We start from the raw sequence: 72,089 nt of genomic DNA, 5'->3' as shown, positions 1-72,089 counted from the left end.
CAGGCAGTAGAAAAGCCAGGATTGAGGTCAATTCAATGGTCTGAATGGAGAGCCTCTGCTCAAAACCACTTTTATATCCTGGATCCCAGAAACAGTCTTTGGAGGAATTGGTGTGGCCTATGATGAGTACACTACAGCACTGCTAAGTATATGTGAAGCACTACCTTTATGCTGGAAATTTAGGATTCCTTGAGCCAGTCTTGATCTCACTACTAAAGGCAAGGTGTAGAGAGGGAACAACACTGTCTTCTAACTCTTGACTTCTAGGCAGAATGGAATACAACTTTGTCTTGTGTCAGGCTCCCCAATTATCAAGGGAGTAATTGCCAAAATAATTCTCATTCAAGAAAACCACAAATTTTGGTATCTCAAGTGGACACAGGATGCCTGTGTACTTCACAGTACTATTTTACATATGAGGTACCTGTTAGTATTTTGGGTTATTTTGTTCAAAGATTTTTATTTTTTATCTATTTTTATTTATATGACAGCAGAATGCATTACAATTCTTATTACACATATAGAGCACAATTTTTCATATTTCTGGTTGTATACATCTTCAAAGATTTTTAAATCTTTTGCTAGTAAGTGGCCATCTGTTGAATATTTTGCTTAATTAGGCACAGGGCTATAAAATTCAGTCTTTGTTACATTTGTCAGACTCAAGCTAGATTGCTGCTACTTCTGAGAAATTATCCTTATTTTCTTAATTACCATTACTTTTGAATTCATAAAATAAAAAAAAATCCCTAGATTTTAAATTCTGAAGTAGAATGTGATAGATTGAATTCATTTTCCCAATTCTTCATTCCACTATCATCTATCTCCTTGCCATGGCCTCTTGATTGGTGGAGAGTTCCTATTTCTAAGCCTTGGGCTTAGCCATGCAATGTGCTTTGGACAAGGAGACAGACATGGTACCTAGGCTTGGCCTGTGCTTACATCATATGCTTGCCCTGTTGCACACCTGCCTTTTACTAGGCGAACCTGATTCAGGTAGTCCCTGGTTAAAGTGGATGAGAAACATGTGGAACAGACCAAGCACAACACAGAGCTTGGAGCAGAGCCCAAACCAGATCAGTTGAACCACAGCCTATCCCACAGATGGGTGAGAGACAAATCAATACTTGTTGCTATATGCTGTTGAAATGTCAAGTTTGCTTGTTATGCAGTATTATTGCACTAATGGTTGATATATAAACCCTCTCCCATCAGTGTGTAATAGCTTCACATTACTATAACAAAATACTCAAGACAATTAACTTCTAAGAAAAAAGGTTTATTTTGAATCATAGTTGTAGTTTCCGGTCCAAGATTGGGCAGCCCCATTGCTTTGGATCTCTGGTGAGGATGGCACATCACAGCAGAAGCAAATGGCAGAAGAAATCACTTACATCATGAACCAGGAAGCAGAGAGCAAGAGGATAGGTGAGGTCCTACAATCCCTTTCAAGGGCATATACCCAATTACTTCAGGACCTTCCATGAAGCCCCACCTCTCAAAGATCCACAGTACTTCCCAATGGTACCATGCTGAGGACCAAGCCTTTAACATGTGGACCTATCCAAACCATAGCAGCCTGCCTAATTATTGTGAAGACCATCTGTATTAGCCCTCTGTGTATGCTGCAACAAAGTACAACAAACTATGTGGCTTAAACAATAGAAATTTATTTTCTCAGTTCTGGGAGGTAGAAATCCAAAATCAGTGATGGCCAGGTTGTTTTCTTCTGAGGGCTATAAGGGAAAATCAGTTCTGCCTCTCTCCCAGCTTTTGGTAGCCTCAGGCATTCCTTGGCTTGTTGATGGCACTCTCCTTGTATGTGTCTTCATATCATCTGCCCTCAATATATATCTTTCTGTTCAAAATTTCCCTTTAATATTTATTTTTTAATTTTAGGTGGACACAACATCTTTATTTTTATTTGTATGTGGTGCTGAGAACTGAACCCAGCTATCCCTTGAGCCACATCCCCAGCCCCCAAAATTTCCTTTTATAAGGACTTCAGCCACATCATATTAGGGCCCGCCCTAAGGACTGCATCTTATCACTGGCAAAGATACTATCTCCAAATTAAGTCGCATTTGCAGGTACTAGGGGTTAGAACTTCAATATTTTTTTTTGGAGAACACAATTCAATCTTTAATACCATTCCAGATGTTTTTCTGGGGGGTGGAAGGAAGATATAAGAGTGGAAAGGTCTAATGACCTTTCAGCTAATGGAAAATTGAAGAGGTCATGTTATTATATAGCTATAGAAGCACTGAATGGGATTAGGCTTTGCTGTGTCTTCTAAATGGTATTTTATTGGGCATTTATAGTAAATCACCTTTACCTCTGTCCATCCCTTAAACTAGGATGTATGTGCTTTCTTTATAGCTTTTGACTTATTAAGCCTACACTTCCTCTTCATGCCTCTATTTCCAGGAGCCCTCCTAGTGCCCTATTGCTTTGGGCTGATGTTTTATGCTGCTTTTTTTCTCCTAAAGATGTTGCTCACATGTTCTTTCCTTGACACACTGCCCTGAATATATCTGACCCCCTACACAGAGGCTGCAGCATAAGTGTTGCTGAAAGCTGTTCTAGTACATCAGAATGGAATTGTATAACCTCTAATCTTTCCTCTTATTATTCTTTGCATTTTTAATAAACCTGCAAAAGATCCAAGCACCAACTAAAATTTGTTCCAGTTTTTACTCTCCACAGAAATAAACAAACTTACCTAAGCCCATGAAATCAAAGCACAACCCAGGCTTCAGTAAATTGCATGTTTAGTTGAGTAAAGAGTATAATCCCTTATCCTGTGTTTAGAGCCCTCAGTGTGCAATGTCTGCACACTGAACAGGGTCTGCATCCTTTCAGAATCACAGAGACTTGAAAATGTCTGCACTGCTCATTGCTTCAGTCTTCACTAATGGACCTCTTATCTGTCACCACTGCTATGGATATCAGTCCCAGATTAAAAGTTTTGGTTTTGGGGGGTTGTGCTGGAGATTGAACCCAGGGCCTCTGATGCTCTACGTAAGTGCTCTACCATGCAACTGCACCCAAGCCCTTCCTTTTAAACAATATCCATAAGAACATTTCTAGCCATTGGAAAATAAACAGGAACTCATTTTAGCAACTATTATGGCAATATTTATTGCTTTTGAAGCCACTTATAGTTAAAACACAAATAGAATTAAGGATAAAAATCACATGATTATCTCAATAGATGCAGAAAAAGCATTTGACAAAATCCAATACCCATTCTTGTTTAGAACACTATAGAGAAACTAGGAATAGAAGGAACTTACCTCAACATTGTAAAGATTATATATGACAAACACAAGGCCAATATCATATTGAATGGAGAAAAACTTAAAAAGCATTTCCTCTATAAATAGGAGCAAGACAAGGGTGCCCACTCTCTCTCATCACTCCTATTCAACTTAGTCCCGGAAACTCTGCCAGAGCAGTTGGGCTAGACAGGGAAAGTAAAGGGATACAAATAAGAAGAGTTCAAATTATCTCTGTCAACATACATAAATCAAATACTTTCCTATACTCACAATGAATCTGCTGAAAAAGAATTAGGCAAAATAATGAGTTGTAATGCATTCTGCTGTCATATATAACAAATTAGAATTAAAACAAAAAAAGAATTAAGCAAACTATCCCACTCACAATAATCTCAAAAAAAAAGAAAAAAGAAAAAAAAAAAACACTTGGGAACTAATCTAATGGAGAAGTGAAAATGCCCAATAAAATACCATTTAGAAGACACAGCAAAACCTAATCCCATTCAGTGCTTCTGCAATAAAAACTAAAGAACACTAAAGAAAGAAATTGAAGACCTCAGAAGATGGAAAGACCTTCCATGCTCTTGCATAGGCAGAATTAATATTGTCAAAATGGTCATACTATCAAAAGTAATACACATATTCAGTGTAATCCCCATCAAAATACCAATGACATTCTTCACAGAACTGCAAAAAGGAGTTCTAAAATTCATTTGGAAAAATAAGAGAGCCAGAATAGACAAAGCAATCCTGAGCAAGAAGAATGAACCAGGAAGCATCACAATACCAGACCTTAAACTATACTACAGAGCTATAGTAACAAAAACAGCATGGTACTGACACCAAAACAGACATGAAGACCCATGGAATAGAAGACACAGAGACAAACTCACATAAGTATAGTTATCTGATACTAGACAAAGGTGCCAAAAACATTTGTTGCAGAAAAGATAGCCTTTTTAACAAATGGTGCTGGGAAAACTGGATATCCATATGTAGAAGAATGTAACTTGACCACTATCTCTCACGCTGCACAAAAGTCAACTCAAAATGGATCAAATACCTAAGAATTAGACCAGAAACCCTGCACCTATTAGAAGAAAACGTAGGCCCAACACTTCAACACATTGGCACAGGCACTAACATCCTTAACAAGACTCCCAAAGCATAAAAATTAATAAATGGGACGGTATCAAATTAAAAAACATTTTGCACAGCAAAGTAAACAATTCAGAATGTGAAGAGAGAGCCTAGAGAATGGAAGAAAACCTTTGCCACCTGCTGCTCAGATAGATAAAGAACTCAAAAACTTAACACCAAAAAAAGAAAAACCCTAAATAACAAATGGGCAAAAGAACTAAACAGAAACTTTTCAGGAGAAGAAATACAAATGGCCAGTAAATATATGAAAAAATGTTCAATAACTCTAGCTGTCTGAGAGATGCAAATCAAAACTACATTGCGATTTCATTTCACTCCAGTCAGAATGGCAAACATCAAGAATACGAATAATATGGGCTGGGGTTGTGGCTCAGTGGTAGAGCACTCACCTAGCCTGCATGAGGCACTGGGTTCGATCCTCAGCACCACATAAATGTAAAATAAAGATATTGTGTCCACCTAAAACTAAAAAATAAATATTAAAAAAGAAAATAGAAATAATAATAAATATTGGTGAGTACGTGCAGGGGAAAAGGTACATTCATATTATTGTTCATGGGACAGCAAATTAGTCTGGAAAGTAGTATGGAAATTCCTCAGAAAAGTAGGTATGGAACCACCATATGACCCAGCTATCCAACACCTTAGTATACATCCAAAGATCTAAAATCAGCATATTATAGGGATATAGTCACATCAATGTTTACAGCAGCACAATTCACAATAGCCAAGTTATGAAGCATCTCAGGTGCCCATCAATAGATGAATGGATCAAGAAAACATGGTGTGTATATATATACACAATGGAGTATTACTCAGCCATAAAGAAGAATAAAATTCTGGCATTTGCCAGAATAAAGATCAGCGGAGTAAAGGAAGGGGATTGAGGAGGAGGGAGGAGAGACAGAATAAGGGAAGAACAGTGGAATGAATCTGACCTAACTTCCCTATACACATACATGAGTTTTACCTTTATGTATATCCACAAGGCACTAATTAAAAAAAAAAAAAACTATAAGTAAATAGCAGAAAGACTAGTAAAGGGAAGGGAACAGGGAGGGAGGAGGGAGAGAAAGAGGAAGGTACAGGGAACTGAATTAGAGCAAATTATATTCCATGTTTTTATAGTCATGTCAGAATGAATCTTAATGTTATGTATAAATAAAAAACTAAATTTAAAAAAGGGGGAAAAATCCGCAATTCTTCATGCCTTGGCTTTCTGTATTTTTTTTGCAATACAACCCATCTGATTTTCCACTGACCAATACTCAAAGTATAGTCCACAGACCAGCCGCATCAATGTCCACAGATAAGATGAAAAATGCAGACTGCTGGGTCCTGCCCCAGACTTACTGAATCCAACTTCTTTTAATGTGCTCTTCAAGTAGTTCTCGTATGCACTCAAGTTAGGAAACCACTGCTCTAATTTTTCTCTTCCTGTACCTAGATGGCACAAAAACTTTTCTTTAAGCAGAACCTGAAAAAGCCCTCAACCACTTTTCTCATAAAACTAATTGAATAGCCTTTTAATAGGATCCTATCTTCAAATTTGAAATATTAGAACAATATGGGGCTCTTGGCCTTAAATCAAGTCCTCAGACTTCCCTCTCATTCTCCATCCATCTTTTTTTAACATTTATTTTTTAGTTGTAGGTGGACACAATACCTTTATTTTATTTATATGCAGTGCTGAGAATTGAACCCAGTGCCTCACAATCAAGGAAAGAAAGAAAATAAAAGACTTCATGCTTGGTAATGTCTTAGCAGCAGATCAAGCTCAGGCACAATCATCTAACAGCAAAGACAGTGGAGCATATGAAGCAAGTTCTTTCCTCAGGGCCTTTTATCCCTAAGCCAGCAGGATCCACAAGAGCCTGAGAGTAGCTGGAAGGTGAACTGTCACACCATCCTCTTACTCTTGCTGGGTCTCCCTTTTTTATTTCTCCTATAGCAGATGTCATGGGCAGAGCCCTACTCCTCTGGCCTTCATGATCTCTATTGGAAGCTCCTATAACTATGGTTTCTTTTTTGTGTAGCAGACAGTTGGAAAGCCTCAAAGACACAATTTAGCCACTAGAACTTCTGCAGCTTCAGGAACATGTCTCTTATGGTAGATCTTAAAGCAGCATGCATGCTTTTCTTGGGTGTCACACAGGTCCCTTGAGCCTTATTCCTGCTAGATTTTTGGTTGTGCCCAAAATTCTCACAAGCATTTCTCTCAAGCAGATGGGAAACCAAATATCTGTGCCAAGAGTACCCCCCCACTAGGTTTTTTTTTCCAAATGTTTAATATTTTATTTGGAAACAACTTGGTTGCAACAAAAACTTCAGTGAATTCAACAGATATAATACCTATATTATAAAGAGATATAGATATATATGTTAGTAGATACTTTTTTAGTTGTTGATGGACCTTTATATTATTTATATGTGGTGCTAAGAATAAAACCCAGTGCCTCACACGTGCTAGGTAAGCGCTTTACCACTGAGCCACAACCCCAGACCCAAAAAACCTGTATTAAATTGAGACTACTGTCTGTATTCTAATTTGCCAGTTGACAATAGTCTCATGAAAGTGTCCTTTACAGCATTCTCCCCTCCAATATAGGACTTAGTTTAGGATCAGGTGTGACACTTGTCATGCCTCTTTAGTCTCCTTTAATCTGAGAATTTTTCACATTCTTTTTGGTTTAATCCCCAGCAACACACATATCTTTGAAGAGCGCACTGGGACTTTTTCTTAATAGACTGTTTCTCATCTGATGTCTAAAGTTTCCTCATAGCTGGGTTCAGGTAATGGATTCTTAGCTAAACACTGCATAAGAGGTGACAGATCCTTCTCAAACTATCACATTTGGAGGCACAGGATATCCACTTGTCCCTTGGATATGTTGATTCTGGTCACCTGGTGTGTTATTCAGTTTCTTATCATTATGACCAAAATACCTGACAACAACAACTTAGAGGAGGAAATGCTTATTTGGGGCTGTTTCAGAGGTTCAGTCCATTGTTGGCTAACTCCATTGCTCTGGGACCAAGATGGGGCAGAATATCATGAAGAAAGGTATGACAGAGGAAAGCTTCTCAATTCATGGAAGCCAGGAAGCAGAACACAAGCCTGGGTAGCCAGGGACAAAACATAACCCCCAAAGGCATACCCCAAATAACCTTCTTCCTCTAGTCATGCCCCACCTGCCTACAGTTACCACCCAGCAGTCCATTCAAATTATTAATCCATCAAATGGATTGATCTACTAATGAGGTTACAGCTCTCACAATCCAATCATTTCACCTCTGAACCAAAATCCAAATGTCTCTTCCTTTCTACCAAGATGCACCATCTCTGCAGGCATGAAACACTTCAACAGACATAAAGAGATATGGGGTGAAGATTATATAATAAGACTGGAGAAAAATCGAAACACTGAGTGTGAAAGGTACAGCCAATGCAGGAGATATGTTGACAGCTCCTCTTAGCATTGAGAGGATAGATGGAGGAAAAGTTCAGGTAGCAAATTAAACCCAGACAAAAACAGAGAGCAGGGCAAGGGAGAATATCTAGAAAGTAAATGATATGAAATATATACAGAGTTGTATGTTTAGTCAGCATCACTTGGCATGAATGTAAGTTACCACCATCATTAACCAAGATATAAAATGATTTTAGAACAAAGTCAAGACACAAGGATTTCCTAATAGGTAGAACTAGAAATGATCTCTAATAAGGTTAACTCTAGGGTCAAAGTCAATGTCTGCAGAGACCTGCCCCTTGCATGTCTTTACTATGGTGGATATTCCATCTTTGGGGAAATAGGGTGAAGAGACCACCCAAACCTCCCTCTCTTGGATACTGGAGGTCTGCTTTCAAAACAGGATTGTTCAACCTGCCTCTTTACACAGGAGGGACCCTGATTCATTTATTCTGTTACAAAGTTGCAGAGAAGAGCCTATTCCCTAATGCTTCATCATGAAGGAATTGCTTACTGAAATGATCACATGGTTGGTTGTTGCACAGGAAAACTGTCTACATTAATGAGCCAGCCTGAGCATCCCCGGGACCCCCAGATACAAGAGATAAGTATACCTGTCTAGTCACATTAATCATCTGATTTCCCAGGGAAATCACATCCAAGAGTACTCAAACAGCTTTCCAAAAGCACTGGGATATTTCTTGCTCATGTTCTATTTCTCATTTTTGAAATAATGAGTAAAACAGAAATCAGTGGAATGACTGCACCAGGTAATTGAGATTTTAAATGGTTCTGGCTGAGGAGAACTGACCTGCCAGAGTTAATTTGAGGTTCTGACAGAGGGGAGAAGGGACTCAACTACTTTCCTCACCACCCAAATCCAATCAAACAGTAGAAGCATAAAGGTTAAAGGTTCTTAACCTGGGGTATGGACAGAATTCTGTACATCCAAAAACTTAGAGGGGACAACATTTTTATCTTTCTCTTCACTAACCTCTCACTGAAATTTAGCATTTATCTTAAGCATGAACACAGGTAATAACCATGACTTTGTCAACGAGAAGAATCAGATGCCTTATCACATTTTAGTTCCTACGGATTTTATAAATATTTATGCTTATTACAACTTCAAAATTATGGAACTTGACCCACCACTCAATTCAGCTATGTAAAAAGTTAATAAAGCAGCCCAAATATTAAGCCATAAGTTTTTTAAAACTAATAACTCATTTTCTTGTAATCCTATGTAATATGTTTTAAAACTTGTTTCTAAGAAGGAACTCTCAGGTTTTGCCAGGCAGCTCCAGAAGGAGCCCAAGGTACAAAAAAAGGTTAAGAACCCTTGATGGAAGCTTCCATGTTAGAAATTGAGAATGCTACAACCTAGATTTAAATTGTGACTACCATGGGACCCTCAGGCACATTCCACACTTGGACTGCTAGCCTACTCAATGACTGGGCAAGAAAACATAAATGAATTGGTTCATTAACCAAAGGCACAACGATGTTAGAGATTATTTGCTACAAAGACACTTAGCAATAGGGTGGGCAACAGGGTGATTGAAGGGGGTCAAGTGTTTCTTCAAGGTCACATAACAGTTCCTATCTGATACACACCTATCAAATAATACAGCCCAACCAGCCTCTGAAACAGTGCACACTTAAAATGTTGTTTCAAGAATATATGGTAACATGTCAGCCATGGTGGTGTCCCTCTATAATCCTATCTGCTTGGGAGGCTGAGGTAGAAGGATCCCAAGTTCAAGTTCCAAGCCAACCTGGGCAACTTAGTGAGACCCTGTCTAAAAATACAAAATAAAAAGGGCTGGGGATGTAGCCCAGTGGTAGAGCACTTGCCTAGTATATACAAGGCCCCAGGTTCAATCTCCAACACCACAAAAAGCAACTTGTGCCACTATGAAAATCAGTACACTAGTGTTACCCTCTCTGAGAAAATCTCACCATAAGGAAAAAAAGGTCAGCTGAAATAAAGCACTTAGAAATCAAAGAGTTGGTTGATGGACCAGACTTTGGGTAGCATTGCTCTGATGCCTCAAACAAAGGCCAATGTACATAGGACACAACACCCCCACACACACAACTCCCTGCCCTCTTTAAAGAGTCAAGGGAACAAAATGCAACTGATTAATTTATTGACAGATGGTAGAGAGAAATGCAAACTCTTGTGTCAGCAACAGTTAATGCAAGCAAGGACGTGACTTACTCAAACTGCACAGAAAGGAACAGAACATTTTATTTTGACATCAACAGTGCTTCAGCCCATTAAAAACACCTTCAATCCAGCCTTCTACCAGCCCAATTGGATGATCATTAATCAAGTTTTATAAATATTCAATCACATTTCCAAGAGAAAGCAGCATTTCATTTTTTAAATAAATCAATACTTGATATCTGGTGATGTGTTGAATAGAATTTAAACTATAGCCATGTTAGTCTTGTCTTTCATTAAAAAAGCAGCTACAGGATACAACAGTATATTCTAAAGGAGACCTTAACACTATATAACACTGTAGCCATTAAAATAAGATAACAGTGCTAGATCATTTAACATTTCCTTAAAAGGCAGCAAAAGCCAAGGTGAATTTAGTTGTCATTATTCAGTTTGCATGCTTTTGTTTTAAAATAACAACAAAGACATTCAAAATAATCAGACATCATCCTTTCTCCAACACAAAGAAATGGGTTGGATCAGAATTCAATATTATCACCAAAGATAAAAATATCTATCTTTCCATTTCTTTCTTCCCCCTCATACCACTTCCCTTATTTTCTCCCAAATGCATCATCCCGTGATCTGGCACAACCTGATCCACTTAATTTCTTCCTGTCTCAGTTCTTAACAGGACCTGTATCACCAGACTTATTAGTGGATCTGCTGCCTTGGAATCAAGTTAGTCCTGTGTTAGTAATGCACACTCTAATCATATCATATCAAATAGCAGATACATTTGGTTTCTTTTCTAAAATGGAAAGAAAAAACACCTCCATTTTATTGACCTCAAACAGTGTTCTAACAGTAGCAGCAGCATCATTTTAAAATCCTACCCAACATACAGAGCCTTTGCATAGCACTATAGAAGAATTTAAAGGCACAGGAAGACGTCCACCAGTTCCATTTTTAACCTATATGTGTACAAGAAAAGTATGTGTTCAGCTTATCAAGTTTCAATGTGACTCTCTAACTCCTTTTATTCTACCGTATTGTTCCTCCTCAATCCAATAAAAAAGAACATTTTTAATATACTATACCATTTAGTCATACCTTGGGGAGAATGTTCTATGGTGACACTAATTATATCTCAACTGGATATTTCATTTTTAATGTTTTGCTTACTATAAATTCACTGTAAATGAAATGATTCCACTGATTAGTATAAATTTTTATAATACAACAGGATTACCATTGCCATCTAATAATCCAAGTCACTATAAATTCCCCTTTACCCAGAATACAAAAGCAAGCTCTAAGTTATGTGCACTTTCTTAGTAGTTTTTAAGTCATTCCTTTTGCCACAGGCCTCTCCATAAACTCTATCATGTAGCTGTGCATCTAAGAATCTTCTCAAAGTTTCATAGCAGCTATCCTAAATGATCTCATTTCTACACTTAATATACCAGTAAGAGTGGGGATAGAAATAGGCTTTAGGCTTTTGACTTTCAACTTTACAGTCAAGCAAAATTTCTTGCTATCCTCAGGTCAACTTTATAAGAAGGAAGTGGTGAATGTAATGGGCTGTGTATCATTTACCACAGTGCTAAATGAAGTCATTATTACTGTTCAAGAAAGGCCCCAAGGCTATCCCATTATAAAGAGATAAATGGTACCAAGTGCTATAACAAAGTAAAAACAGTCCAGGAGATACCTTTGTTCTAAGCCAGAGGGAGGAAGAGGGGACTGGGCTGGAAAAAAAAAAAAAAAAAAAACAACAACAACAAAACACATGAAATGTCTCCTTTGTTATTTTAATTGAAGCATTGCTATTCATTTTTTAACTTTCTTATAAGCACCAAATTTTGATATCTAAATCCATTTTGGGGGAAAGAAATCAAACCAAGAACTTCCCTCCAGAACAAAAAAATGATGTTCATTCCTCCAAACATCCAAATTTAGGTCTACCAAAACCGAAACAAAAAAAAAAAAAAAACCCACACAGAACTAAAAAGTAACAAAAATCACATTCTAAGGGGTCAGTGCACTTCGCAGTCTTTGCTGTACTATCTAATTGCCCTTCAGCTGACTTTCCAAAAATAACACCCTAGCTCATCAAAATATACATTTTCCATTTGCTTTTTTAAATTAAAAATAATAATTAAAAGAAGAGAAACTTTAAGGAGTTCACAATCAATTGCCCGACTCTTTTTAATGTCATGTACAGCATTCAGAGGTCAGGAAAGCTGTTTGCAGCACACATGATTGGGGGATATTCATCTTCAAGGTTTAGCTTTCTTCCAAACAGTGTAAAATACCCACCTGGACTGAGAGTCAAGGAATGCAAGCAGGTAATTCAAGGAGGAACAGGCATCACTTAACATTTGTGTGTTGGCCTACAAATTGGAAGATGAATGAAAACACTTCATGGCTTAGAGCATTGTGATAATGAGAATGAAAGCCTTTGAACAAGGCCACTCTAAAGTGTGAGATTTCTGAAGGGAGCACTAAGTAGACAAAAGGCTAAAGAAATGCACAGATGCTCCTGGGTATCACTACTGCTTACCAGGTCTCACAAAAGGTTTGGGGAATTGGTATGAGAAGGAAAGGAAAGGAGAGGAAAGAGTGAGGAAGTGAGGAAGGCAGAGAGAGGGTGAGCAAGGGGAGAGGGGAAAAAAGGGGTAGAAAGAGGGGAAAAGGGGAACCATAGGACTGAAACCTTTTCCCAAATGTTACCAACTGACATCTCAAATGTCTTAAGCATGTGAACACTCACCTGAATGAACAAAAATGTTCCTGTAGCAAATGATAGTCCATACCCTTATAATTATGTAAAAAAATGAATCCTAATGTTATGTACAACTAAAAAGATTGAATGAAAAATGTTCCTGAAGGGAAACCCTGAATCAAGCTGAATGGTAGGAGACACTGAATCTTTCTACAGGCCATGGAAGGACATGGCCGCCTCACAAATGAGAGGATCCCCCTCCTCTCATGGAGGACTTAGGGAATTCTTGCCTCTTGCCCAGCATCTGGCCTCAGCAGGCTGCCTATGCTCTGCCAGGTTCTGTCACTTCCAGCCTTACCACAGGCTGACAGCGGGAATCCCTGAATGAATGACATAATTTTCCTATGTACATATATGAATACACCATAGTGAATCCCACCATCGTGTACCTCTACAGAATGGGGTCCTAATTAGAATAACATATAGTCCATGCTTGTATAATTATATCAAAGTGGACTCTACTGTCATGTATAAATAAAAAGAATTTTAAAAAGAATGAATCCTGGGCTGGGGATGTGGCTCAAGCGGTAGCGCGCTCGCCTGGCATGCGTGTGGCCTGGGTTCCATCCTCAGCACCACATACAAAGATGTTGTGTTCACCAATAACTAAAAAATAAATGTTAAAAATCTCTCTCTCTCTCCCCCCCTCTCTTTAAAAAAAAAAAAGAATGAATCCTTAATCACTTAATTTTTTAATCATATAAAAAAAACTGCTGTCACAGGAACCTAGGTTCAGCCATAGTCTGCCTACTTTTTAGAAAAAGGAAATACAGCGCAAATTTCCAACAATGATGCTCTAATTTTGGTTTCTCTCCATGTTCTTTCCTTTGTGATTGGGACTAACTTAAGTGGAACTCATGGAGAACACCAGCATTAACTCTGCACTCCCAGCATTATTTCAGCTCTCGATTTCTACTGCAATTAGCAGCAAGTGTAGAAACTAACATTAAAGACTGATGATTTTAATATGAGTAAAGTGAGTGTCTCTAGGATTTTTATCTGCCACAGGTGGGGCAGCATTTTACACTAGAGCATTATGGGTGCACACAAGTTCCCTGGAGGACTGGTGAAACAGTTCGCTGGCCCCAGCTCCAGCACTTCTGATGGGGCAGCTGGTCAGGGTGGGGTATGATAATCTGTATATATAACAAGTTCCCAAGTGACGTGGCAGGTCTGGGACCACCTTTGAAAAACCTTTTTTGGACCAGTGGTACTTGATAATTAAAAGCACCTGGCAAACTGTGGCAAGCCACACCCAAGAGTCTCTAAAAGAATGACCCAGAAATCAGTTTTTTTTAAAGCTCTCAGCTTAGTTTATATACCACAGATCTATTTGTTTATTACTAGGATTTAAAATACTAAACTAGCACAGGATTGACTTGGGGGTTCTGATCTGACAACACAATGTCACAATCAAAGGATACAATTCCAAGTATGAAGGGACACAGACGATCTCCTTTGAGAATTCCACAGGACAATAGAGGCGCCCGAGCTGTTCTTCATAGAGTGACAAGGCTTCAGTCAAATTAACACAGTTCCCCTAAATCAAAGAGAGAAAAGCAAACAATGGGATTCTTGAGTCCCAGTCATTAGAATGTCTCTAATAAAAGAGAAGAATTCTAGCCTGAGATAAAAGTTCATCTTTAAAAATGAGATAAGGCCTCTGTACTTTCACAAATTGCACAGGATTCTATTTATAGACTTATTAGCTCATTCTCCTTCTACTTCATTTACCAAGCTATTTCAAATTATTAGAGTATGAAGTAATAGAAAGCAGTGAGACCAATTTCTCATTAGTGACACAGTTCACTGTATCTGCACCATGCAATTTAGCAAAGATTCATACACATAACTCATTCAAAGTAATTTTTTTCAATAATGGTCACCACTGTGTAGAAAATGAAGTATTAAAAAAGACAGTGTTCTTGCTTTCCAACTGGTTTAAACTACAACACTAAGAATCTAAAATGTTGACAAGGAACTACATTCACAGTTCATGCTTCTTTCCCCAAAATCTGTGATTTATCTTAAAGCATATGACAACAAAAGTTTATTCAGGATATATGCTAAGGATATCTTCCCCCTTGATTGCACTCTTTATCAAAAACTTTCTTCATTGTCATAACTTTTCTTCCCTTTTTGGTCACCACTTTTTCAGTCTCCCTAGCAGCTAGGGATGGTCAATGAGATAGATAGTGGAAGTCTGCTAGGAAAACTTTAGATTCTAAACATAGAGGGAGTGATCTGCCACTTCAACTCTCTTCCAGTCTATAACCTGGATGTGACATTTGGGGCTGCAGTAGCCATCCTATGTTCACGAAGGAAAAAGGGTGAAGAGAATCAATGACTAAATCTGCCTACCTCAAGAGCAGTGCTTTGCAATCTTTAATGTGCACATAAACCAAAGGGGATTCTGTTAAAATGCAGATTTTGATTCACTAGTTCTAGGATATGGTTTATCATCATTACAGCAAAATCATCACCACTCTCCGCCCAGTGATTTTCACTTTGGATTTAGAAAACAAGATGGGTATATTTAATATCACCTACAATTTTTTAACCATTGAAGTTCTTAACATTCAGAATACCACTGAATCTGTATATTAACTCCATTTCTTCTTCACAAGAATTATACTATTGATTTGCCTCAAAATAGCCAAGTACGATGTAAGGCAAAATAATATACAAACAAAGGCACCCATAATGTGAGAATTTCTGAGAATGGCATTTCAAAACCAACCAGCTAGCCAGCCAGTCAGCCGTGGACAAAAGGTTAGAACTATTCCAAGAGCTGGACTTGGTGGTTTTAACTTAGCACATTCACTCAGCATGACGTTGCCATTCAGTGCCAGCCTGTTTAATAACACATCATCTAGGGTCATGCAGTGGGATTTGGCCAAAGTGTCCTTCACCAGCATATAATTTGGTTTCAACATCAAGTTCACCATGAGAGCGTATAAACACCACACGTGTAATTTACGACTCATAAATAGAAAATGCTACCAGTTGTTTTTAGAGCACATCACCACTAGGGAAGCTGCTATAGAATGGAAATGCCACCAAGGTGCACAGCTGAAGGGTTTTCTTTTCCATCTTAAAACTGACACCACACTCTCCCTTTAGAGAGGACACATGGGAGGACCTCCTTATACAGAATGTGGAAAGGAAATGGGAAAGCTTCAATTTGTTCTTTCCCAACACTGCCAAGAAGCAATTTTTAAGAAGGAAAAAAAAGAAACTCTCCACAAATAGAAACCTACCCCCGAAAATAACATGATACACATTTTACTTTGCTGTCTACTTAAATAGAACACTTTTTCTTTTATTTTTAAGACACACAGGGCATGCAGAATGGAAACCAAAAATAGCAAAAAAACAAATGCCCCTTAAGGATGAGAGAAAGAGATGAGACAATAGGTAGGAACATAACTAGGGGTTAAACTTCAATTCTATAGCTTCGGCTGCTTGTCCCATGTTACATGTGACAATTTACTTTTTTATTTTATAGATTTCTGTATTGTTTGTACCTTTTAAAGGTAAGTTAATTAATATATATTATTTCTTTTTTAATATTTATTTTTTAGGGGGTTGGGATGTGGCTCAAGTGGTAACGCGCTAGCTTGGCATGCGTGCGACCCGGGTTCGATCCTCAGCACCACATACAAACAACGATGTTGTATCCGCCAAAAACTAAAAAATAAAATATTAAAAAAAAATATTTATTTTTTAGTTTTAGGTGGACACAATATCTTTATTTTATTTTTATGTGGTGTTGAGGATCGAACCCAGCACCCCGCGCATGCCAGGCGAGCGTGCTACTGCTTGAGCCATAACCCCAGCCCTAGTATATGTTATTTCTGTAATGTATAAAAAGAAAACTGAAGAACACATCCTTGACATGCCTTTTAAAATCAGGTTCAAAAGCAAGCAAAACTAAGTTATATAGGAAATTACAAGTATGTGAACCATCTATAAAGAAAATATAAGAAATTTTTAAAAATGATACTAAGTATGGATTACTTCCAAAAGCAGCAAGTATTAGGCAGGAATATAGTTTGCATAAAGAGTACTGGTAATGCCCAGTTCAAGTTGGGTAGAGTGGTCAGGTGTCTGCTATTATTTCACACAGCATAATTTTACACTTATTTTTTATGCATCAAATAGCCTATCATTTTAAAAATAGGGTTAGGGGAAAGAAGGCATGTGTTCAAGTCCCAGAACCTTCCTCCTAATCCCATGAGAACAATTCCTCTACAATTTTACTTCTGACAGCCCCACCTGGAACAGCTCAATTCCCACAAAACATTCCCCAGCTTCATGGCATGCTACTAAGGCTGCCTTCAAGCAGTAAGGTGACATCACAAACTTTCAATGTGATACAAGCCATTCTGGGCAAGAACATTTAGCTTTTGTGAATCACTATACAACCTATACAGCACTTTTATCCCATCCTTAAACTTACACTCCAGTTCTAAGCTGCACACTTCAGCAAGCAGAGTAAGCATAGCAATAAATTAAGGGTATTGCCCAAGCATATCACTCTGCAGTTTAAAGAAAAATCAAGGGCTGAGGGTATAGGCTTGCCTAACATGCATGAGGCATGAAGCCCTGGGTTCCATTCCCAGCACCAAAACAAATAAACAAACAAAAGCCTTCACTGGTAAGTATATCAATATATCCTCAATTAGGCTACCCTGCTTCTTGACTAGTCTTCAGCTTCCTGAAAGGCCTGCACACTTCATTCCATATGAATCTCAGGATATGGCACATTTCACTACTGGATTTACTCCATGTTCCCCAAAATGGATATCACAAAACGAGATCACTTTGTATTTCCAACTATAATAAACATAGAGACAGAAAACATGTTGTAATATATCTTCTGGAAAATTCTTGCAAAACAGCAAACCCCTGAGCACATAATACCTGTGATTTTTGAAATAAGTCAATTGGCCAAGGCAAGTTATCAAAGCCTGGATAATAAATATTTATGACTGGACTGGTATTCTAATTAAGCATTTCTATTAGTCTCCCATACTAAGATACCAGTTCTCTATAGGAGTCAGTCTACCAGTCAAATGTTCAGGATGAAGAAAACAGTCACATTTCCTTTCCAACACCACCTGTTATCTATTATAAACTGACTGTGGGGATCCATTTTTTTTTCAATCTCCATAAAAAAATTTTTCTTTTTGCCATTTTGAGACAGGATCTCACTAAGGTGCCTCAGACTTGTGATCCTCCTGCCTCAGCCTCCCAAGTTGCTATGATCACAGGCCTTAAATTTGCAATCCTCTTGCCTCACCCATTACTGATGTATGCCATGCCACCTGGCTTTTTTTTTTTTGGGGGGGGGGGGTCTGGTTTTAGTTAAACATCTTTCTTTAACTTAAACCTGCATGAGCATTCTATTTGCAGAACCATGAAAGAAAAAATGGTACAAATATGCCCTGCTTAAGAAATTCCACTCACAAAAATGCCCAATTCACTGAATCTGGGTTGCTTTTATAATAAGAAGTCTTTGAGCAGCTTTCACTGTAGATATCCTATAAAACAGAGGTCAGCAAACTTCCTCTGTAAATAGCCATACAGAAAATATTTTAGGCTATGCAGACCATAAGGCCACCCCCACAATTACTCCTTGCTGCCATTGTAGCACAGAAGCAGCCATAGACACTATGTAATGAATGGGCATGACTGTGTGCCAAGAAAACTACAAAAGCAGCAGAAGGCCATAGTTTTCAGACCCTTACTCTAAATAGAATCAAATTTAGAATGTGTTAAAAAATCACTTCTAAATATCAGGAGATAAATTATCCACTTATAGGTAGTTATATACTCGCCTCAAAGCTTTGCAACTCTTTCACCAAGTGCAGAGACAGGATGAATCACTACATGCCTGTAAGCACTGCACACAGTGGGAAGTGCGAGAAAACAGAATAGGCTAGAGTCTGAGTTGAGGTGTTTCAAAGTTATATTATTCATCTCAGATCCCATAAAAAGTCCAGGGTTGGGTAGGGTCTGGAGGTAGGAACCTTCCCAGGAAAATATAGACCTCTATCTGTTATCGATGGTGAAACATATTAACCTTTTTTTTAAAGCCATTGATCAATGGGTACAAAGTTAACAGTAAGATTGGAGCAAGAAATTCTGGTATGCTACTGCATAAAATGGTGACTATGGATAACAAAACTATACTACACATTCTAAAAAGCTAGAAGTAAAGGATTCAGAATGGTCTTTACCACAAAAAAATAAGAAACATTTGAGGACACAAAAATACTTACTGATTAAAACATTATCCCATCTATATTCATGTACTGAAACACCACCTGGTACCTCATTAATATAACAATTTTTATAGGTTTATGTCTTTTAAACAATTTAAAATTTTAATTAAAAACTAGCACATATGACTTAACAAATAAAGTACATATTTTTTAGTGAAATGAGTTCCCAAGATCTAAATACAATATATTATTACTTTGTAAAGTTGTTTACATATACAGAGTCATGTGATTAGGACTGTGGATATATGGTAGAATATGAAATACTGTTTATGATAGTGTTTATGCTTTAAATAGTAAACCTCTTATGTCAGTATAAACAAAAGTCAGGGTAGTGGGGATTTTTTTCCTGTAAACCCAGAAGAAGCCAGAGACAAGAGTGCAATACTAGGTTCTCTGTGTGTATATGTATATGTGTATGTATGTATGTGTGTGTGTGTGTGTGTATATAGATAGATAGATAGATAGATATACCTTCAACGTTCATTGAGAATTAAAAATTCACTAGAGAATGAGAAAAACACCACAGTTTGCTTCCATCTGGTGGCAGCAGCTCATACTACAGGCAAAGCTATTATTAAGTGTATGTTGCTAAATGGGCTTTTCAACCAAAACTGTCCTACAGGATGAGGGGAGAGGGAAAAAAAGAACCACAATCTGTGTCTCCATCTGGTGGCAGCAGTTCATACTACAGCCAAAGACTAGGGTTGACAAATAAGGATAAATCTTGAGTGTTGCTATGAACTGATTAATTCTCAAGAGATGACAGGTCAGGAATTTAGAAACTTACTACTTGAAAAAATATCACCCAGTGACGTTGTTCTATCATTAAAAGAAATAAATTTTGATAATACACATTCAACCTTCAAAATATAAAATTCTTATTCGGAGTCTTAGGAGGAAAAAAAAAACTTGAGTAGCCTACCTGTGTAAAATATTTCCCATCCTGTTTCAATACTTTCATTGAGAGGTCAAGAATCAATCTGAGAAACTCCCATGTGGAATCTGAATGTTAAAAAAATTAAATTTTATAAGTACGGGTTTGCATCAAAAATATCTATCACCAAATATTCACTCTAGTACTCAATAATACAAAAACAGGAAGATCCATGAGCTTGAGACCCACTATTAGAGGGTTTGTTCATGAACAATAATGCAACAGTCATATAGTTAGTCTTACATGCACACACACATAAATTCCAAGGTCAAAATCAAATTTGTATCTACTTAGCATTGTTCTCAAACCACCAAAAAAGATTTGACATAGGACGTCAAGACTATTGATCAGTGGTAAAGTGCTTATGTAGCCTGCAAGAGCCCTGGGTTTCACTACCAATAACCTCCACAATGCACCCAAGTAAAAAAAAAAATTCCACACAAAGGTAATTGTTGAAATCTAAAACTGCTTCAATGGGGGAAGTAGCAACATTGGGAGAAAAATGCAAGGATCATCAGATTGGGACCCCATTCTGCAAACTCAGCCAGTAAATCAAGTTTACAGAAAAAAAAAAAAAAACATTAATAGAAAACACAAACTAGCAGCAATTGGAGGCATGTGGTTTGAGGAGAATTGTCTCTTGTGTTGCTTAGAAAGATTATCAGTTTGTCCCATTATAGGTAAAAACACATTATTTAAATAAAATATCAAATAATTTAATGTCTCCGTATTGTGATTATGGGCCATTTCACTTAATGTTTGTTTCAAATGACTGAATTAATTCATTTAAAGGCAGAACAGGAATTAAAGCCAAATCCGAATCCAGCCATCTTTCCACCATGGCCCTCAGTTTAACTCCATTTAAGAAAATGAAATAGGGGCTGGGGCTGTAGCTCAGTGGTAGTGCGATAGTCTAGCATGCATGAGGTACTGGGTTCGATTCTCATCACCACATATAAATAAATAAAAAATAAAAGTCCATCAACAACTAAAAAATATTTTTTTAAAAAAAATGAAAGAACTAGACAATCTCTAAAATCCTTTCACCTTCACAAAGTGCCAGGAGAAAACATTTCCATTAATAGTTATCTTGGTTAAAAACAAAACACAATCTACCTTCTTCTGGAGATGTGGAGATTGGAACAGCTGTCAAATCATTAATCACATAATCAAACTCTCTCCCTTCTTTGGCGTACCTCTTCAGTACTGGAATACAGTCTTCTATTAGAACCTTCCAGAGATAATAGGATTGTACAAGTGAGACAATACATGTGGATGTAATTAAACAACATTTATAGAGGAAGGGGGAAAATGCAAGCCGGAGATTAGATCCACAGCACCTGCCACACAAAAACAGACCTTCATCCATGTTTGTAATGGCAAAAATAAGTGTTCATTATATGCCTCATACGCCTTCTCATTTCAACTAAACAACAATTCTACAAGGCCTGTTATCATCACCATTTTACCAATGGAGAAAGTGACTTAAGAGAGGTTACACCCAAAACCACCCAATAAACAGACAAAAAGTACACCAAGAACTATCTGAAAGCCAAGTTCATATTTTTAACTCTGATCCTGACTCCCTCTCCTAATACTATCTGAATTTTCTTCTAGTTTTTTTTAATTTATACTAAACACTGAATGACTTCATGGCTTATTAATCCTTGCATCTTAAACTATTAACCTATGGTTTCTGAAATATTGAGTACTACAGATAATTAAGCCATTTCATAAATATCAACTTCCACCACAGAAAAGTCATCAAGAGTGGAGAATAGTAGTTAAAGGCTGAAATTCTCAGACAGATCCTGTATAGTAAATATAGTAGACTCCCCCTTATATGCAGTTTCACTAGGCATGGTTTTAATTACCCTTGGCCAACCTCAGTCTGAATGTATTAAATGGAAAATTCCAGAAATAAACAATTTGTAAGTTTTAAATTGTGTGCTGTTCTCATGATGAAATTTCACATCACCCTGTGCAGGACATAAATCATCCATTCGTCCAGAGTATATATTACTACTAGTCATTTAATAGCCACTTAGTAGCCACCTCAGTTATCAGACTATTATAATATCGCAGAGCTTGTGTCAAACTAACCCTTATTTTGCTTAATATGGCCCCAAAGCACAAAACCAATGGTGCTGGAATTTTGTTACAGTATGTTATTACTGCTGTTCTACTTTATTAATAATACCTATTATTAATCTTACTCTACATAGCTTATAAATTCAATCTCATCATAAGTATAGATATAGATACAGATATATAGATATATAGACATGGTATATATAGAAATCTGTACTACCTACAATTTCAAGCATCCACTAGGGATCTGGAATCATATTCCTCCAGAATAAGAGAGGACTAATAAATTTTGGGTTTGCCTCATCTTTGAAATACTGAAGCTATATGCTGAGGACACACCTGGGTCTAAGTAAAACCCTGAAAGAGACAGGAGTTATTCTCCTCATCTGTTGTTTTCCTAATTACAAAAAAAAAAAAAAATCGCATGTACCAAGTCAGAAATCAAAAGTGTGCCACAATTCCCTATGATGACATCCTGTAGTTTTTAATCAGTCATAATTTTAAAAGAATTTTACTGTCCTATTGTTTTATGACTTGTCTCAATGCATCAGAATAGTTCAAGTAGGCAAAGGTGACGTACTAACAGCATCTTATAATCTACATATTAATCTCATTTGTCATAATTTTCACAGTCATATAGATTCTTATACTCACACACACCTAAACACAAATGTGTTCTGTTTTGTAAAACCTGAATCACATACATCATTCTCAACTTGGACATTTTTGTCTAACATTGTTTTTATATCTTTATTATAATAATTGTATTTCTATATAATGAATTTTAAGATTATGCCATTTCACTAAAAATGTTCTACTCTTGTGATCACCAAGCCTTGGCCTCTATGAACATAACAAACTTCCTTCTCCTGATGCCTTCATCTGTGAGCTGGGTGCTCAAACACTGGGTTAGTAAGGTAATAAGCCACATGTGTTTTAAGTTTTCAGTTTTGGAAACAACTCATGTTCCAACCAACAATGCCTGCAAACCACAATTTCCTTGCATCCTCCCTAGCATGGAGTACTGTCCTAAATTTTGCCAAGTTGCTTGCTAATGTTTCCAAAAAACTTCCTGGGTCATCAACAGGGGTAAGCATCTTGAAGTATTTTGAAAAGTCATTTGACTTTCTCCTCTTCTAAAAAGTACCAGTTCATATTCTTTATTCTTTTTAAATTTAGCTAACTTCATTTTTAAATTTTAAGTGGTAAGGACTCTTTTTTATTAGTCATGGGATCAAAACCCTATCATATTTGTTACCAGTACTTCTCTAGTCTTGTCTTTTGGCTTGGTAATGCCAAAAAAAACAGCATCCGCAGTTTCTGAATGTCTTTTCTTAAAATGTTTCCCAATTCTAAATTTTCATAAATCTATTGATCTGAAATTCCTCCTTCCATGGTTTCTAGGGTTAGCTAACTTTGTTCTCATGCAGATGGTTAGCCCACTATGGCTTATTAAATCAATTAAACCTCCTTTTCCCAAGTGAACTGAAACATATCTTATATCTTAGTTCATGTACTACAGATCATGTACTAACACTATGTGTAGGGATACACACCCAAATATGCAAGTTTCTGTTTCATTCCTCTAAACTATGTCTAATCCTATGACATATTTCCTATCTGAATACTGTGACTTAAATTAGCAATCAATAGGGGCTGGGGTTTGACTCAGTGGTAGAGCGCTCACCTAGTATGTGCGAGGCCCTGGGTTCGATCCTCAGCACCACATATAAATAAATAAATTAAATAAAGATATAAAAAAATTAGCAATCAATAGGATAAGTCTCCCTTCACTATGATTATTTTCCAAAATCTTCTTGACTATTCTTAGATATCTATTTATCTTTTAAAATGAACTTTAGGGGCTGGGGATGTGGCTCAAGCGGTAGCGTGCTCCCCTGACATGGGTGCGGCCCGGGTTCGATCCTCAGCACCACATACAAAGATGTTGTGTCTGCCGAAAACTAAAAAATGTAAATAAAATATTTTAAAAAATGAACTTTAAAATCAGTAGGTCTAAGTCTAAATCTACTCCTTGGAATTGCTTATAACTACAAAAAACAAAAACAGGTATTTTTTTCTCTTATCCGTGAAGGAAATAAGCATGCCTCTCCTCCACATATTCAGACTTTATGTGATATCTTTCAATAAGATCTTAACATAATTCAGATCACTCTCAGAACACCATTCGTGTTCAGTTTTTCCTAGGTGTTCAACAGTTGGTTATTACTTTGAATAGGATTTCCTGCTCACTCACTCCTCCCTTTTTTTTCCAAACTATTCAGCATTTCAGCAGGAAGAATATTTTTCATCTGTCCCTATCTATCACTTTACCAGATTCTCATGAATCCAACTGATTTTCTATGGTTCCTAGATTTTTTACAGTGTTCATCTTCCTACCTGACTATATTACCTGCCTCAAAAACAACCATGAAGACAAATAATAAGCATCCTCTTTGTTCCTAGTTTTCAGGTGAAATAGCTTTTACCACTTATATTACTATAATTTTACTATTGTTTCTTTTTTAATATTTATTTTTTTAGTTGTAGTTGGACACAATACCTTTATTCCATTCATTTATTTTTTTATGTGGTGCTGAGGATCAAACCCAGGGCCCCACGCATGCTAGGCAAGCATTTTACCGCTGAACCACAATCCTAGCCCCTACTATTAAGTTTCTGATAATTAGTTTCTATTACGTTTTGATGATTCCATCTAGTGCAATTTTATTTTACTTAAAGAATTTTTATAAAGAATGACTGCTAGGCTGCAGTTGTGGCTCGGTGGTAGAGCAATTGCCTAGCACATGTGAGGCACAGTTTGATCCTCAGCACCACACAAATGAATGAATGTATAAAAATAAATAAATAAAGGTAATGTGTCCATCTACCAAAAAAAAAAAAAAAAAAGAATGGGGACTGTGGTTGTGACTCAGTGGTAGAATGCTCACCTAGCACACAAGGCACTGGGTTCAATCCTCAGTACCACATAAAAATAAATAAATAAAATAAGGTATTATATCCATCTACAACTAAAAATATTTTTTAATAAAATGACTGGGGGCTGGGGATATAGCTCAGTAGCTCAGTTGGTAGAGTACTTGCCTCACATGCCCGAGGCCTTGGGTTCAATCCTCAGCACCACTAAAAAACATTTAAAAAAAATGACTGCTAAGTATTCTCAAATTCTTGTAATTTGTTAATATATCACTCTTTGTTCATATAATGAATTATGTTAACTGTATTTCTCAAAATTCACGTCTTTACATATCTGAATGAAATCCTACTTAGGCACAATGTAGAATTCTTAAATAAGTTTGTACATTTTACTTGGAAACTTTGTGTGTGTGTGTGTGTGTGTGTACATGCAAATGTATGATCAGTCTTCAGTTTTCTTGGTATACTACCTGTACTTCAGTATTAAAGTTATTCCATAGTTATAAATCCAGGAGGGCTTTGGAATGTTTTCAATTTTCTAAACAAATGTGAAATAGCTGCAAAGCCTTGGCTTCTCATCAATGGCAGCACTTTAATGGACAAGGGACTTACATGCCCCTGAGGGAAAGTGGTCAGGTAGGTCTTTCTTCCCCCACAGAGGCGGCCATGCACTCAGCCCCCAAGCCTATCAACTCTTGAGAGTAATCCCAGCAGCTCAGGAGGCTGAGACAGCCTCCACAATGGTGAGGCATTTAGCAACTCAGCGACCCTGTCTCTAAATAAAATACAAAATAGGGCTAGGGATGTGGCTCAGAGAGAGAGAGAGAGAGACAGAGAGAGAGAAAGAGAACTCAGTCAGTCACAGAAGAATTTTCCAGGCTCCCCCTGGTAATGCTGATGTTCCAGAAAAGAGGAGGATGAGGATGCACTCCAAAACCAACTCTCTCCAATGATGCCTTAACTAAAAGCAAGATGTGATTTGTTACTATGAGTTCTTTTAACAGGTGAATTTAACAATATTCATTCACTTATTTTTTTTAATTTATATTTTTATTAGTACATTATACTTTCACATAATTGTGCTCATTTTGACATATTCACAATTGCATAACTTATTTTGCTTCATTTCAATCCTCATTAAGACCTCCTTCTCTTCCCACCGCCCTCCCCCGATCTACTTCTATATTAATCTTCCTTCTATTTAACATTATAGTTATACATAAAAGTGGAATTGATTGTGATATATTCATATAGTATAATTTGATCAATGCATATTTACTGAGCACCAACAAACAAACAAAACCCCAGTTGACAACTCAACTGTTTGGGTTTTTGCTTGTGGTCTTAATCCAGGTAAGAAAGCCACATAAGAAGGAAGGGAGATAGGAGTCTATGCCACACTCCTATAACCTTAAAGAAATTCCCTTTAAATTCTCTAAGCTTCATTGTCATCCTGGAGTTGAAATAGTACCACCAGTTACAAGTATAAAAGTTAAATACATGGGCAGAGGGTCTGGTTCATTGTTTGCAAACAGTGGTAACTTTAAACTCATGAAACAATTTGATTAAATATATTAAATAGTTGCAAACACACTCTGAACAACCTAATGTACCCTCCACCAACTGTAAGGATTGAACCCAGTGCTTCACATTTATTAGGCAAGTGCTCTACTGCTCAGCAAAATCCCACTCCTTTTTAAAAATATTATTTTGAGACAGGGTCTTGCTTGGTTGTCCAGACTGCAATCCTCCTGCCTCAGCCTCTGAAGTAACTGGGATTACCACCACACACACCCCACCTTTAAGCTTTCATATAGTAAAGCTGAATTTATGTCTTTCTCCCCTATTTCCTATAAAACAATCACAACTGAATTTTAAGGTGCACAAAATTCCTCTCAAAAGACTAACATGCATGTACCATGAAATCAAATTTAGATGCACATACATTAGGGAAGGAGGTATTAAATAATTTACATATTAAATTAAAGCACTCATCAAAATTTCTGAAGGAACACATTAAAATTCCGTTAAAATATGTATTTTCTTAGATGCCTTGCTGCAACAAACCTGTAGGTATGTGTACCAAACATATGCATCTCCAAAATACAATACAAAATATATACTACACATCACAAGCACAGTGGAATTTAGAACAGAAATTAATTGCTTATTAACAAGACATTGCTCCTATCTCATGCATTTTAATCATGTATACCTACCAATTAAATATACCTGAATTCCTACTGAAAGATCAAAACTCAAAGAAATGATTCAGGATAAAACAGAAGGTGATGATTGCCAATTCATAAAAAGGTACATGACATCTTTTCTACAAGAATTAATGTAGGTTGGGGGTATTGCTCAGTGGTAAAGTGTGTGCCTGAATGTGATCCCCAGCACCAAAAATAAAAAAGTAATGTGATTCAATTCAAACTGATTCAAACCTGGAATTGGTGGTTTACTTCTCCTTATCTGTACATATCCACCCTAAATGTAAGTGTACACTAAACTCACATAGACAGACACTCACATAGAGAGACAATCTATTTATCTTCTTAACCAATTATCTAAAAGCTGTTTTAAGATACAATTCCAATCAATAATTCATACCAGTTGTCCTAAAATACATTACCAGGAAAACATAATTACCTGATAGCAGTCTCCTTTAAGATTGTCTAAGACGTCACCACATGTTTTTCTCATATATTTCTTACATCCATCAATCACCATTTGGTCAATGTCCGAAACAGGTTAAGGAGAATTTAAATGTATCAAAGAATTCTGAAATAGTAACACTATTTTTAAAGAAGATCAAGACAAAAATGAAGGGTTTTTTTGTTGTTGTTGTTATTACTGTTTACTTATTTTGTTTTGTCTTGTTTGGTACTGGGGATTGAACCCAGGGGCACTTTACCACTGAGCCACATCCCCAGCCCTTTTCATTTTGAGACATAGTCTAGCTGAGTTGCTTAAGGCCTCACTAAGTTGCTGAGGTTGGCCTTGAATTTGAAATCCTTCTGACTTAGCCTCCTGAGACACTGGGATTATAGGTGGGCACCATCGAGTCTGACAAACATAAAGGTCTTATAGGACTTTGAGTATCATAGGCTAAAGAAAGTTGATGACATAATGGTTTTATTTTCACACTAGGAATACTAAAAAAGAAATGAATTTTTTTTCTTTTATCTTTAATTTTTGTTCATAATACTGGGAATTAAGCCCAGGGCCTCATGTATGCCAGGCAAGCACTCTACCACTGAGCAACATCCCCAGCCCCCTGAATTTTCTTTTTTTCTTTTTTTTTTTTTAATGAAATGGCTTAGGGAAGCCATTTTGGTAACTGCTAAACAGCAGACAGGGTACCAAAGCCACTTCCTCTTTAATCCTCAACTATGCTATCTCTGCTTCTTTGTTGGTAGCCACATAAAAAGCTACTAGTACTAAACTGAAGCATTTGTTGAAGGCAGTCTATGTAACACGTCTGCCTTTAGTCTGTGGTAATATTAACTTAAGTCTTAAAACACAAAAAGGGAAGAAAAAAAGAAGCCCAGTGAACTTGTTCTTTTATATGACAAAGGATATCTCTACCATAGTGACCATCTTTGGTTTCAGTTTGACTATTTCACATAATATACCCCCATCTCCGCCTCCTAGAATCAGCACATCTTTGCCAGTGTAATCTTCTTTGCCACTGCCCATGATAGCCCGGGTATACGCCAGATCACTCTCTGCCAGATCTAGAGAGAAGAAACAAAGAGCCAAATGGTGACTATACAAATACACAAACCACCTGATCTCACTATCCTAGAAAGTGCTGGAATCTAGCCTGTAATATAAAATTTTCAATCTTTGAAAACTATCAGTAGCATTTATTTACTTACTTAATTACTTGCTTACTTATTTATTTATTTAGATTGAGGAGTTTTTAATCAACCCTTTGTCTCTGACACTACTGTCTTTTAAGATATACATTCACAACATACTAATTAACCTGTAGATTGCCTGGATTTTCATGTAAACTTTGTGTTGACATTATTTTTTCTTGTGATGAGTACATGGATTATATTTCAAAAGAAAGTGCAATTGCTTATTTAAAAATACTTTGTTAGAGAAAAATGCAAACATTAAGTAGGTCTCATCTAACACCAAACAGAAATGAATAGTTAGTAGTCAGTGTAAAGAAAATCCAGCCTTGGGAATGTGCTTATATGCTGAATAATTAAAGCAATGACATCTTTAGGGATGAAATGATATGATGTCTGGGAGCTATTTCAAAATAATATGACAGGAACAAAATGCACACACTGGGGCTTAGGTGAAACAAGACTGGCCAAGAGTTCATAACTGTTGATGTTCAAATGGTGAGTATACTACTTAAGGTTTGAATATTTCCCTAACAAAGTATTTAAAATAAGCAATTGCACTTTCTTTTGCAATATAATCCAACTATTCATCACAAGAAAAAAAGTCAAGACAAAATTTACATGAAAATCCAGGCAATCTACAGGTTAATAGATTGTAAATGTTTGTCTAAAAGATAGCAGTGTTAGAGACAAACCTGGACAAATCCATATCTGTGGTACTTGTCAGGAAAACACAACCATTCAACATACCATGACCTTATCACTTAATCAAGGCAGGGATAGAATACTTACTAACATCCCCGCTGAGGATAAGAATATTTCCAAACTGCTTCGAGTGTAGAATTTTAATGTTCTGATAAGGTGAATCTTCATCATATACTACTTCATCTATGTCGTACTCAACCAGGCGTCCATCAGCAGTAGGCCAATATCTGTCAATGGCCCCTCCTCGAACTATGGGAGGTAATCTGGAAAAAAAGGAAACAGAAATGAGCCTTTCTTCAATGCAGCCTAGGGGATAAGGGATGAAGAGTGCACAACAGAAAGCCACATGCCACAGGTGGATTCTTTAAAAGAACAAAAACAAATCCAGAGATTGGGCATTTACTTTTATACATCCTCAAACACAAAGAAACTGAGAACACATTGCACATACAACATAAGATCAACGTATCAACAACTATTACACATGAGTTTAAAGTTTTTCACAAACTTTCTGACATGCTTTACATTTTTCCTAATAAATAGCTGAAGGAGAAAATGGTCACTGCAAGTATCACACTTCATCCCCATATACTTTTTTTTTTAATTTTTTATTGTGGGTTGTTCAAAACATTACAAATTTCTTGACATATCATATTCCACACTTTGATTCAAGTGGGTTATGAACTCCCACCTTCACCCCATACACAGATTGCAGGATCACATCAGTTACACATCCATTGATTTACATATTGCCATACTAGTGTCTGTTGTGCTCCGCTGCCTTTCCCATCCTCCACCCTCCCCCCTCCCCACCTCTCCCCTCCCCTCCCCTCCTCTCTCTCTACCCCCTCCACTGTATAACCCTGAGGGTCTCCTTCCATTACCATGAAATTTCCCTTCTCTCTCCCTTTCCCTCCCACCTCTCATCCCTGTTAAATGTTAATCTTCTTCTCCTGCTCTTCGTCCCTACTCTGATCTTAGTTACTCTCCTTATATCAAAGAAGACATTTGGCATTTGTTTTTTAGGGATTGGCTAGCTTCACTTAGCATAATCTGCTCTAATGCCATCCATTTCCCTGTAAATTCTATGATTTTGTCATTTTTTAATGCAGAGTAATACTCCATTGTGTATAAATGCCACATTTTTTTTATCCATTCGTCTATTGAAGGGCATCTAGGTTGGTTCCACAGTCTTGCTATTGTGAATTGTGCTGCTATGAACATCGATGTAGCAGTGTCCCTGTAGCATGCTCTTTTTAGGTCTTTAGGGAATAGACCAAGAAGGGGAATAGCTGGGTCAAATGGTGGCTCCATTCCCAGCTTTCCAAGAAATCTCCATACTGCTTTCCAAATTGGCTGCCCATACTTTTTTTTTTAATATTATTTCAGTTGGCAATGGACCTTTATTTTATTTATTTATTTTTATGCAGTGCTGAGAATCTAACCCAGTGCCTCACATGCTAGGCAAGCACGCTACCGCTGAGCCACAACCCCAGCCGCTCCCCATACACTTTTGCTTAAGACCTTTTACATAGCCATATGGCCATTACCAGTGTCAACCATTATCTAGTACAGAGTTCACCTTCAAGATTCCTTAAATGTCCCAATTATGTCCTTTATTGCAGTTCTGCTTTTGAATAAAGGTTTACACACTGCATTTTTCTATTATTCTTTTATTTTCTTAACCCTTATTTTACTTAGAATATTCTTTTTCTATTCTGGTATGTTTTATGATTTCTCTACAAAGTTCAGATCAGGTATTCTAAAGAAAAATCCCTTCCGTGAGTTTGCCTGGTCTTTTCATGATCAGTCAGGTTGACATATTACACAGGCACCTCATAAGGAACACAAGAGGTGTTCCTGTCCTATCACTGGTGATGCAAAGTGGGTGGGCATTTGGTTACAGTAATGCTTGCTGGATCTCTCATTTGCAAAGGTCCCTTTCACCCACAGAAATTACTAAGCAGGCTGTGGTGGGGCCTCTGAAGCTGGGTGACTGTCCTGATCTACCAATATATCTTTACCAGTGGCTGTGTTATCTAGAAGATTCTTGCCTGAACTAATTATTATTGGAGTAGCTACAAAATGATGAGTTTCTTGGTCCATGCTTTTATAAATACTCAGTGGTTTAGATAGGATGAATATACTAGAAAATACCAGTAGAGGGCACTAAATGACAAGAGAAAAGGGACCTGGAAAGGGGGCTTGGCAAATCTAACTCAAACACAAAGAAACTGAGAACACATTGCACATACAACACAAGAGCATGCAAGTTGTGTTCTCAAACATAGTAGTGTTCAATAGTAAAATGGCATGAAGTATAGCCACAGACACCCACAACACTAGAACATAACTACCTCTGCCTTACTGCTGAGTCTCTTCCCACTCCCCAATCATTGGCTTCCAAGAGTAACAGTTTGAGCCTGTTACAAGTTAACAAGGTTTTCTCTGAGAAAATACTAACATCATAAAGAGCACTAAGGCTGACAAAGAAAATTTCCATAAGCTCTCATTTAATCCTAAAAACTCCAGATTTAACCACTTCACCTTTCCAGTGAACAAATCCAGCTTTCAAAATGTTAGGCAGACCAGAGAGGTATTTCTTTAAAAGAACAAAAACAAATCCAGATTTGGGGCATTTACAAAGGTAAATGCACAACCACAACCACATATCAACAACTTTTACACATACGAGTTTAGTTTTCCACAAACTTTCTGACATGTTTTACATTTTTCCTAATAAAAAGCTGAGGGAGAAAATGGTCACTGCAGGTATCACACTTCATCCCCATATACTTTTTTTTAAAAAAAAGTAAAAAGTGAAACCCCAATCAGGACAGGCCCCCAAGACCAAGCAAAGAGGAGTTGGAGGAAGCTTCTTCCACCAGATAGATGATAGGGTATATTGTGAGGTGGCACTAAATGAAGATAAAAAAGTCACAGCTTTCAGGGGAAGAATCCTGCCCCCTGGTTGACAGCCAGCCAGCTCTAGGCAATATTGAACTAGGCACAAATCCACTGAAAATAAACAGTGCCTAGCCTTATTTATGTCAATAGTGCCTTGGGTTAAGATGAAGAGCTCTCTTCTCCATTGCAACACAATGGTTTTTAAAGCCAGGCAAAAAAGCAACAAGGATCTCAAACCGGATGTGGAAGCCATTACCCTGAGAGTACTCAACCCAGCATAGAACACATCATCCTGTAATGTGCTACCAGAAGATGCTGTGGAGCTCTAGAAAACTCATTTCAACCTTTACTGCTGAAAATAAAAAAATCGACTGCAGAACATCAGGTGGAATATGTCCTGGGCCTCAGGTGTGCTGTGTAAATTGCAAGATTTTTAAAAATGAAATGGCTGGGAATGAAGCTCAGTTACAGAAGATTTGCTCAGCATGTGGAAAGCCCTGGGTTCAATCCCCAGCACTGGGGAGAAACAAGAAACATGTAAGCTTGTTTTCTTGCTCCTTTTCATTTGAAAATATAGAAATAAATGTTCAGATAAATCCTATGGGGCTCCTTAGTAAAAAAAAAAAAATCAGATTTAATTCATTAGCCAAAGGGGAATAGTAACAATTTCAAATAATGTTACGAAGATGTCTGTTCATGATTTCATCTGTAACAATGTCATTCCCCAGACAAAAAAGTAAAACAATCCTTGTCCTTTTGGGCCATTAACAAAGGGTCTACAACAAGATATTCCCAAGTTATTGCTCTTTTGACCCTTATTTTATAAAAAGAAGATGTAAAAACTGTGACAAGCAAAAACAGGATCTGCATTTTGATTTGAAGATCTAAAGCTTGGCTCCAGTTCCACTTAGAAAATTCCTATACCAAAAAAACAAAAGAACCAGATTTCTCATGAATGCTGAAGCACAGAAATGTATTCTATATGCTCACTCCTAGAAGTAACCCTGATAAAGATCAGGGTGTATTTTGATGTGGAACAACTCATTTTCCCTCATAATGAGAACAGATTCAATTCAATGGATGCAGATAAGCAAAACTGTTCAAAAAGGAAAAGATGAAGTGTCCAGAAAGTGGTGTGGGTGTGGATATGATTTTAAGAATGGGGAAGGGACTTCTTTTGACTGCTTCTGGATAGGCACTGTCTATTTTCAGTGGGTTTGTGCCTAGTTCAGTACTGCCTATAGCTAGCTGTCAACCAGGGAGCAGGATTCTTCACCTGTGTTGAGAGCCACAGCCAAAGGGGCCCCAGCAAACTTCCAGCTGCCAGCAAACTTCCAGCTGCTGGCTGATGATTGGCTCACAGCGGCCCCAGCAACATCTAGCTGATTGGCTCCTCTGCGGTGATGCTCATTGGGCTGTTTCCCTGCCCTTTCAGACCACGGAGCTGCTCATTGGGGGACTTTTTTGGCTCCGCCCATGTGACCCAACCAATCGGCCTCAAGAGCTATCTTCATCCCAGTGCTGGTGAAGTCAAAGATAAAACCAATCTACAGCTTCTACAATAGCCATCACTGAACTGCTTGCAGAACTTGCCTGGACACATTGTGAGCTCACCTGTATGCACTGTGAACTATCTGTTGGTGCAGCGACTTGTGGTAGTGTTGGGGTATTTTTGCTGATGATGTCACCGGTGGTACAATTTTTCAAAGGAGCCCTCAATTGGCTTAATGTCATGGCATTTTGCATCCTCCTCTACTAGTGATGGTCTAAAATTTGGGGGCCAACAGAGGTGAGGCAAAGAACCTCACCCCCCCACTGGTGCAAAGGCCTATCCACAAGTATAGCTGTATGCTGGACCGGTAGTCAGTGACGGGTATGATCCAATTGCAGTGGTACCAACCTAAGACAGGAGGCTGACGCCTAGAGGTCAGTTCATCCGATGACGGGTAAGGACCATATGTTGAATTGGACTGCCTAACAGGCACGGTCCCTAAGCCACATGCTTGTTGTTTAAACAGAGAGGGGGAGATGTTGAGAGCCACAGCCAAAGGGGCCCCAGCAAACTTCCAGCTGCCAGCAAACTTCCAGCTGCTGGCTGATGATTGGCTCACAGCGGCCCCAGCAACATCTAGCTGATTGGCTCCTCGGCCCCAGCAACATCTAGCTGATTGGCTCCTCTGCGGTGATGCTCATTGGGCTGTTTCCCTGCCCTTTCAGACCACGGAGCTGCTCATTGGGGGACTTTTTTGGCTCTGCCCACGTGACCCAGCCAATCGGCCTCAAGAGCAGGAGGATTGTGGGAGGTAGAGAGAAGCTGGTGTGGAAGAGAGAGGCTTGTGGAAAGCCGGTGGTGGCAGTTGAGGCTCTGAGGGTTTTTCCTGAGAGGCTGTTTTGTTTGGCGTGTGTGGTTCTAAAAATAAAGTTAGTTTCTTTTGACAAGTGGCTCCTGATTGTGCCCAGCCAGACTGCTGGCAGCTGGAAGTTTGCTGGGGCCCCTTTGGCTGTGGCTCTCAACACACCTGAAATGGGGAAGGGACTCCTTCTGGCTGCTTTTCGGACTCCAGTGCTCTGGCCCCCATCCAGATCATATCCACTTCTCTCATATTCCCTGGCTCAGTTGGCAAAGGCTGTGCCCATAAGCTCTACTCAGATGTGTAATGTGTTCCCAGGCCCTCCCCTAGCACAACCCCCACACCTTCAAATACTGAAGCCAGATAGAGAAATCTAAATAGCTCACTGCAGATAAGGCCCCTGTGTCTAGAAGAGAGGTACTGGGTGGGATAGGGGGCAGGAATCACCATTTCAGCCATTATCATGGGGACTATCAGAGAGTTCCTATCCAGAAGTGGCATGTGCAAAGGCCTGTAGGTACTACTAAGTTGGCAGCATTGGGGAAACCCAGGATTGACTGTGTCTGCAGGAACAGAGGTAAAGTGAAGGCTCTGCTGTAATGGAAATCTGAGATGGTGCCATGAGGGACGATTAGTTGTAGAATTATTCTGCCCTGTGTTAATAATTAAAGTTGGGAGGGGAAAGGGGACAGGGAATAAAAACAGGAATACTGAGGGGGAAGCCACTGGTTTAGATCTTATGGGGAAAAAGCCCATAATGATGCAAAGTTTAGATGAGAAATACATTAAAAATATGACAACCTCCCTTTATTCACAGAAATGAATGCCTGGTAGAAAGAAGAAAAAGATGAGGAAGGCCATCTGCAGAAGACCCCAAACAGCACTGATGAAAACCAGGACCCTTAAGGAGGAAGAGGTCAAGCTGGCCCTGGGTTTCTCCAACCTGAAGGATGATCCAGTGAACACTCTGGTCTATGGCTCATGCACTCAGAGGCCTGTGATCCCACCAGGCATGAATTCCACTGTCTCTCCTCTGTCTTCTCTGAGGTATTCCTGGATATAGCAATGAGAAGCCCCCTAGTGGCAAAGGCAGGCATTATATAATATGGATGTTGCAATGGCTGAACCTGCCTGGGATATACCATTGGACCATAGCCACCACTGAGCCACAGGCTATAATCAGGCTTCCCTGAATGAAAGGAATATTAAAAAAAAAAGTCACTTTGACTCATCAGGATCTCGGGTGGGGATCTGGCCTCATTCTGGACCACAAACACCCAGAATCAGAAATGGAGGGGGTGGATTTTTAGAAACCTATTAATTATTATATTCATAAGTAACCTGCCTTCAGATTATTTGCTCTTGACCCTGGGTGAACTCTAAGTGGAGGCTAGACAGAGGGGTGGCAGCAGAGAGGATATGTGATTAGATATCAGACAAATCTGAAAAATAGAAGTGGCAGGATTTCCTGCTGCATTAGCTAGAACTATGAAGAAAAGTAGGAGGTAAAGGTTCATCCCATGATTTTTGCCTGAAAGTCTGTTTTTTATTTTTTTTTTTTTTTTGTGTGTGTGTGGTGCTAGGACTGAACCCAGGGCTTTGTGCATGCTAGGCAAGCACTCTACCAACTGAGCTATATCCCCAGCCCCTTAAAAGTCTGAAAGAATGGTGTTGGGGAAGTCAGCACAAGAAACAGGTTTCAAAGAGAAGATCATGGGCTGGATTTTGGATGTGCCCATTCGAAGATGTCATAAGGTAAAGACATGGGTTGGTGGACCCAAGTTCCAGAGGTTAGATAAGGAAGGTAGCTAGTATGGAGCTTTCATGGTGTTAGAAGATATGGGCAAGATGAGGACTTGTTTTATGGATCAGATTGAAGAGGAAGAATCTTAATTTATTATTTCAGAAGGGCTCTGTGCTAAGGAAGACAAGTCTGAGACTCAGAAGGCAGACTATGGGGAACTCATCCCTAATACTCCCTCCAGAAAGGTACAGATCAGCAGTAACAAGATTTTTTGGTATGTGTATGTGAAAAGAAGCCTGAATGGAGTAGTAAGGAGATGACCTGGAATGGAGGTATAAGGTGTTGTAGACACTCTACACTGTAGGCTCAGAAGACCCCCAGGGCCACTCCCTATGAAAGAAGAGAAAGTTCAGCTGGGCTAGTGGAATATCTGGTCCAGACCTAGGCATTGCTTTCTCATATCCTCTATCCCTCAGAATATTATATAACAAGCAGGCCTGGTCACTGAAGAGACCAGTAACTAACTTGTCTGCTCAGTACCTTCCTATAACTCATTGACTTATGAATGTATAAAACTCATTGATCTAAACACCTGTTAACCTGATCTGGGGATGTAGATCAGTAGATCACATGCCTAGCAGGCATGAGGCACTGGGTTACATCCCTAGCACCATCAAAAAAAGAAAAAGAATGGAGAAAGGGACAAGACATAACCAAGGGCCCCTAAACTGAACTTGGGTGGGGTAACAAAAAAGACTGAGTATTCAAATATGTTTTAAAAAGTGGCCAAGTTTCACACCCAGTCTGTTCTTTTCACTTAGTTTCCTTTTTCCCTTTCTACCTACTGGAAGTTAAATAATTACCTTGTTGTCTTGCATCTGCCCTGGAGCTTTCCTATGGGCTGATCAAACTGAAAAGGGTGAGTCATTATGTACTTAAACATCCTACCCTTTGCCAATAAGGATTTCCTCTTCTGGAAACTGCTATGAACTAGCAAAATCAGTATTCTGATTGCTCCCATCAATGATGGAGTGACCTTGACAAAATCCCTCCTTGTCTGTCTCCACATCTATGAAATTAACTTTATGAGCAAAGGCACAGGTCTTCCATGACTTGTGGCCTGAGGAGGAACCACCAAGGTAAGGCAAGAACAAATTGCTGAGAAACAGATGCTGAGTATTCAAAGCACTTAATTCAGATGACCCACCAGACCCTATCCCTTCCAACAAATGTTAAAATTGCTATGTCTGTCAAAAAGCTTTTCAAAATCAGGCACCACTGGCAGACACTTCAGAGATAGCCAACAGAAATTTCTGTAATGATGAAAATGTTCTGTATCTGTGCTGTGCAGTGTGGTAGGCACTTGCTATTGACATGATGCTAACACAACTGAGGAACTGAACTGTTTATTTAACTTTAAATCACCACATGCAGGGCTAGGGGTGTGGTTCAATGGTACAACACTTGCCTGGCATACTAGAGGCCCTGAGTTTGATCCCCAGCATGGAAAAAAATCTGTTAGCTAACTGACTAGACAGGAAAAGGTTCTTTTTCTTCATCACTATTTGACAACAGCCTACCTGTGGTAGTTGATGATGGGTGGCCTCTCAATTCTTAGTATCTTGGAAAGTTTCCTAACTTGAAAGCTTCCAGTAAATTTTTTTTATCACTCTATCCTACCAGAAATGTCTTAAAACTGCTTAATTCTACTCTGGACTCCAGAACCCTGAGCAGAGACACACCCTTTTCTCTTTTGGAGGTTCTAGCTTCCCCTTTGACTTAGGTGACAGCTCTACCTGAGTTTCTGCTTTATACAGTTCCTAGATTTTAGTTTCACTATATGTACCAAAACTACCCACCATTACTGTGTGTTAAATATAAATGTTGTCCTATTTTAGTGTGGGGGCCCAGAAGCTTAATTCATAGTGCTGCCAAAAGCCAGCATTAACTTTGGTCTCTTCTACATCTTAAGCAGACACTGCTGGGAACAACAATGCCATTTTGATTTAAGCAAATATGAAAGAACACCGAAGAGTGGACTTACCGCTTCACTCGACCAGTACTATCCTGACTCAGTTCTTTCATTCTTTCTTCTACTTTGTTCAAAAGCTACAATTAAAAGCAAATAAATCAATGGGTATATAGAATAAGCTGTAGATAACAACTAAATGACAGAGAAAAGGATTGAGGCCAGGTTGACAGAAATATGTCATACTGGCATATACACCTGCCCCCTCTAGCTATGGCCCAATACCATACTTCCACTCCAACTAACTCATGGCACTGGCTTTAACTTAGTTAACAACAAAATAACTGGGAAGGAGAAGACTAAAGGATATTATAGGTATAAAATCCTGGTTAAAAGATCTATATTTTTAGGCTGGGGATATAGCTCATTTGGTAGAGTGCTTACCTAGAACACACATCAAGGCCCCAGCACCACACACAAAAAAAAATTCTATAATTTCTCCAGTGGAAAGTAAAATCATTACTCATACTCAGTGCTGAGGTCCAGCCCCGGCGGGGGGAGAGGTAAGGGTCCAGGGTGGTCCCGAAGAACGAGTGACATTGGCGAAAGAAGAAGAGTTGGGAAGACAGGTTGCAAGTTACGAGCAACCTCCAGAAGACATCTCTTTGCCCCTGGAGGGACCTTTATTTTTATACCTGTTTTACAGGTGTTTTTTCAGGTAGTTAATGGATAGCTTCAAAGCAAGCCCGAAACTTTTTTGATTTACATAATTTATAAGAATTACAATCTTTTCTGACACACATTGATTACCAAAGATATTGAGTACATTGTTCAAATATTTTTCTGTAACCTTAGACAATCATGATTAAGCTTTACATTTTCACCTCAATCACTAGGTGCTAGGCAACGCAACAAGACTACATGAATCCTGACCTATTATTCACTTCTAACTTTAAAGCATACCTATAATTATTTCATTAACCTTTAACTTTAAAGCATACTTATGATTATTGGTAAGCTTTCTTACTTCTAAACTAAAATCCCAGTAAAACACACTTAAAGTAGATTTTAGTTTATTTAAAAGCCTACTACTCTGAAGTGCCTCTAAAATATATCTATGTTAATTTTACATTATTCTATTTTTAATTTCCAAAGTAATTTTCTTTTTTTCATATGAGCTATTCAACTGCTTTCTTAAAGAACTTTCTTGATCCTTGGTCAAAGCACACCAATTCTTATGTCTTTGTAATCTTCAACTAAAGGGCAGGCTTTACACCTCAACCCATTTGTCATTTATATTAACTATGTGTTTTCCATTTTCATCATAAATTTCTGCGTAAAGCAAAGGAGGGTCTATTGGTTGGGGAATGTATTTTTATTAGCCTCTTGTCCTCCAGGGGATACCATAAGCTACACACAGTGGTCCTTATACTATTGGCACAGCAATTGTTTTTCTGTAGCTATGCTGTTGTACAGGTTGTGGCTTTAGGATGGGGTTGGGGGGAGGGGGCTAGTGTAAATTGTTAACCATGGGATAAATATTTCTTGTTGCTTAGGCTTGAGGAATAACACCATCCTGTGAGACATTGAAACACCTCCATGGCATGTCTCCATTGTATCCTTGGTCTCATTCTGGGAATTTTCCTGCAATCTCAGGCAATACATACTCTTATTATTGATTTACGTATGCCCTGTTATCCATATCATGAGTATCATAAACAAAACACTTAACATTCCTAATGGTTCAAGTTTCCACATGGTGCAGCCTTGCCGCAGCATCCCCCACACTGTGACCCTGTCAGACAGGCAGAGCAGGAATGCCTTCACCAACTCAGGAAGTGAAACCAACTAAGAAACAACTATTTTCTCTACCAAAACCACTTATCTGTGGGGAGGGGAGTTTAATTAAATTAAGCTAAGTGGATTTTATGATCCTTAAATAAATTTTAGAAAAAAAAATTTAAGATAAATAAAAGTAAAAAACCAACACTGTCAATTTCTTCTTTGCCCTGTGCATCACTGTCGTAACTCTGAAGGTCCAGCAACACCAATCCATGTGGATAAATTCTCAAATTGGCAAAGCTACAAAAGAAAGTTAGAAATGTTAGGAATCATATCATGGCAAACCAAAGGAAAAAAGAGGCCACCCCAACTAGAAAAAAAAGACCACTGCTCTTTTTTTTTCTCCCTGGATTATACGTTTAACTCTGTGGCTTTCTTTTTCAGGGCCTCTCCTTGAAGAGCAAGCTATCAATCACTTATGGAAAATTTAGAGGGTGTCACCAAATACTAAGGCTTTCCAAACTGGTTCTTGGGCCCAAAAAGTGATTCAGTAGTTCCCCAGGTGATTCCATAGAGTACAGCTGTACAGTAAGGAAGGAAAGGGAAGGGCAAATGGGGTTCTCCCAGTAAACCCTTAGAGTTCCTTGTCCTGACTACAGGCTTAGAATGATTTATATTTTTAAAGAGTTGTTTAAGCTGGGTGTGGTGGCACACACCTATGATTGCCCCTGACTTGGGAGGCCAAGAAAAAAGGATTCCAAGTTCAAGGGCAGACTCAGCAACTATGTGAGGCACTGTCTCAAGAGAAAATGTAAAAAAGGCTGGGAATGCAGCTCACTGGTAGAGCACTCCTGGGTTCAATCGCCAGTACAAAAGATTAAAAAAAAAATGGTTGTTTAAGAAAGAATATCTGAAAATATATGAAAGCAACCTTATGCAATTCAGGGGTAATAAAGTTCTCTTACACCTGATTTAGTGGAGCTGATCAGTCCTTTATTAATGAAATAAATTTGAGTATAACACATGCAGTAATATATGTCTGATGAAACTTGTTGATTATATGCATATATTTGTATGAAATATACACAGATGTGCATTTCCAGATTATGAAATAAATTGCTTCTTACTATAAGTTGTGGTTTAAGAAATGTTTGAAAAATGCTAAATTAAAAGAAATTCTGTTCAGAGAATACAGGCAATGGACTTGGATTAAAAATTAAATAAAACCAATTCATTTTCACCTTCAGCCCTTAAAATGGCTCCAAAATCAAGTTCAGGCCCAGACACCACAAGCTCATCTATACCTACATGAGTATAGATGAGCTGATCATCTTTCCTTTCCAGCAGCTGCAACAGCACTAAGGAGCAGAGGAGTTGGGGTTAAATCAAAGATAGACAAATATGTCCCTTAACCACATAGGTGGTTCCAGCATGAATACAGAGAATGCTGGAAGGTAGGATCCAATACCAAAGCCAAAGTTGGATACTCCTAAAAATGAAAATAGCTCTTGTCATTTAAAAACTTCCTTCTGGGAAGGACTCTAAGTCCTCTGCACAACTGGAATTTGTGCCTATAGTAGAAGATTTTAAAACCACGGCAGGAAGACTTGGCTACAAAAGTCTATGAGATGGTAGGAGAGAAGTTTTCACCTGGGAGTGGAAGAAGTGCCCACCAAAGTAGCAGAGACTTGCTATGGTCTCCAAAGGATGAGCACAGTAAAAACAGTGTGAGGTGGCAGCAATTGGGAGGAGCTGAGTGCAAGTCTGCAGGAGCTGGAGGATAGTTGCAGAGCCCCTCTTCTTCTGGGAGCCTCTCCATTAACTGGACCAAAGCATGGAGGAGAAGGATGAGGGATAGAGAAAGGATTGGTGGTGGTGTTGACTTTGGACCATGCTTAAGGAAGAAATACTCATTTCAGAAACATTTGAGGCATCTGCTGAACACACATAGGGAGGCTGGCCACATAGTTAGAATGCAAGTCTAGGTTTGGCATGCTAGTCTTTGAGAGGCATCAGGATAAAGAACACCAGTTAATGCCCTAGAGGTAGACCAGACAGACAGAGAATAACTAAAGAGCAGAAGGGCTCAAAAAATAGTTTTTTTCTCATCTCAACGACCTTTTCCTTCTGGATCTCTGGAGGTGGTTACTTTCCTTTAATAGAAAAACAAAGAAGGGAAAGAAAGTGGAGCATTAAGGAAATCATGTAGAATTTTAGTACTTTGTACTATTGGGAAAATAGGTTACTACTAATCTATACAGTATATAAAATCTAAAAATCTATACCACCACCAAAGATATGAACTCTTGGATCATCTCAGCTTCCTGTCAAGCAACTTATAGACAAAGTTTTGCAGAGGGGACTGAAGAATATGTTTTAACCAACTCCAGATCACTGCCTGCCACTTCACTCTGCTTATGCTGTTAGGGGTTATTGGTCCTAACACATAATAGAATCACTGGAAATGGGCTGGGTTTATGGCTCAATGGTAGAGCATTTGCCTAGTACATGTGAGGCACTGGGTTGATCCTTAGCACTGCATAAAAATAAATAAAAGTATTGTGTCCATCTACAACTAAAAATATTTTTTAAAAAGAAGAATCACTGGGGATTTAAAGAAACAAATATGTCCAGGCCCAGTGGCCTCAATCTCTGCAGGAAATGCTTGGGCAGGGGTATTTTGTGAAGACTCTCCCAGGAGATTCTGATGTACAGGCATGATTGAGAAGCAATGAATTCTAGTCCCTCTACAAGATGTCAAGGGATGCCACCCCCAGCCCCCACTTTGTTCCTATCTTTATTCTTCCTTAAAAGTTCCAATATGAAATAAGAGCCCTTGAGGCTGCTCACCTGCCATTTTTGTTTGTGTAGGTTGCTAAATAGCCATGATCCTGCCAGGTGTGCACCGATTCTGCCATCCCCTGCTCCTGGAAAATGGACTGGAGGCCTTTTAAAATGGTCTCACCATCAGCTGTAAGACAGAGGAAAGAAAATGGTAAGAAAGAAACATTCAGAAGAAAAGCTAATGATTCATGGTTTGATGACTGAACCTGACAAGAAATCTGAACAGTCAGGCATGGTAGCACACACCTGTAATCTCAGCTACTCAGAATACAAGGCAGAAGGACTGCAAGTTGGAGGCCAGCCTCAGTAATTTAGTGAGGCCTAAACAACTTGGCAAGACCCTGTCTCAAAAGGAAAAATTAAAAATGGGCTGGGAATGTAGCTCAGTGGTTAAGCACCTCTGGGTTCAATCCTTAGTACCAAAAAAATAAAACAAAATAATAAAAAGGGTATGGGGCTGGGGTTGTAGCTCAGTGGTAGAGCGCTTGCCTAGCAGATGTGAGGCACTGGGTTATATTCTCAGCACCACATAAAAATAAATAAATAAAATAAAGGTTAAAAAAAGGGGTTGAGGATATAGTTCAGTGTGTGAGACCCTAGATTCAAATCTCAGTACCACAAAAAAGAAAGAGAGATAGTGAAAAGAAAGAAAAGAGAATTGTCAGCATCTCTTAACCCCTGTGTTAAGAGCTAGAAATGTTCTCCACCCTGTGAGGAAAGGCTACACGGAATGCCTGGTTACCTAAGAAGATCACAAAAGATGACCACCAAGAACTTTGTCAAGGATACAGAAAGATATTCAACCTAACTAGAGATAGCATAACAAAATATTCAGCATAACCAGAAATCAAATATAGAGAGGAGCTCCCACTTCAGGTTAAATGAATTAATAAGGAAACATAGCCAGAAAGAGGATGCCCATCTGCTGTTGATGGGTATTATCAATGACTTGAAATTTTCCAATTTTATTTCCCAGGTGTTGCTTATATAACTGAAAAACAGAAATGAAACTTTTATGCTCACTAATATAGTTCTGAACAGTAAACACTGAACAATTCCATATGGGATAGACTGCTGGGTTGTAGGTATTCCCTCCCTCCAACCCTGCCCCATTTCATACCCTGTCCCCCAAAGTAGAGCTCTGTGCCAAAAGAGACAGAAGAAAAGACACAGGGGAAAAGGAAGGCAGGCGATATGAAGAGGAAGCAGAGATTGCAGTGATAAAGACCACAGTCCAGGAAAGCCAAGAGCCATAAGAAGTAAGAAGATGCTAAAAAGGATTCTCCCCTAGGACCTTCAGGAAAAGCATGGCCCTGCCCCACACCTTGATCTCCAATTTCTGGCCTCCAGAACTGAAAGAAAAAATTTCTATTGTTTTAAGCCATTGAATTTACAGTACTTTGTTATAGCAGCTCTAAGCAAACTCTATATGTACTAAAAATTGTTTGTCTTTTTCTTTAAGACAGGGTCTCACTATATTGCCTGGACTGGCCTCAAATTCACATTCCTCCCATCTCAGCCTCCCAAGTAGCTGGGTTTACAGGAGTGCACCACCACACCCAGCTCAAAAATCTGTATTTTCAACTTTGTTCAACAAACAATAGCAAAAATAGTAGTGAAACCATAATTATTAAATCTTCTGAATTGCCAAAGATAGCAATTAGGATAGCAAAACCAAAAATAACAAACATTTAAAACAAAACTAGATGACAGAATATGCCTCCCAAGCTCCCCAAAACAGGAGTGGGTAACGGGCTCACAACCCTGAGACCTGTGCAGCACCAGCAATTGTTTGACAGGAAGGAGAGAGAATGCAGAGGAACTTTACACACCCTGAGATCTAGGAGTTTCCTCCTCTCAGAATACAGTACCAAAGCCAGAACATAGCTAAAACCATAGAGAGGAGCAGCCTGGGGTAGGGCCAGATAGTGTCAGGATGGTGGGTGACGAATGTCTTTATGAGAGACAGAAAAGGAGAAGACACAGGAAGAAAGAGGAGCAAATGGTATAATAGTCAAAACAAACGAACTGAGGCCACTTTCAGGAAAAAGGCCCCACATCAGGGATAGACTGTCAGCACAGAACTCATATCTCTTACCCATCACAACTTAAGCATCTACACATGAGTGGTGGTCCAATGAATCATTGAATTCTCATCCATTTCTAGCAAAACTGTGCCTTTGGGAAACTCATTTGGCAGAAAATAATCTAGCTCACTTAGCTCCTCTGAAATTGGTTTCAGGAAATTAAAAGGGAAGGTCTGAATTATATCTCCAGAATGCAGCATTTAAGACTGAATTTCACTTTCCTAAAAAAGTAAAATAAAATAAAATAAAAATTAAAAAAAAAAAAACCCTCTTTCAAACTTGATAAAATGAAATAAACATGTTCGTTTTGGTTTGTGTTGTCAGTGAAGCCTGGTAAGGCAACCTACCATACAGGTGTCTGAGCTGAGTATAGGGCAGCAAGAAAAGGTACACCTAGCCCAGTAGAATGACCCTAAATGTGAAAGCCACTGTGTAATTATGTGATCACTCCCCAGCTAAACCAGATGTTTTCTGTTTTGGAAGTGTATAAAACAAATCATCCCTCCTGGTAAATGGCCTCAAGACTGGTTTGTGTTGGCACGTTATGAATTACCAAACAGAACACAAATCCCCCTACTGGTGAAAGGGAAAATCCAGGCAAGACCACCCTGCATGGGACTTACCAGGCTGTGAAGTTGACAAGGAGCCTGTCCTAGGGGTAGACTTGGGGAGAGGATTCCATCCCTTAGGCCAGAGAAAGGGGATGCCTTTGATCCATGCAAAGGCCTTGAATGCTGGCCAAGCCCAGCATGGCAGCCATCCCCTTTTTCTCACTGGCACAATTACTAGAAAGGGACCATTGAGCGAGCTAAAGGGAGTCTTCCAGCCAGGTTTCAAACTGAAGACAAAGTGGTACAAAAGAAAGCTAATTAACGAGTTACTTGTTTCTACACTTATACTCCTCATTCTCAGTTCAGTAAAAACTGGCCAAATCTCAATGTATTTCTGACAAAAAGTTCTTCATTCACCACATACCCAGTGCATTTTTGAAGCTGCCTGGTCCCTATTGGTGTCTTAGTGTTGCTTCCTCCAGGAAGGGCACTATGGGGAACTTGCCATTTTGTTCAATGTCTACCTCATTTCAGATTCAACTTCCTTCCAACAGGTCATGCCCTGTCAACCAGATGTTCCCAGTCCTTGGGAAGACTCTAGAAAGAGGTGTTATGGCTGAACCAACTCTCCAGTATGTCTTTTCCAGAATCAGGGCTTTAAAGTGAAAACTGAAAGCCAAAGGTATGAGTTCCACTAGGCTCGGAGTGGGTTTGCTTAATCATTTTAATCCTAGGCACTCAATGTTTTGTGCATAAATGAAAAGTTATTTCATTTTGATCAATTCATCATCTACATCCATATCACTCTCTTTGCAGAATTTCTAGAATATCTAGATTAGTAATTTTCAATCCTACCTGTGCATTACAACCACCTGGGGGATTAAAATTCCAATATCACATACTAGAACAATTGAATAAAACCCAACCACACCAGTATTTTTTTTTAATATTTATTCTTAAAAAGTTTTAGGTGGACACAGTATCTTATGTTACATTTATGTGGTGCTGAGGATCGAACCCAGTACCTTGTACATGATAGGCAAGCATTCTACCACTGAGCCACAACCCCAGCCCAACACCAATATTTTTCAAAGCTCCCTGGAAAATCCCAATATGTAGCCATGACTGAGAATAGCTAATCTAAACCATCCTATACAAAAAAAGAAAAAGAAAAGCTAGGAGTGTACCTCCATGGTACAGTGAGTGCATGGTTAGCAAGTATGAAGCCTTGGGTTCAATACCTAGCACACGAAGAAGAAAATAAAAGAAAGAAAGAAACCCCCTACCATCTCTATACTAAATATACTCAAGTCACCAAAAAGTTATAGAAACTGTTCAACAAAAGCTCTGAAAAAGTCTGAACTCTTTATTAATCAAAGTCAAAGGTAACCCATGAAGTACCCCAGAAAGTGCTTATTATTATTATTATTATTATTATTATTATTATTGAAAACTTATTATTATTATTATTATTAATGAAAACTTCAACTTTTGTTCAGGTTTGGTATGAAACATAGAACATGATCACACCAATCAGACTTGTTCTATTTGTGTTCCTCAATACTGGGGGTGAAACTGACAACATGATATAAAGGACTGACCTAAGACTTGGACAACTTCACCCATACCCACTAGATGTCAGTGATGCCCCCTTGTCAAAGGAAATTAAAAAAACAATACTCAAGTTGGTCTAAGGACAGAAGGGGGGCAAATTCAATCCCTTGAGAACTAGTAGGTACTCTATACATGATGAAAATGAGCCTACGATCAGAGTATACCCAAATTTGGGAACACAGGACAGAAAAGTCATAAATGTCTATGAATTAAAAGAAAATGTAAAAGCAGCTCCAAATGCTAAAAGATAAATATACCACTTTCAAGTAGACATGGTAATCTGAACTAGGCTAATAAAATGTTTGACAGAAGTTCTTAGAAATCTTGCTTCTATGGCCAGGCAAGAATGATGTATTATAACTAGTGCATCACTCCGAGATTTTCAAAGTACTCTGAAACACAGTGACCTCTCCCAGAGCAAAATGTATCCTTTGTCCACTGAACAAAGCAATGTCCCCATTTCCAGACCACTGCCTGCTTTGTTTGTTCAACAATAACTTAGAATAAACCAACTGGTCCAAATTAAATACACCCCTAACAAAAGAAGAGAAGGGATGACAGAAAGAGGGAGGGAGGGAAAAAAGTATGAAGAACTAAGTTTCATCTCCCTGCCTCATTTTATCCTGGGGATCTATTTATAGTTCCCTCCTGGAGTACCTCAGTCCTCTGACTCTTGAGTATCAGCCCCAGATGGCTGAAGTCCAAATCTGTATATTACACAGCTGCCTGCTCAAGGCTCTGTTCCAATCACAAGTCTGAAATCACAATCAGGCTCATGACTTCTCTGCTCCCTTCAATGGTTACAGGATGAGCCTTCATAACCTGAAAATCCAAAATTCAAAATGCTTTAAAAATATGAAGCTTCCTGAGCACCAACAACATGATACCATAAGCTGAAAATTCCACACCTGACCCTCCCCAAGAGATGGGTCAGTCAAAATGCTGCTGCACTAAAAATTACCTTCAGGCTATGTGAGTAAGATATATGGGAAACATAAATAAATTTTACATTGAAATTCGGGTCCCATCCCCAAGTCTGTCTCTGTATATATATATTTTCATATATATGAGAAAATACTACAAAATCTGAATCACTTCTCTCAAAAACATTCAGATAACGGATACTCCACCTGTACTACCAGCCACTTAAGATATACAAAAATGGCTGGGCATGGAAGTGCAAGCCTGTAATACCAATGGCTCACGAGACTGAAGCAGGAGGATCGTGAGTTCAAAGCCAACCTCAGGAATTTAGCAAGGCACTAAGCAACTCAGTGAGACCCTGTCTCTAATATAAAAAAGTGCTGGGGATGTGGCTCAGTGGTTAAGTGTCCCTGAGTTCAATCCCCAGTACAAAAAAAAAAAACCAAAAGGTCTTCCAAATCTCCCACCAAAACCTCCCTGCTCCCCCCAAACTCACAGACCTAACTTCCGTATAATGGAGACAACTCTTTGTAGGATTCCTGTACAGAACCCAGAAATAATGTTAGTTCCAACAATCCACTCCCAGTCTTGCACTGCTATTTAACTGCTGATCCATATGGTGAGCAGCCCTGCATGTATAAGTAGATTAGCTATAGTAACTCAACTTTACTAGCCCAGGAAGTTCAGGGAGGCATGTTGACTAGAAATTCAAGAGACCATGCACCACCCTTGATAAAAAGCAGAAAAAGAAGCTTCAGTTGTAGTCCTGGTCTGCCTTTACTATTAGAGGCTACACTAAGGAAATAAGAGATGGTCACACTTCCACAAAAAAACTTAATTCTCCATTTGTGTCCTTGGAGTGTAGCTTTAACCTTTTTCAATCTCAAAATTTTCAGGTAGGAAAATTCCAGTCATGGGCATGCTAGGCAATATGTGAACTTTTTGAGGGCTATCCAATGTCAAGTTTCATGTGCGGACACCACCCTTAATCCAGAGCTTATCAGACTCCATGGAGAATTCAGTCTACCCTTCCATCAGCCAGAATCTTTCTGAACAATCTCCTCAAACAAAAGAAGGGGGATAAACAGAAAATTTTCATTCCCATTTTTTTCAGTTCTCTCTTATTCAAGCAGACCTTGGCTTCTAAATATTAGGGAATGAATTCCCATTCTGGTCAACCATATTTGTTTTTAAATTATGAAGGCTAGAAATTCCACACCTCATCATTGACACCTCCCTAAACTTCTTTGCCACCTAGGTCTCTCCCCAACAAGGAGCCCAAGCTATCTAAGCTCCAAGGGGTGATTGTTATTCTATCACCATGTCACACTGGAAGTGCTAAGGTCCATGGCAGAAGCTCTGTTTCCAACCCACCTTCTTAAGCAACTACAGGAACTGGCCACTCCTCAGACCTGGGCATGTCACAGACCCACTGTGGTATTTCCAAAGCTCCATGTCCTTTCACTTAGAGGCACCCTGCAGCTCCCTTCAAGAGGAAGCAGAAAAAACAAGCATCTTTTCCCCCAAACCCCAGGCTCAGAGAACCCAAGAGCCAGGCTTGGATTATACGGCATTTTCCTTCACACATAAACCAGCTTTCTGTTTTTTCTTAACAGAGACCTTTCAGTCTGAAGTCATTAAGACAACTGTCTTAAAAATCCATTTGGAGACAAGTGTGGAAGATCACACCTGTAATCCAGGAGGCTGAGGCAGGAAGATCACAAGTTCAAGGCCAGCCTAGGCAACTCAGCAAGACCGTCTCAAAAAAAAAGGTGGGAAGGCTGGGGACACAGCTCAGTAGTAGAGTAACCCTGGGTTCTTTTTTTTTTAACTTTTTTTTTTAAGAGAGAGAGAATTTTAATATTTATTTTTTAGTTTTTGGCAGACACAACATCTTTGTTTGTATGTGGTGCTGAGGATCGAACCCGGGCCGCACGCATGCCAGGCAAGCGCGCTACCGCTTGAGCCACCTCCCCAGCCCCCTAACCCTGGGTTCTATCCCCAGTACTACCAAAGAAAAAATCCATTTGTATGTTTTAATCTTGATGGTGTTGTGGTCACGTGACAGCAAGCATCATCCAAAAATCAGAACTGCATACTAAAATTTATTCCATGTAAACTATATCTACAGTTAAAAAAGAAATGTGTGTTAAAAAGTTAAACATCACTGGCATAATCCCCCTGTAAAATACAAAAGACTATAGCATCCCTCGTGGGCACCTTCTCACCCAAATTGGTAGCTCAGTACAGCCAAGGTTTGAGAATATATTTTGAGATGCGGTCTTGTTATGTTGCCCAGGCTGGCCCAGAATTCTGGGGTTCGAGCAATCCTCCTGCCTCAGACTCCTGGGTAGCTGATTAGCTGAGGCTATAGGTGTGCACCACCCTGATCAGTTTAAGAATACCTTTTGAATTCACTCAAAAGATTCTAAGTGTCATAAGAAACACAAAGACTTGATTGAATTTTTGTTTTTCCTTTAAAAAGGGTCTGACCATAAGGAGACTCCTCATACATTCAGAAGCCCGATGAATTTCCAGGGATTAAAGTGAAGGTCAAGCATGTGGTTTCTGGGCGTGCCTTACTTCAACAGCTTGGTTTCATATTCTCAAATTCAGTCCTTTTTACAACAGCTGCATGATGATTAATCTCACTGCACAGAACCCAAGCCAACATGAATGTTCAGAGCAGCATGACTCATAATAGCCAAAAAGCAGAAACAACCCAAATGTCCATCAACTTATAAATGGATAAGCAAAATGTGGTCTATCCTTACCATGGCTGTTATTCAGCCATAAATGAACAACATACACATACATGCTGCATTCAACATGGATGGACCTTGAAATCATAATGCTAAGAGAAAGAAGCCAAGCACAAAGGACCCCAGAATGTAAGATGCCATTTATATGAAAAAAATCTAAGAGACAGAAAGTAGATTGGTGGTTGCCAGAGGCTAGAAGGAATGAATGGATGAGGGAAGCCAAGAGGAATGGGGGTGATGGCTGAGTATAGGGTTTCTTTTTGAGGCAATAAAAATATTATAAAATTGACAGTCATGCAACTCTGTGAACATACTGAAAAACACCAAATTGTACATGTGAAATAATGGAATTACATGGCATGTGAATCATAACTCAGTAAAGTGCCTCCCCCCCAAAAAAAGTCAAAACAAGCTGAGCCTTCAGATTTCTACTCATTCAGAGGTAACAAAGGCAAGACAAGAAAGCCCCAGAAATTTGGTTTGCTCCCCTTCCTCCACCACAAGCCCTTTCCAGGCACAAGCTCAGATGCAATGTACACCAAGTAAAGGGACTGCAAAGGATAGCTGTCTTTACCAACCCCACCTATCACTGTATGGCAAGTATCCATGTAGCTGCTGTGCAAACGTGTTGTCCCAGGCACTAGAAATACACACTGACAAGCTCCTTCACAGCTTTCCTGCCACTAAAGCACCTGCAACCAGTGTCCTGGGCTTCTCTGTTCACTCACAGCAGAGAGATATGGCTGCAGATGCAGAACAGAACAATAGAATAAACAATTTGGAGAGGTTTTTTTTCCTTTAAGAGCATGGTTTCTGATGTTTATAAAGAGCAACCAAAACAGGAAAATTTAGCTTTAGAAAAAAAAAGAAGGCCTACTGAAATTGGAGTAACAGTCATGCAACATCAACAAAGAAATAACACCCAAGCTCTTTTCATGCAAACATGCATTAAGGAATGCCAGATGGGAATGTTTAGTGTACCAGCCACAATGACTATTTCTTAAAACTACACTAAGTTACAGCATAATGGGAATGTGTTGCTAATTATTTCACTGCCCTGCCTTCCATATCCCACAAGGGAAAGCAGTTACAGGGGCATTTCCCATGGACATGTGGGGCCAGCTCCTGTTACCCTCCCCTACTACCTATTGGAAAGTGGGCAGAACCTCTCTTTTTCTACTTTAAAATAACAACCAATTTAGATCCTCCATTAGCCAATCTCCTTACAAAATTAAAGTAGGGCTTATAAAAACGTAATTTATGACACACCATCCTAAACCCCCTTTGGTTTAGAAGCAGAACACCAATTAAGCCCATTTCCCTGAGAAGACTAGGAGTCTTTAAAAGTAGAGAAACAAGCCCCAGGCTGTGATTCACCTTTAACTACTTCATCCAGCACTAAGGAAGGCAGCTGGCTGGATGGAGCTGTCAACTGACCCAACCTCTCCCCTGTCCTTACCCTTTCGACTTAACCCATGTGAAAATTTAACCAAGATTTAAGAAAATAAGGCACAGAAACACAAGACTATACTAAAGCCTGCCTTTCATTTGCTGGCAAGGTAAACTATGTTAGTGCATTTATGAGATACTAAATGACTAGGCCACTTGACATCTCCCGGAAGGAATCATTTGAGCAACACAAAGTAACAAGGGATGCAATGTGGGCTTCATCAACTTAAGGAATAAGTTTTCAGAGAAGAGGAAGGAATAAATTCCAAGGCAGAGGACAAGAAAAGGGATCAGGCCCCACAAAGCAACCAGGAGGGAAGGCAGTCAAACTATGACCATCAGGAAGGAGAAGTTAAAGAAATAAGAGAGAGGGGCTGGGGATGTGGCTCAAGCGGTGGCGCGCTTGCCTGGCGTGCATGCGGCCCGGGTTCGATCCTCAGCACCACATACAAACAAAGATGTTGTGTCCGCCGAAAACTAAAAAATAAATATTAAAGTTCTCTCTCTCTCTCTCTCTCTCTCTCTCTCTCTCTCTCTCTCTCTCTCTCTAAAAAAAAAAAGAAATAAGAGAGGGGCTTTGTATGGTGGCACATGCCTGTAATACCAGTTATGCAGGAGACTGAGGCAGGAGAGTCACAAGTTCAAGGCCAGTCTGAGTACACCCTGATTCAAAATAAAATTTTTAAAAAGGGCTAGGGGTGTAGCTCACAGCCAGAAAGCTCCTGGGTTCAATCACCAGTACTGCAAAAATCAAAGAAAAGTGAGCAAGCCTCAGCACAACAGCACCATAAAGAAGACCAGAAAGAAGTGGGGGGAGGGGGGGACTTTCAATGCTTGAGGTCAGAGGACCAAAGGCTTTTAAGAAGGCCAGCCCTTCTCTTCAGTTCAACACTGGCATCCACATTCTCTGGTGAGGTGTGGAGAGGGTCCCCAGCTGCCACCTTCCTTCCTGCCTTCATTGCAGAGCAGCAGGCCCTGTTCCATGCCGGCCCACAAACAGATGGTAACCGTTTCTTTCAGCTTTGTCCAGAAGGAAAGCAGGATTTCATTCCCAAAGTAGAAAGTGTGGTATTGCCACTTTTATTACCCAGGAAGATAAAATCTGCTTTCTGAGCACTTCACCAACATCATGAATATCCAGCTTTCTTCCCACTAACTTTAAGTGGGAAGGTCCTATCTACTACTATTTGTGTTTCTATGAACAATTCAAGGGTTTCTGCCTGAGTGCATGTGCCAGACTATGAATCAACAATGACAAAGAATTTGCAAATATTACATAGTTTGGACTTTATGAACTTTGTGGTGGCAAAAATCACATTTCTATCAGAGCTGTCCCTGAGGTGGCACCTCAACCTTCCCTTCGTATGGCTTTACTATGGCACTACCAGCATAGAGGCCTTTTTAGAATGGACTTCCAAGGAGATTTCTCAGAACCTAGAAGGCACAAGAAAAATAAATGCCACCGGAGTAGACAAAGAAAGGCTAAGGACACATGTCAAAACTACCCAAACATGGAGAGGCTCATGTGCTATGATGGATTCCAGATGAGAAACAAGGCCGTGTGGGGGGCCTGGGAATCTGTACTTTGGAGCTTTTCCAGATGGCTTTGAAACAGACAACCAACATCACTGAGTCTCCATGGTCTAAAGGTGGGTGGCAACTTTCCATAAAGAGCCACATAAGAAAATATTCAGGCTGTGCTGGCCATGCAGGTCACTACCACAGGTTCTTCTCTGTGTGTTTGTGCCTGTGTTTTACAACCCTTTAAAAATGCTTAGCTGGAAGGTCAGACAAGAATAGGCCAGTTGAGCAGAATTTGGCCCAAGGGCTTCAGTTTGCTGATCCCTGTGTCTAAGGTCTTTTTCCTAAGCAACAAAGATATTAAGCTAAATTTCCATAAGTGACTTCTTAGAACTTAAGACTAGAATAATTTGAGAAATATTTCCTGCATTTAAGTTAACAACTTACTAAATGTTAAAAAAAAAAAAAACAACAGCTGATAACTTATAATTGGGACTCCTGCTTTTGAGGTATACATATAAGTAACATTGACAATTAATGGAAACAACTCACACTAGAGAATGAGAATGCCAATATCCATTTTAACCTCAAATGGCTAATGTATGCTTCCATTTCAAGAAACCAGAAAAAGAGAAAACTAAACCCAGAGTAAAAGGAATGAAGGGATTAATAACAGAAATCAATGAAATTAAAAACAGAAAAGCTATAGGAAAGAAACCGAAAAGCTATAGGAAAGAAAATATATATATATATATATATAAAATCAAGCAAAAGGCTGTTTCTTTCAAAAGATCAATAAAATGACAAACTAGCAAGACTGACAAAAAAGAGAAGACATAGACTGACAATATTAAGAATAACTGGCTATCATTACAGACCCATAGGCACCAACAAGGCACAAACAACTGTACACACTCAAACTTGACAATTTATGAAATGGGCCAATTCCTCTTAACAACACAAACTATCACAACTCACCCAATAGGAAATAGGCAATCTGAACAGCCCTAAAACTATTAAGGAAATTAAATATATGACTTAAAAGCTTCAAATAAAAGAAAGAAATCTTGAGGTTCAGAGGGTTTTGCTAGATAATTCTACCAAACATTTTAAGAAGAATTAACGGCAATTCTTCAGTCTCTTCCAGAGAAAATAGCAGAAGGCCTCCTAATTTTATGAAGCCAGTATTTTCCTAATATGAAAACCAGACAAAGCCAGTACCAAAAAGGAAACTTGTAGCAGGGCATTATAGCACACACCTGTAATCCCAGCAGCTCGGGGCGGGAAGCTAAAGCAGGAGGATTGCAAATTCAAGGACAGCTTAGGCAACTTAGTGAGACCCTGTCTCAAAAGAAAAGGAAATAAAAGGGGCTAGGGATGTAGTTCAGTGGTAGAGGGGCCATAGGTTCAATCTCCAGGACAAAAAAAAAAAAAAAAAAAACCTAAAAGGAAAAAATAAATCACATGCATCACATTAATTGAAGCAGAAAATGTATTTGGCAAAATTCAACACCCATTCTAGCCAAAAAACAAACAAAAAAAAAAAATCAAAAACAAAGAACACAGAAAATAAAAAAATAGGAACTTGATAAAGATCATCTACAAAAATCCTATAGCTAGCATAATACTCAATGATAAAAGACTGAATGATTTTCCCCTAAGATGGTTAACAAGGCAAGTATGTCTGTTTTCATGGTGGCTGTTCAACATAGTAAACAAAGTGTAACCAGCTCAGTAAGGAAGGGCACAGAGAAGTTAACAACTCAAGGTCACAGCTGGTAAGTGATGAAGTCAGAATTCAAATCCAAGCAGCTGGGCTCCAAGCCCCAATGCTTCTAAACAAAGGAACTCCACTAACAACTTACTATTCGCAAGATGCTTTTTTTAAAAAAAGCCCTATCATGTTCTTGAGCCTTATACCGAAGGGAGTTAAGGTGATGGTATATGGTCTTTCCTTCCTCCAACACCAAGACTACCTGCCCTAGACTATAAAAACCCCACTTAGGAATACCAAACATATGCACAGAAAGACTCATGACCCTCTTTCTTAAAATTCCAGAACTGGACAACTTCAGCATTATACTGTTCCGATGTTAAACCCCACTACTGTTTTAAGGCACAAGTCCTAAAAATACTTCAAGAAAAAGGGTTCTTCATTAAACCAAGTTTCAGAAACATTCTATATTCATCTCTATGCCCTAAGGTCAGGAGGGAAATCTGGAATGCTCATTCCAGTCTTATTTAGCCACTATTATCTGCAGTGTTTCTAAAAGACTTCAACTAAACATTACAATGTCCTAAAAATTGCCTGGGACTCTTTCTGGAGATTTCCATTCTAGGGAAAATGTACTCAAGTAACACAAACACCTAAGCAATACCTTAAAAAAAAATCAAAATATCCTTTAAAAATTCTGCTTTAATTACTTAGGAAAGTGCTTTATCTAAAGTAGACAAGTCTTCGAATAACAAGCCAACTATTATTTTCTACCTCTTCTCTTGCCAGAAGAACTTTCCAAATCTTTCAGTAAGTTAAATTCACACCTCTTTATAACTGAGCATCTTTATCCACTTTGGCACAATTTCAAAGTACTAGGACCTAAATATTGCAATTAGTGTTAAGTATTTTATGTATTATTTGACAGTCTTCCAAACATTTTATTGGCCATCCCACCCAACAATGCCGTGTGTGGGATTTTTGTTATCATTAGCACCTTCATGGAGAGGGAAGAATTTAGGTACACATTAAACTACCCAAAGTCAAGATTCAAGTCAGCTCAGTATCTGGAACATGCTACTGGCTCTTACCAACCCCTTATGAGTTTGATTTAATACATAAATGCATTTAATCACCAGTATTGAAACGGACTGAATTTGTCACCAGCTCCACTTCCTAAGAGGAAGTTCTGCTAAGAGAAGGAAGCTAAAGGGCCACAACTGGCCACTCTTGACAGGCACTAAAGAAGATGGGAGCAGAGATGAAGATTGCCCACTCAGGCCTGTCTAGGTGCAGGCTAAGTAAATCTACATTATCTACATCTTCCTGCCCTTATGTACCTTCCCTGCCTCTTCTCCTTTAAAAGTTCTACTAATTTTCAGGAAGTTCAGAGATGACAGTTTTGTTTTGGTACCAGGAATTGAACTCAGTTACTTAACCACTGAGCTACATCCCCAGCCCAGAGATGGAAGTTTTAAAACAAGTACATCTCTTTCACCTTCCTTCAGAGCTGGCTTTGAATAAAATCTCTTTTCCCACCAATTTGATTCCAAATATTTCTGAAACAGCAAGTGTCATGGCCTAGCATCATGGTCTAGCCCCTTTCTTCCCCTGGGGAGATTTCATACTATCCAGTAACAGTTTTGGCAAGCCAGACAGCAGAAAAATCCTGCCTTGAGCAAGAGAGCTCAGGCCAGCAGCAATCTCTGAGGAGGAAAGGACTTTGGGCTGAAACCTCTCACAACTAGCCTAATTTGCACTTGGAATGACCTGGGAAGGGTCCCACCACGGCTGCCTGGAGATATTAAATCCTGGGGAGATTTGTCTTTTTCCGTTCCTGATGCAACTTTAGCTGCTTAAAATTTGCTTAATTGGTGAGGAAAATGAGGTTATTAGAGATGATTGATGGGCCACTGTTGGTAGACCCATCAGGGTGCACAGCAAGGATTTTTATCTCTACCATTGAGGTTTTTGGACTTTCAGTAGGGATCATTTTGAAGTATCAGCTATAAACAGCCTGGGCTCTTTAGGTATTTGGAATTTAAGCTACTTGGAGCTTGAGTGAGCTGTTCTAAGCCATTTGCTTTTTGGGTACTGGTCAATAAGATGAAATTCTGAGGACAAAAAAATGTTCCAACAATTACACTGGTTTGATGAGTGTTCCTTTGTTCATTTGTTCAGTTTTGTTTGGAAAAAAGATTACATCATGGCCTAAAAATCTAAAAGTGCATGCTAACTTAGTTCAACTGTTTTATATTGTTTGTTAACTTGACAAGTGGCTTCAACAGGCTATATTCTGATGGCTGTATCATCATATTTATCTACTAGCATGGGGAATTCCATTTCAGAAGAACATGTCCCATTACTGGGTTGGAAGAAACTGTGAGAAGTTCATCCAGAAGGTACAAAGTAAGGGTTTGGTCAACCCACATCTAACCCCATTCGCCCCTCCGCGTGTGGGTTTTTTTCCCATGACATGTAAGATGGATTTCTCCAGCCCACCATTGAAACAGTGGAAGAAATTCTAAAAGCGACACATTTTACTGACCAAAAACATTTCTAGGGCATAGTCCTTGCTTCAGTCATCAGATGGGCCTCTATCAAAACAAAAAATGGACAAAATTTATCTGCAATCTCTTTGGGCTTCAAGATTTTTTTTTCTTTCTGGTGAATTCACTTTTAATTTTATGCCCTTAAATTAAATGTTTTTGTTTGTCTAACTGAGGCTTTTCATTTTCTCTATCTGAGGTTATTTCCCATCTCTGAAAAAGAAACTTGTTCTACAAGTTTTGCTGCCCATGGTCTTTAAGATATAAATTTTCTACCTGGTCTCAAGGTTGGAAATGCAAATTTGACTTAACAGAGTGCTTTCAATATCAGGTCAAAAGTCTGACTTTTAAAACTAGCAAATTTTAAATCTAAGTTTTAAAATTTTCTTGTATGTACCTATGTTTATATGCATATGTTTTCTATTAGCATAGAACCAAACTGACTTATAGAAAATTTGCCCAAATGCCTCTATTCATATGACTTTAGCAAATCTGTAATAAGCAATTTAAACTGAAGAATGTCTTTTAAAATCTAGCAGCTAATTTTTCTGGCCTACTAAACAATTAGGATATTTGTCTCCAGATATTTAAGATACAGTGTTCAGATGGGTGTGATGGCACACATCTGTAATCCCAGCGGCTCAGTAGGCTGAGGCAGGAGGACTGCTAGTTCAAAGCCAGCCTCAGCAACTTAGTGAGGCCCTAAGCAACTTAGAGAGACGCTGTTTCCAAATAAAATATGAAAAGGGATGAGGAAGTGGCTCAGTGGTTAAGTAACTCCGAGTTCAATCCTTAGTACCAAAAAAAAAAAAAAAAAAAACACCCAGATATAGTGTTCAGTGTTTTCTATAGCAACCTCTTAAGACCTTTTACACACACACACAAAAAAAAAAACTTAAAATGATAACTATGATTGATTTCCATGCAACTTTTTTAATACATGACAGTAGAATGTACTTATATACTTTGATATATCATACATAGATGCAATTTAATGATAGTTATTGAAATTAATAAAATTAAATACAGAGGGGAGGCCTTTTGATTCTTAAAAATGTAGCTTTTAAAATTGTTTTGTTTTTACAAGGAAACTTTAGTCCAGAACTAAACAGTTCTGTTTTCTTTTAGTAAGTATGTAATGCTTGTAGCTATATATGCCACTCTTGGTTTATCTAAAATAGTAATTATTTAATAGATTTGGAAATTCACAGGTGAGCCTGTTCTTTCCTTGTTCCAGTCCTGAAATAAGCCAAAGGAAATACATGATTTAAAATGCTAATGACCTATGTACAGTTTATGTTTCTGATTTCTGGAGTGACTTCATTGTAAAATGAGCTAAAAATTGAAGTTTGTGAATTGACTATAAATCCTAACAGCACTTTCAATTTATTCAGGACTGAGCCCAGGAGCACTTTACTACTGAGCTATATCCCCAGTCTTTTTTTTATTTTTTATTTTGAGACAGGATCTCACCAAGTTGCTGGGTCTGGCCAAACTTGTGATGCTCCTGCCTTAGCCTCCCAAGTTACTGGGTTTACAGGTGTGCACCACCACACCTGCCCTAACAGTACTTTCAAAAATTAACTATCAGTCAACAAGGTACTTCACTCCATTTTTCAAATGTTTAAAAAAAATTGTCTGATGTCAAAAGCCTAGCAATGCTTAAATTCTAGAAAAACTTAATTTTTTTTAATATTTTTACTTGTAGATGGGACACAATTCCTTGATTTATTTTTCTGTGGTGCTGAGGATTGAACCCAGTGCCTCACACATGAGCCAAGTGTTCTACCACTGAGCTACAACCCCAGCCCTTAAACAATCTGTAAAATGCATTTTTCCCATTTTTTTTACTGGTGCTTTATAATTGTATATACTGATGGGATTAAAATGCATTCATAAGTAGGATCCAAAAGTCTGGCAACTAGTAAACCACTCTTAGTAAAGTTTACAATAAAGTTTTAAAAAATCTGAGCCAGAATATTATGTTGTAATTGTTGTAGATGTAACTAAATTGTCTAATTTGCAAACTTTAAAAGTGATGATAATGCCTTCTATATTGCTTGTAGTCATTTTTTTTATATAATGTGAGCTATGTCTCTATAGTTAACAAGAGGCACTCTGCTTTGTTCGTCCTGCATCTCAAGACCAAGATTTTAAAATGTGTAAGACTGGCTATTTTAAAAAAAGGTATTCTCAAACTATTTACATTGTGTTAAGACTTAGTTTACAAAATACACTTCAGTACATATGTATGTTCCTAATTGAAAAATGATATTAATTCTTGTAACTTGTGTTCAAAGTTTTTATAGTTCTATAAAATGTACCTAAATTCTAAAGATGCTTTCTACTGGATGGTAATTAACCTTAATTTACATAAGAAGGACTCTGGGTGACAGGCACTCAAACTCAGACCAGACAGGATTGAGTTGAGCAGAAGCTTTGCTTTTGGGGGAGGAAGGAGGATAAAGATGATAAAACTAAAGAGGTTGTGTTTATTCAAATCTATTATACAGACTAGATTGCCTTGCTCTTATTAGTGATTTGCATTTTTCTGGACTAAGAGCTAATCTTAAAAAAAAATTCTGTTCCTTAAAATTGGCTAAAAGTGTGTGTGTGTGTGGGGGGGGGTCTTCTGATGCTGACTCAGACTGTCTTGTCACTTCCTCTCCAATGTAGAAACACTCAGATAAAAGAACCATGGGCTGGGGATATAGGTCAGTTGGTAGAGTGCTTGCCTACCATGCACCACGGGTGGGAGTTGGAGGGGGAGGATAAACAAGCAGGGTATATAGTGGTGAATATCTACAATCCAAGCTACTTGGGAGGCCAAGGCAGAAGGATCTCAAGTTCAAGGTCAGACTGGGCAATTAAGTGAGACCCTGGCTCAAAATTGAAAATGAAAAGTGTTAGGGATATAACTCAGTGGTAGAGCACCCCTGGGTTCAATCCCCAGAACTGCAAAAAGAAAAAGAAAGAGGGAGGGAGGAGTGGGGAAAGCTCCTGCAACATGGGAGCCAAGATGCTTGGCAAATGATCCACACAGTCTTCAGAGAAAATCATTCAAAACCAAAAGTGGAAAATCATGTAGAGTCACTTGTCAACCCCCACCAAAAAATAAACAGCTGGGAGGTCATGAAAAGCAAGTTCTGGCAAACTAATGTTAAACATTTCAGCCCAGACACCTGTATGCTAGTGGCTCAGGAGGCTGAGGCAGAAGAATCAAGAGTTCAAAGCCAGCCTCAGCAACAGCGAGGGGTTAAGCAACTCAGTGAGACCCTGTCCCTATATAAAATAGGGCTGGGGATGTGGCTCAGTGGTTGAGTGTCCCTGAGTTCAATCCCCAGGACCAAAAAAATTCAAAATCTGCCTCCTTTAGGAATAAGCATCTGACCTCTTATGTTCAAGTTATACACACTGATCCAACAATGGACTATCAAGGCAGGTGACACAGAAGCCCCAATTGTCTCAAGACTGAGGGTATGAAATAAGCAGGGGGGATATAAAACAGACTGAATTCGCTACCCCCACTTCCTAAGAACAACTTCTGTTGAAACAAGGAAACTAAAGGGGCTGCAACCCCTCACCCTGACAGGTACTAAAGAAGAAGGGAGCAGAGATGGAAATTGCCCACTTAGCCTGTCTAGCTGCATGCTAACTAAATCTACATAGCTACATTTTTCTACCTTTTTGTCACTTCCTTGCCTCTTCTCTTTAAACACTCTGCCAATTTTCAGGGATTTCAGAGATGGGCTTTTTGAAACAATTATGTTTCTTCCATCTTCCTTCAAACCTGGCTTTGAATGAAACCTCTTTTCCTAATAATTTCACTGTGAATTCATTTTCTGGAACAGCAAGTATCATTCCTCTCCAGGTGAGATCTTGTGCTGCCTGGTCACAGTATTGTCAGTACCTCACTGACTCCCACCTGAATACAGATAACAGTATCAATTTAATAAAATCCAGGCCCATTACACCTCAGGGCTGCAGAGTTGTTTTTCCTGGTGTCTGCAAAAGTGCCTGGTTGTAAGGATTTAAAAGAGCATTTGTGATGGTTTATTTGCAGACTCAATTGAGGAGGTTTCCCAACTTTTCAAAAGAACAGAGCCCTATAATTAAACTACCAAGAAATGGTGGTTGGAGTGCACACCAAAGGCTTTGGGTTACAATTGCAGTGAAATGGTAGATTAAAACACCTAGAATATGCACTGACTTCAAAAACTAAACTCAATAATAGCTTTATTGAACACTTTTTAAACAGATACCCAATCACAATCCAGTAATTTTTTTTTTTTCTTACCAAGGCTGGTCTCAAACTTGTGATCCTACTGCCCTAGCCTCCTGAGTCACTGGGATTGGAGTGCGCCCAGCTCAACAGGCCAGTAATTTTATAACTAATCCTTACCTGCAAAGGGTTAGTATGACCAGATATATATAACCTTGGTTATATATTTAAATTCTAAAGAACATTAATTCCAAATCTTCCAGATAGCAAGTTCAAAACCAAAAGCTCTAACTTTTCAAAGCTATTAAATAAGGCTGGGGATGTTACTCAGTAGCGGAAGTGGTAGAGAGCTCCCCTAGCATGCATAAGGCCCTGGGTTCCATCCCCAGTAATAAAAAAAAAAAAAAAAAAAGCTATGAAATAAAGGCCACAGCACTTCAGTCTTCTCATAAGAAGGTGACTTGGGCCTGTGACTGTCAGTTCAAATACAGCCGATTTAATTATGTACTAAGGGGATGAAAAGATTCCAAACTGTTAACTCCTCCACTGCAAACCATCTTTCTCTCCTCAAAAAAGCACAAGACAAATCATCGACCAGTTACTCAATTGGAAAATGGTCTCCATAATGGCTCAGACAGAACCTCAGATTACTTGAAAAAGCATCTCTGCCCCAATAGTAAGGGGGTGAAGGGGCACTGCCAGAGTCTTGCTAATGGAGTCACTTCTGTCAACTGTCAATATTCCTCCGAAAGCACTTAAAACAAGAGAAAACTACCCAATGAGCCCTAGAGGCTGCCTGACATAAATTAAAAACTAATTTTACCATATGCTATCTCTATTGGTTTAAAGAAATGGGTATAACATAGGAACTATACTATAAATAGAATCATTATGGTTTATACAATTTTTTAATGGCAAGTTCACAAAATGAATTCCCAGCACTGGGAGATAATTCAGCTTGGAATCATTTGGAGTATGATGAGTACAATTAAGGATCTTTTGCAGAGTTGAGGGAAGGAAAGTTTAATAAAGAAAAAGTCACAATAACACAAAAGTGCACACCAAGGAAGACAGACTCCAACCAGGGACCTCACCCAAGCTGTCCATAAAACATTTTCAAATATAATTAATATATGAGAGAAAATCCATGCAAGGCACAGAAAGAAATGTCTTGCTCTAAAGTTATTCCATTCGGAGTCCAGGAGTTTCTCTTTCAGCCACTTGAAAGCAGAGCAAAAGACTCAGAGCAAGGAATTTGGGTGTCTGTTGGGAGAGGAGGAATAATAAGGTAGAAATGAATCTTCTGGGTGGATGTGGAATTTAGTCTTTATCCAGGGGTAATGGGGACCCTTGGGAGGGTTTTAAAATGAGAAAAGGGACAGGTCCTATTGAGTCCCTGATGACTAATCCCTCTTCAAAACACACAGAAAAATGGGAGGCTGTGGCCAAGAAACTGACGTCAGGAATCAGATGAGTGAGTAATGAATTTGAGAGCATTCAACAGGTAGAACCAACAGGACTTAAGGAAAAAGCTAACTGGTGGCTGGGGTAAGGTGGGTGTGCCAAAGGTTTCTAGCATAAATTTTTGTGTTTTTAATGAGGAACCAACTAGAGTGGTCCTCATACTTTAATCAACATCAAAATTACTGGAAAATGCTTAAAAATGCAAATTTCAGGAACTCATCACCCCCCCACACACACACACACACACACACCACATTGTGATTAGAGTCAATCTACAACAGGGCCCATGCTTACATTCCCCACTCCCAAGACTCCACTGTCAAAGCCACAGGCAGGTGCACATATTATTTATGACAATAGGGGATAAAGTGTAATGGAAGGGGATAATGAAAAGGTTGGGGGGGGGCAAGCTCTTTCTATTCTTGAAAAAGAGAAAAAGCTAAATGCAATTAAAATGGATTGTTTAGGTTTTATAGTTAAAACAGTTATAGCTACTTAAAACACACAAAGAAAGTATGCTTCCACCAGAAAGCAGCTCACCAAATACAGAGAAGGGGAGCTTGCTGGATGAGCTAATGGTTCAGGAAATCAGGGTAGACAGATCACCTCAAGCCACAGGCCGGGCTGGGTAGTAAGTGTTGGCCAAGCCATGGGTTCCTAATACCTTTGGAGGAAGTAGGAGCCATGCTCCCTCCCTAATAACTTACTGTGTACTGGAGACTTCCAGAAAGGACCAGGTTAATTTTGATGATTTGTCAACCAGATTACTGAAATGCCTAATCAGAACATAAAGCAGGGATACACCATCTGAGCAGTATTAACATTTTGGGCTGTCAATGCTGTGGGGGGACCTACTGGACATAGTTAAAATGTTGAGCAGGATCCCTGGCTTTCACCTACTAGAGTGGAATACCATCGCTACTCCTCAGTTTAGCCAACCAAAAATGTCTCCTCAAACAGTCAAATGTCTCCCCAGAGGGTAGGGGTTGATGGAACACCTCCATTGAAGGTGAATGTTTTTAAACTAAGAGGCTTCCCAGTTATATAAGCGGCAAAGGCCTTGTAATCAAGTAGTCATGGCCTTGAATTCCATATCACTTAAAAGTTGAAAAATCTCAATGGAACTATTTGTTCATCTTTAAAATGGGGACAAGTTGACCTACCATACAGTTGGGATAATTACCTAAATTCATGTGTAATACAATTAGGGCAAAGCCTGGTCCCAGTGGCAATTAATGTGTGTTTTACTCCTGAACACATGCTTTGAAGGAGAATCAGACATATCTGCTTTTAGTGCTAACCTGGGTAGAAACCTACTCCACATAAGAAAATTACAATATGATCATAGGCTATGAAAGGGCAGTCCCAGTTCTCTCATTTGGGCCTGGGGTCTAAACCTGAGTTCAAAGACTCCCAAGGGGCCAAGAGATCCAATTATGGGAATGTGTAAATCTGGGTGGGAAAAAATACACATCCTTTTTTTTTTTGGGGGGGGGGCAGGGGTAACCAGGGACTACACTCAGGGGCACTCAACCACTGAGCCACATTCCCAGAAGTATTCTGTATTTTATTTAGACAGGGTCTCACTGAGTTGCCCAGCGCCTCACTCTTGCAGAGGCTGGCTTTGAACCTAAAATCCTCCTGTCTCAGCATCCTGAGCTGCTGGAATTACAGGTGTGCCCCAGCATGCCCAGCTCACTTTCTTATTTTCACTAGCTAAAATTCAACATTTTTTTACTTGCACTTGGAGGCCAAAAACTATACATTAACTATTCCTGGCCATTATTGCCAATTAAATGACAGATTTTTCATATCACATACATTATAGCTAAAATGCTGATTTTGTACAGTTCTACTTCAAAATTATATAAATTATTAGCCCTGCTGATAACACCTTGTTGTTTTGTGTTAGTAAAGCAGCATATGTTATATATCACATTTGGGGATTTTGTATTTTGAAAATTATATTTTAGCCAGGCACAGTGGGCATGCCTGTAATCCCAGCGGCTTGGGAGACTGAGGCAGTAGGATGGAGTTCAAAGCCAGCCTCAGCAAAAGTGAGGTGCTAAACAACTCAGTGAGACCCAAAATAGGGCTGGGGATCTGGCTCAGTGGTCATGTGACCGAGTTCAGTCCCCCATACCCCCAAAAAAATTCTAAAAGGGAAATGTGTGCTGGCTGTCCCCTGATGGATGTGAATCATCATTCCACCATTATTGTAAAATAAATTTAATCCATTTAATCATAATTTACCAAACATCTATCATGTATCAGAACTGTGTCCAGGATACAAACCCCAGACATCTGTCTTTGTGAAGATATGGCCAGCCCAGGGAACGAAATGGGGATAAAAGTACAATTGTAGAACTTTCCAGGGCTGTCTAGCCACCTAGAGACTTCTCTCCAAAGTGCACCTCACTCTCTTCTGTATACCCAGCACCCTATGGGGTATAAAGGACCAGGAACAAAGCATGTGTCCTCTACTAACTCAGATATGCCTAAACTATAGAGACATGGAAATGAGTTTATTCTTGTTAACCTCAGGATGAAAAAAATCTCAAAATGTTTTCTGGGCTCAAGAGTCCTCATAGTCCAATACTTTACTTACAAAATGATCAAATATGAGGGTTTTTTTTTTTCAATTTTATTTTTATTTTGTTCTTTTTAGCAAAAATAATTTTCTGAGTTATCTCATCAGCCAGAACACTAAACACCACCACCGGGCCCTACCTACCATTTCTCTTGGTGGTCTGAGTAGCTGGGTACTAACTGGCTTGCATCCTTAACTAAGCTATACAGAATCACAACATAATAACATACCTAAGTGGTTCAAGTTTAATTCCACTAAAATCACATCATGGAACTACAGCATTAGGAAGGATTACTGACAAATGGGAAAAAAAGAACATGAATCCAGGCTCCACAGGCATTTGACTCACCCTTGAGTCACATCCAATATTCACATGCCAAGAGTAATGCCTTTTGACTCATTATCATCAATTAAAATAAATGTTTATGGAGACCTCACACGTGGATTTCTCACCAAGTACCCCTCATTGAAAGGGAAAAGAATTTAGAAGATCCTGATCTAGCCAGATCTCTTCATTTTCCAAATGTAGATTTGGACAGAAAGGCTGAAATGCTTCACACCAAATGAAGTGACTGGGGCAGAAATACAGTAAGAATCAATTTCCTCCCAGAACATTTATGTAAGAACTCAAGATCTGACATAGATGCATATACATATATTCCCCCCCTCACACACAGTTATTTATTCTAGAATGTTCTTCACTTTGCCATAAAAGTTTTCTTATCTCTGAGTAACAGACTGGGAATTAAAATATTAATAGCTAATGTTTGATCTTTCTGTCTTAAGAGCCTTCTATCCTGCTTTACATGTGTACACACACACCCTTTTATCACCCATCATTTTACTTTCTTTGCACAACTACATTTAAATGTCACATCCACACCACCTCAACAACTTAGAACCTGCCAGTTTCTCTCCTCCCCTCCAAAAGGTGCACCCATGGTTTTCTCTCCCTCTCTAACCAGTTCAGCTCAAAGCACTGAAATTTTTCTCCCTTTTTCTTCCTGCAGTCATGGGAAGGTTTTTCCCCCACTTGCAGGACACCACAACAGACAGAAGTAGCCTGTCGTGTCAGCATTTCAGGAAGCAATACCTGGATTAAGCTAAAGGAGGTTCAAGACTCTAGCAAGGACTGAGGAAATGTAAAATCCACAGGCCATACTGAGACCACTCTCCTTACAGCCAGCAGTGTGGGGGAAACCATGCTGCACAAATATAGGCAAGTGTTCCCAAGGTGCTTACGATCAGGAACACTTCCCAGACTCGGCCCTTACTGGTGGGTGACCGTGATCCTTTCAACCACAATTTCTCCATAAAGCTTCTTCCTCCTCACCACTCAACTGAGTATACTAGAACCTCCATTAATGACTTAACCCAAAAGCTGACAGGGTAATTCTCAGCAAAACCTTAGCGATCTCCTCCATCTCCACCACCCAAGCACTATTTCATCTTCAGATTCTCCCCAGTAGTCTCCCATCCCTCCGTCCTCACCTAAGAAATGTGGGAATTAAGATGCTTTATTTTCTCCAAGTCACTTCTGACCACCCAAACATACTGACTGGTATTGCTTAACAATTCTAGTTTACAGCTAGATCCTTAACAATAAAAGCCCTAGGAGAGTTTTATGAGTTGTGCACTGTCCCTTCTGTACACCCCCCACCCCACCCACACACACAGGGAAGATGAGGCTTAGAAAGGTTGAGAAATAAACCCAAGTTCACATGCAGAGCCAATCAGGAAAAGCAGGATCAAACCTAGGTGTTGCTCTGAATCCTCAGTTTTATTAAATCTTGTGTCATCTGAGGTCCTTTAGATTTGAAGAAAATGCAAAGTGGATCCCCAGAAGTTCAGAAAGTAAGTTCTGTGTTAAAAAAAAGAAATAGTAACAGAAAAGGCTGCTCCATTTAATTAGTGAAAACGCAAGGTACAGAGATACACTCCAAGGAGGGCACACGGAAAGTGCAGATCCAAGTCCGCAACAGTTACAGGCTTAAAGGCCACCAGAAAAAGAACAGGCAGTCCCATCCCTCCCGCCCCCACCCCCAGGTTGGAGGCGCCCAAAGAAAAGAAGCCAGCAAAGCACCCCTCCCCTTCAAAATTCCTGCACAGTTCCCAGTTTCCCAGCCCTCTCCGGTGTTGCCGGCTCTGCCTTCTGAGCCTCTCTGATTAGAGGAGTTACAATTCCCGCGCCCGGACCTCATCCCTCCCCACCCCCAATAATAATAACCGCTTCCTTTTCCCATCCCCCCTGTCCCTTTCCGGGGGATCTGTCTTCTACGCAGTCCGCTAAGAATCCTTCAAGCACTGCGTGGCTGCGGTCCTTCTCCAGCCAGAGCACCCCAAGAGGGGAAACCCCCGCCCCCAAGAGGGAAATTTACCCGCCGGCAAGCACAGGAAAAGGTGGCGCGGGCAGCCTCGCGCCGCGCACGCCCCCAGTCCAGGCCTGCGGTACAGGTCACGCCTCGCTAAGGCTCCAACGCGCTCCAGCACCCCCGCCCCAGGGGGGATCAGACAGCACCCTGCAGCCTGAAAGGGATCTCCCGGTGAAGCGCAGGGGAAAGGAGCCCTCTTAGGGAGCGGGTGAACGGTCAGGGCCCGGAAGGGCGGTAAGGCAGGCGGACACCCGACGCGGCCCCTTCAGGCCCCGCACTGCGGCCGGGACAGAGCACGGAGCGAACAGGGGCGCGGCGCTAGCAAGAGTGCGGCCTCCGCCCGGTCGCCAGTGCACGAGGCCCCGCAGCGCGCCTGGCGCGGCAGCCTGGGAGACGCCGGCGCCTCGCGGGCCGCCCGCATTGTTCAGCCCGCCGCGCGCGCCCCGCCTGGCCCCGACCCGGGCCCCGGCCCCAGCTCCAGCCCCAGCCCAAAGGGTGGCGAGGGCGGCGGGGGCAGCAGGGCCGGGCAGGTGGCGCCTGGTGCCCTCACCTTTGGCGCCGAGCATGAAGTCCAGGGTGCTGTGCCTTGCTGCTGCCATAGTGAGGAGAGGCCCTGTGCCATGCCTGGGGGAGGCGGCCGCAGAAGACTGGGGGGCCGCGCGGCGTGTCAGGCTGCGGGCGGCGGGGAGTGAGCTGCGCCGGGGGAGGCCAGGAGTAGGAGGTGGGCGGGGCCGCTGGGAGCGACCCCGAGCGCGGGGGCGGGGCCGGGCCCGCCTCCAGGAGGGAGGGAGCCGGGACGCCTCCAGCCCCGAACTTGCAGCGCGGGGTGTGAGGCCTCACTAATGGTGGAAACGTGGGCGCCTTGCTCCCCAGCGTGCGTCACCAATGGCCGCGCCCTGGGCCAAGACTCAGGCCGGCGCTCCCGCCATCCGTTAGGTCACCTTAGGTTTAAACAGCGCAGCACGACTTCCGGGGGGGCCCACCCCATACACTTCCCCATATACCTCCCTCCAAGCCAAGGCCCCTTTTATTTCTCGGCCAATCAAAAAAATAAAATGCTAGGATCCACCTCTGAAGTCTTAAGTACAGCTTGCCTTTTTCTTAAAATGCGACAGTTAAACTCATTAGGATTATTATTATCATTATTATTAACCAAGGTCTGCTTTACATTTGAGGTTAGAATGGGGAGCTAAGAGAAGAAAGTAAGAAGATAACATTGTTGCTAAGTTTGGGGTGGGCAATTGCAGATTTGGGAGCTCCTTCTCCAGCAAGACTTTTCCATTGCTAGTGCCTCTATTCATGGCAATGGGCTTTCTGTGGTGGCCTTATTTTTTTACATTGAGGTTACAGCTAGTACTCAACAAAATGAGATCACAGAGAACAGAATTGTCTGTGGACTAAAACTCTCCTTGATATGACTGACAAATATCCCTGGGCAAATGCCTCTACCATCCAGCAGGCTCAGGTGCCTTTCTGGACCACAGGGAATTGCTGTGAACAGCTAAACAAAATTTAGATCAGTAAACTCATATGCTTCCACAAAAGCACCAAGAACCTGGATTTGAAACTCCTCTGTCCTGGAGTCAGTTCCTAAGGGCTGTTTTGCTGAGTCCTTCAGGGTCCTACAGCAACCAGGCAATGTCTTCAGGAGTGTTCTTCAACAGACTGTTCTCTAATGAGAGCTGAATCCTTTTTCAGCAACCATGTTAATTTTTTTCCTACCCATGGCCAACTGTATGTTACTCTGCTCTACTTCTGTGGAGCACAAATCCTCAATTTTGTTAGCAATATATTTGGCTTTCTCACCCTTCAGTATCTCTATGTGAGTCTGCAACTCCTATTTCTTTCTGGGATGTTCTCCAGTTCTTACCATTCCTCTGGAGTCAGGTCATTGGAATGTAGCTGTCCCCCTTCTGTATGCTGCAGGGTCAGTAGGCCCCACAGGCCTCAGATGTGCCTCTCCCCACACCACATCAGGGTGGGCCAAGTTCTCAGAAGGAGCCTGCCCTTGGTTTAATTATGTGCTGTAGCCATCTTGAAATTCTCAAGAATTTTTGAACCTGGAACCCAGTGTTTTCCTTTTGCAATGGGCCTGAAAATTATGTAGCTGGTCCAGCTCAGCAGCTCATGTTGGGGCAGTGTAGGCAGCCCTCAGACTGGGCTTGAAACCCTATGCCCATCACCTATACCTCACTTTGTTTCCTGCAAGGTATAAAATAAACAGATGAAAAATCCCGAGATGCTTTGCCATTAACTAATCAGCCATAAAAAAGTAGAGTTTTTAAAAACCATTCAGGCCTGGCAAGGTGGTGCACGCCTGTAATCCCAGCAGCTCAGAGGCTGAGGCAGGAGGATCAGGAGTTCAAAGCCACCCTCAGCAATTTAGTGAGGCCCCAAACAACTCAGTGAGACTGTGTCTCTAAAAATAGAGCTGGGGATGTAACTCAGTGACCAAGTGCCCCGAAGTTCAATCCCTGGTAACCACCACCCTCCCTCCCCCCCAAAAAAGCTGAGAGTGAAAAACCATAAGCAACTTGCTTAGCAAAATGCTACTTAGTGTTAGGCATTACTCCTATCCTAAAACTTGCTTTCAAATGTGTCCTTACTGCCCTGAGCTGTTAGCCACAGTGACTACCAACTGAGGATAAGTCAAAAAACAGAAAAGTGCCCTTTGTTAAAAAGGAGGTGATGGGGCTGGGGTTGTGGCTCAGTGGTAGAGCGCTTTGACTAGCATGCATGAGGCACTGGGTTCAATCCACAGCACCACATAAACAAATTAAATAAACAACAACAACAAAAAAGGTATCCTGTCCATTACAACTAAAAAAAAAAAATCAAGAAAAAAAAGGAGGTGATGGTGATGGTGGTGGCAGTAGAGGAGCTGCTTTACTTACAAGAAACATCCACTGAACCACTAGGAGACTGTCCATTATGCTTCTGTCCCAAACCTTCCTTGTGAAGGAGGGGATGGGAATGGGGGAGG

The 72,089-nt window shown here is 39.7% G+C and overlaps 1 protein-coding gene across 1 annotated transcript; it reads right to left on the bottom strand.

Moving 5' to 3' along the window:
* Positions 1 to 11,880: 11,880 nt before the first annotated feature.
* On the bottom strand, positions 11,881 to 69,837 carry Sms (spermine synthase). Its single transcript, XM_046430594.2, has 11 exons — positions 69,657 to 69,837; positions 43,294 to 43,414; positions 40,650 to 40,743; positions 38,737 to 38,801; positions 29,778 to 29,953; positions 28,705 to 28,859; positions 27,772 to 27,861; positions 21,211 to 21,325; positions 20,083 to 20,162; positions 14,295 to 14,410; positions 11,881 to 12,404 (listed from the first exon to the last, which is right to left on the bottom strand). The coding sequence occupies exons 1-11, from the start codon at positions 69,703 to 69,705 to the stop codon at positions 12,365 to 12,367; spliced, it is 1,101 nt and encodes a 366-aa protein (XP_046286550.1). The 5' UTR covers positions 69,706 to 69,837; the 3' UTR covers positions 11,881 to 12,364.
* Positions 69,838 to 72,089: the final 2,252 nt, after the last annotated feature.

The sequence above is a fragment of the Marmota monax genome, unplaced genomic scaffold (assembly GCF_021218885.2).
Source record: "Marmota monax isolate L192 unplaced genomic scaffold, Marmota_monax_Labrador192_F-V1.1 WCK01_AAM20220418_F8-fsc00307, whole genome shotgun sequence".
Taxonomy (NCBI): Eukaryota; Metazoa; Chordata; class Mammalia; order Rodentia; family Sciuridae; genus Marmota; species Marmota monax.
The sequence above is the reverse complement of the archived record's forward strand: the minus strand, read 5'-3'. Positions and strand labels throughout refer to the sequence as shown.

Bases quoted from the DNA above. Each gene is read 5' to 3' on its own strand.
- Sms (XM_046430594.2), bottom strand. From the start codon at position 69,705: ATGGCAGCAGCAAGGCACAGCACCCTGGACTTCATGCTCGGCGCCAAA. The intron at 40,744-43,293 runs GTGAGCAGCCTC...TTTCTTTTGTAG, and splicing joins TACACAAACAAAAATGGCAG to CTTTGCCAATTTGAGAATTT. The intron at 28,860-29,777 runs GTAAGTATTCTA...TCTTCTCTCTAG, and splicing joins TATCCTCAGCGGGGATGTTA to ATCTGGCAGAGAGTGATCTG.